Below are 71,136 nucleotides of genomic sequence, written 5' to 3'. Positions count from 1 at the left end.
TATAACATAAAATGAAATAATGCACAAGAAACATAAACGTTTTGAATCAAAGGAGATCCATTAACAATAAATTTTATGTGTTAGCAAGCACAATCATGAACTCAAATACATAGAATAATAATGTTGTTGATGCACAAAACTGGAGGGGTCTTGGAACAACGTAAATACGACCGTGAATCTACAAGAAAGTAAATAACAAAAGATGTATCGTGGTTCAACCCAATGTTTGGGCTACGTCCACACTGATATTGTATTTATCTGTTTGTGAGAGGATTGTGAGGGAGAGAGAGCCTCTGAATAGGAGAGTGAGGCTTTGGGGATCTCAAGCCTAAGAATTGGCCTCCTTTAATGAGGAAAGTGAAGAGTCCTTTTATAGAATAAGAGCTCCTCACTTATTACATATTTGCTCCTTCATCTATTACATAATTACATTTGAGTCCCTCGAGTATTTATACGAGATCTAAATACGGAGACTTTAAGTATGGTACAAACAGTAGTCCCCCAAGTCTTCAGTCAAGAGAGTCTTTTGGCTGGAGACTTGAAATTCAGTCCATGTGTGGGCTGAAGTAACTAGATGTCGTCTAGTTTGATACTCGATATAAGGCGGTGCCTAATCTGAAATGATGCTAAACTAGAAGTAGCACATGTTGCGAGGCTGCTCTACTTGTGGCCTATGTTGCCTTGGTTGGCTCGGCTTGTGGCGTTGAAAGTGAGGAAGTCCCTTTTATAGAATAAGGGCTCGCTCCTCAATACATAAATGATGGGCTAGAGTCGATGCTCGTGGCTAGGCGGTTGCTCAGCAGGCGGCGATGCTTTCTAATAAAGGTGAAGGAGTCCATTTTATAAAATAAGGGTTCGCTCCTCAGTACATGAATAATGGGTGCTCTCTAATGAAAGTGAGGGAGTCACTTTTATAGAATAAGGGCCCGCTCCTCAGTACATAAATAATGGGCTAAGTCCCCCAAGTATTTTTCATGAGGCCCAGTTGGCGCCCAATATATGGTACATAATGTAGTCCCCCAAGTCTTCAGTCAATAGGGTCTGTTGGCTGGAGACTTCAAATTGAATCCATGTATGGGCCGAAGTGGCGGTTGTTCGGAGGCGGTATTTGTATACCCTACACTGAAGCTTTGTAGGTGAAGCTTTGAAGCTAGAGCTCTGTAAGTGAAGCTTTTGAAGTTGGAGCTTTTGTAAATGAAGCTTTTGAAGTTAGAGCTCTGTAAATGAAGCTTTCGAAGCTGGAACTCTATAAATGAAGCTTTCGAAGCTAGAGCTCTGTAAATGAAGCTTTTGAAGTTAGAGCTTTTGTAAATGAAGCTTTTGAAGCTAGAGCTCTCTAAATGAAGCTTTTGAAGCTAGATTGACATGAGTGATGCTTATGAATGTTTATGTTGATTGACATGAGTGATGCTCATGGATGTTGACATGAGTGATGCTCATGAATGTTAACATGACTGATGCTCATGAATGTTAACATGACTGATGCTCATGAATGTTTATGTATGATTAACATGAGTGATGCTCATGAATGTTTATGTATGATTGACATGAGTGATGCTCATGTATAATTTTAGAGTACTTGACGTATTTTTGATTACTTGGTTGGTAATAATAGCGGCAGGCTGCCGAATAATTTTGGGAGTACTGGGCGTACTTTTGATCACTTAGTTGATGAAAATAACAGCAGGGTGCCGAATAATTTTAGAAGTACTGGGCGTACTTTTGATCATCTGGTTGGTGAAAATAGCGGCAGGGTGTCGAATAAATTTGAAGCCATAGGGCTTGGCTCTTTTGGGCATATGGGCCTTCGCCCTACACATAACATTCCAGCCCATTATTTTGATTATTATTTTGATTTTGATTATTATTATTACGATTATTATTATTATTATGATTATTATTTTGATTATTATTTTGATTTTGATTATTATTATTATTTTGATTTTGATTATTATTATTATTATTATTATTATTATACACATAACATTCCAGCCCATTATTTTGATTATTATTTTGATTATTTTGATTATTATTATTATTATTATTATTATTATTATGATTATTATTTTTATTATTATTTTGATTATTATTTTGATTATTATTTTGATTATTATTATTATTATTATTATTATTTTGATTATTATTATTATTATTATTATTATTATTATTATTTATTTTTTTTTTCATTTCTTGCATGTTCTCCTGTAAAACGTAACAGCTGCCTAAACAGCCTTGATACCACCCACTTGCTTTTTTCTAAAGATTGGGAATATGCATGATGAAAGTGTGGGCATCTTCTTTGGTGGTCGACAAAAGCCATCCATGTGGGTGGTCGATTAAATCCTTCAAACTCATCATTGTTCTAGTCCACTCATCTTTGACCACCATCTCTGAAAGTACGAACCCAGAGTCCTGAGGTGTAGATCGGATCTGTGATTGCAAGCGGGTCAACCCGGGCGAATCAGGAGGCGTCGCTGCCTCTCTCTTCAGACCCTCATCGCTGTTTTGGAGAGAACGTCGTCGAGGAGAAGGTAAGCGGAATCGGAGGTGCGGCCGAAGCGGAGGACGAGAACTTTGTCTATGGTGGATCGGATGATGGAGTCTTCCACCTGCTTCTTCGTCAATGTCAGCAATCCGTAACTCATGACTCTCTGTTATTCTTCCTCACCTGAATTCTGAATTCCTCTACAAGGATGTTGTGAGTGGCAGATCAAACCCAGTGAAGAAATTCCATAACAGAAAATTGAAAGTTGAGGAGGATCTAGAAGTAGCACATGTTTCAAGTGCTTACTCTTGCGAGAGAGAGAGAGTAAATGGTGGTCTCTGATAGGGGAAGGCCAGGACCTGCCCTCGACGCGCTTGATGCCATAAACCAGCAAAGAAGCCCATGGTTGGTGCATAGTCAAACGTGGGTTTCTGTAATTCCTAGAAGAAGCATGTCCTCATCCTCCTCCTCCTCCTCATCCTCCTCTTCTCATCTCTAAGATTCTGCAAGATGGGATTTCGACCGTTTGATCTGATTCTCGGGCCGCTTTTTCAGTTAACTAGAAAAAGGTTCTGTATTGATGAGTTTCAGGCGACAGTGGTAAATAAGGAGGCAAATTGTCTGCCCTGTTTTCCCACTCCAATTTGTCGAACCAGCTTTCCTTTCCCGCGCCGAGCTCGCTGAGCTCCTCGCAGGCGATGCTGCCCAGCTCCGTCGTATGAGTTCGCTTCGCCATGGTTGATTGGTCGGAGTTGGAAAATGAGGAGGAGAATGAGTGTTGTGAGCGGCTTGATTTAGAGGACAGGGTTGCTGGGTTTGTGAGAGCCATTGTTGTTGTCTCTCTCTCTCCTCCTCTTCTTTTTTCTCCCTTACTGTCTAAAGAGAAAACTGAAATTTCTAGAGAGAGAAAGAGAGAAGTAGGAAAGAGAAAAAATGTGTTTGGTAAGGAGGCTGTTTGCAGAGAGAGAGAGAATGAACCGTTAGGTTTTTTGGGAAAGCTTTGGGTTCTTGGGTTTCTGCAGATTTTGCAGATTTACGGTGGAGGTGAAAAAAATGAAAGAGAATTGACATAGTTTTTCGTGTCAATTCCCACAGAAGGCGCCAAATGTTGATCCACAAAACCGAATAGGTCTTGGAACAACGTAAATCCGACCGTGAATCTGCAAGAAAGTAAATAACACAAGATGTATTGTGGTTCACCCCAATGTTTAGGCTACGTCCACACTGATATTGCATTTCTCTGTTTGTGAGAGGATTGTGAGAGAGAGAGAGAGCCTCTGAATAAGAGAGTGAGGCTTTGGGGATCTTAGGCCTAAGAATTGGCCTCCCTTAATGAGGAGAGTGAGGAGTCCTTTTATATAATAAGGGCTCCTCACTTATTACATATTTGCCCCTTCAACTATTACATAATTACATTTGAGTCCCCCGAGTATTTATACGAGATCTAAATATGGAGGCCCTAAGTATGATACAAACAAATGTAATCGTAGTAGCTAAGCAATTAGATGATATTCCAAATTCCAAGTTTCAAACACAACCACAAAACCTTATATTAATCATAAATTCATCATTACAAGTAATATTTTCTTCTTTCTTTTTTGCTTTCTCGAACGCAACCACAAAACCTGACATTACAAGAACATCATCAGAAATTCATCACTACCACACTAGAATTATTTGTGACTCATCATCCTCTATTCACATTGTTATCATTATGAGCATCTCTCCACATGTCCAAAGCTATATTATAACTCCATTCATTAGCAATATTTCGTTGTTGTTCTTGTGTTTGAAAATCTTGGTCAAGATCCCCTTCAGAAACTGACAATGGTGGAGACGAAGAAGATTCATCATCTTGTTCAACAGGAAACTCATCCAATCTACACTCTTTGCGAAGAAAATTGTGCATTGTTGCACAAGCTAATACTACCTCCACTTGTGTTGCATATGGAAATGGAGGTGCAATCCTTAAAATCGAGAATCGTGATTTTAAAATACCAAATATCCTCTCAACGACATTTCTTAGAGTAGCATGACAAAGATTGAACAACTCTGTTTCATTTCTAGGCTCACGACCTGAACCACTATACTCTGGAAGATGATATCGAATTCCTCGATAAGGAGCTAAGAACTAACGTCTATTTGGAAATCCACAATCTACTATAAAAAATTTACCTGATAATATATATTTTAGTATGCAACTCAATGGATTAATGAGAAATTAAATAATAATAAAAATGATAAATAATAATTTGATACCTTGTGGCACTTTAAGTCCATTCTTTCTTGTCAAAGCATCATTTAGTACTCTTGAATCATGAGCCGATCCTTCCCACCCACTTAGGACGTACATGAATTCCAAATCAAAGTTAAAAGCGGCTAATACATTTTGTGTCATGACACCCTTACGATTACGATAACTGCTTACATCGCATTCGGACACTGATGTTGGGATATGTGTGCCATTAATAGCTCCAATACAATCCTAAAATAGTGTTAAGTTTATCATTTGGAATAAATTAGAATGATACAAAATAAAAAATAAAAAAATGACACACTATACGTACCTTCAAGTCAGGGTAAAATCTCGTACTTTCCCTTATTTTAGATGGCATTGTTAATCCATGTTTGGCCATCATCTCCGGTGTTATTGTGTTCAAGGGCTTCAAAACTTTGTTAAAGTTTCTATTGACAGTCTAATGTGATCGCCCAAACGTATCACGTAGTAGACAATATATACATTGTGTCCAACAATAAGCAAAAATGTTGCAAGCATTTCTTCTATGCAAATTAATTGTATCTTGTAAGAGTGTTTTTTTCTCTAATAATATTGCATAACTTCACAAACACATTAGGATACATTCTATACCTTTGCTGGAAATCCTCTGGGCGGTCCTCTTTGAATACTTTCTATATATAATTGTATCCTTCCATAGTAATTGATCGTCAATTTAAAGGACGTTCAATAGGTTGTCCAAATGTAATTATAAACTCTTTTAGCACGTGGACTACAGCTTGAATTGCCATCAATAAATACTTAATGGTTTCATAAAGTTCTTCTTCTCAATTTCTTCTTCTTCAATTTGTTCTTCCACCATTTGCTCCACTTCCATTTCTTCTCCACCTTCCACTTCCATGCTTGATTGATACATTATATAAACTACCCAATGCGTATGGGATGATCTTATCACATAACATTATGAGATTATAATTTGCTCACTACCAGCATATAATGTACAAATATAACAAACTAAACAAACTAAATGACAAATATATGGGATAAACTCTTAAAAATCATCCCAACCACTCGCATCTTCATTTTTGTGGCTTCAGTACCTGTTCAGGAAACCCAATAAACGCATGACATTAAGCATAAACTCAACCCAATGCAAACAACTTAAGAAGAATAGTAGAGCAAGACAACTAAATCAAAAGAACCCAATTAAAAGCTCCTCAGAAACCACTCAAATCTGCAAGGGCACAAGGCACATATACCTCATCCTTCCAATACTATTCGATCAGCTTGTCCTCACAATACCAGTTGTCCATTTTCGAAGATCATGTAAATCTTCTTATGAACTATCTAACAGAACCCAAGATATTCCTAACCTGTATATCTTAAATCGGCAATTCAAAAGACATTTAAGGATGCCAACACTGGTTGCAAATAAAAACTCCAAGTCTCATGACTCAGTTGCACAATGTTTCCTAAGGTCTGTTTTCTCTATGTTCCATGCATAAAGAGAACGCAGATTCATAGATACATTTTCAGTCAACTTTTCCCAAAAGATGTTGAATTATTCATTTCTGTAAGTTCTTTTAAATCCATGAAAATTACTTTGCTACATATAATTACAAAGAAACAAGTGGAAGGAAAAAAAATGTAAAAGACAGAGTAACACAATCCCATAAAGCATGGCAAAACAAATGTATAAGGCATTCCGTGGAGTACAGAAGGATATGTATAATACCTGCAACTTTCTCAGGCCTTTAATTTTCCTGAATCTTTAAAAAAAAAAGTTTTGTAAGTTTCATAAAGATACAAAAGAAGAATAACAGATCATGAATTTCCTGAACTTTCTCAGACCTTGTGGGTTTAGAGGAAGATGAGAGACAAAACTGTTCCACTTCTGTGATGAATGTGAAAAGAAATCGCATGGGGTAGGGTTGGATTCTTGATGGCAATTTGTATTTATACCACCCACCTTCAAATCCCTCAAAATCCTTTGACCATTAAAATCCTAATAAAATTTTGACATTCTCATTATACCTAGATTTGAATGTATTTTTAAACTCTTAAATCGACTATCCCTAGATTTGAGTGTATTTTTAAAAATTCTCTTAACTCTTAATTTGACTACACAATGATTTCAAAATCTTTTAAAATCCTCTTTTAAAACTTTAATTGACTACACTCAAATTTTAAAGTCTATTAAAATCCTACTAAATCCTAATTTGACTACACCCTCGTAAGTTTCGATACATCCGTATAAAGCTTGATTGTGAAAGACCCGTACTAAGTTTTGTTGCACTAGCATTAAATCGCATAAGAAGTTCCAAGAAGCAATTCACGATCCAAGTTGACGATGAGGACATTTTTTTTTTCCGATGAGTTACTTTGCATAACGTAATATTTACTTATCATATTATTTCTTGTTTCAATTCGTTTGAATTCAAGAATTATGGTTTGGATTAATGTCGTTGGTATAAGCACGTCGAAAATTTTATTATCACAAATTCAACTTCCTTCCTTCTTGAAAGTGTATCTGAAAAAGCTTTTGTGCTTATGTGGCACAATCTGAATTGTTGGATTAGAAAATAAATTTAACGGTCTATATTAATTCATTGAGAAAACAATGTTGGAAAATTATAAAAAAAATACATAAAAATTGAAAATGTATACATATATATCCGCGATTTGCCCAATTGCTAAGACATATTTCATCCTAATGGGTGACGTTGCCTTCATATTTGGTTGAAGTATAACATGCGAGAGATTTTTCAGTGTACCCGGAACACGGAATGATACATCACATATCAATATACAAGTGGTGAGATATTTGTTTTTAAATATTAACAACTCGAAAAATAAAATTTCACTTTATTTGTATAATGACACATGTTATATTACCTGTATTCCGAACACCACAAAAATTCTCCAAAAATACCAAAAAAAAAAACAGAGGAAAAATAGAAATAAAGATTTAGGGTAATTATCAAAGGGCAGCTATATACGGCTCGGCTTTTAGAAGCTCAATTTACAAGTTGAAGTAACATTTGATCGTCCCCCTTAATAATATACTCTAATGGCACGTTTACGTAAAATTGTAGACTAGCTTAGCTACTTAGATTTTCAATGTGTGAATTGGAGTGGGAATGGCGTATTTAGGATCGGACAACAAGTGTGAACATAGATGTGCAAATGGATGACTTGGGAATTTTAATAAATTAATCAATTTCTAAATTTGGAACAACAACTTCACCAATTCTAGCTATTTAGTTGGTCGAATTCGACAATAACATAAATTGTTTGTATATTAATGTTGGGCATTTTTAGGCCTGAATAGTGGTGCGGCTTCAGAAGAGAGTCCCAAAAAGCTCAAGGGAGATTGAGAAGCCTAAGGCGCATAGAGTTTAGAGAAGGATATATCCAAGCGCATTAGCTGGCCACTCATGAGCCTAGCTCGACCAGGGAATGCAAGAAGACTCACGATTGCCAAGAGTACGTTGGCAGACTGACAACTTTATATCACGAGTTCCCAAAGAAAGGTCTACCTAAATGCCAATCATGTCATGCAACAACCACCATTTAGTGACAGAGAGACCTAGGATAAGATGTAAAGGTAGTCGGAATGGTGCTGGGTTAGGTAGGGTTGGATAACTAAGGCAGAGTAGGGCGCTCAGCTTGTACCGTTCTGATGTGACACACCATGCAAGCTGAGCACCAACCTACAGTCCTCGATGTAAATTTCAACAAAATAAAATCTTCTAAATTAAAATTACGGCAAAAAACAAAATATCCATGGATGATTGTTGAACAAACTAAACTTCTGATTTGGAAACGCACTTAGAAACTAAATACTGAATATATGATGGTGGTATGAATTGTAGGAGAACAATTAAAAAATAAACAGAAATAACAGAAATTCTAATATTTTATTAACCAAAATATACTTGCTATACAAAACGAAAATTACACAATAAATACAGAAATTAATGTTACTAACTTGATTACAGAAGGTAGAGGTTAGCGTAAAAGCTATGTTCTTCCAATAGTATTTTCGTCCCACTCCAACTCTTGATTAATTAATATTAATTGTATTTAGGCTATATTATACAAGCCTAATCCACACAACCATAAGGCCCAAGCCTTCAATCCATTTCCAAATGGCTCATGTTGTAATTACTAGACTAAAACATTAAATCTATATAAAGGCCATTGGGAATCTTGTTTTCCCTAATGTGGGACAAGAGTCTCAAAACTTCCAACATGTGTAGTCCTAAAAAAGGAAGAAGACGAAACGGAAGAAGCTAAATTAAGTTGAACGATCTTATGTAGAAAGGCACTTAGAAACCAAATGTTGAGGCTATTAATTTCGTCAGTTTACAGGAATATCACGGGAGATACAAAATTTGCATAAGAAGGAATATTAGGATTAGGATTTTAAAATCCTAAAATTGATTTTACATAATTTTTTTAAGCATGTTCTTCATTGGTGAAGGAAGCTTTCCAGTTTCTAGTTCAAATTTTTATAATTTAAAACAAATAGTTAATGACAATCTTCACGTCTCTTTCTGTTTATTTTGAACTCATTAACAATGCTGATTTTTTTCTATTTGATGGACAATAGCGTATAGGAAGATAGAGGCACTATTTGCAATGAGAATTTTTTTTTTAATCTTTTAATTAATTGAGATTAATTTATTTAGACATCATTGCCACATCACCTATTAATTCAGTGACAATCATTTTAACTTCTAATTTCGATCATTAGATGCAAAATATTTGTCCATTGAACCTAACCCTAAAAAGAGTAGAATTGTAGGTAATATTGGTTATATTTTTGTCTAGGGGTGTGCTATCTACACACCCCAAATTACTTCTCACACACATTTTGTTAATTTCTATCCGTTGATCTTTTTCAATTCATCCGATCTGACGGTCGAAAATTAAAAAGGTGTGTGAGAAGTAAAATAGGATGTGTGGATATCACACCCCTTTTGTCTATTGCTCCATAAGACACGCCGATCACACTTTTACTCCTATTTCCCTTCCTCCTCCCTCTTCGACTACCAACAGATACACGACTGTACATCTGTTCAAGACCACCAACGAGTAGTCACCACTTTCCACCTTCTGTCGCGTCCCCCTTCTCTCCAGCACCGCAGTAAATTTTTTTATAAATTTTGATATTCTATGCTTTGGTGGTTTAGGGTTTGGGATTGATACTTTGTTTCTGGTTATTGGACTAGACGGGAATTGAGGTTGTTTTTGGTTTGCTTAAATTATCAAGTTGTCTTATTCTTGCGCTTTGATTTTTGAATGAACTGGAGATCTTGAGTTCTTGTAGAGATGCACTTGAGTTGTTCTCAAGGAAATCTTGACAAAATTTTCAAATTATGTATTCTAGCTGTATTCTTCTGGACGTACATAAAATTTGTTATTAACATCATTCGTTGGTTATATGAAAGTTGTTTATTACTGATTATTTTTGTTGTATTTTTTCAGAAAATGACTAGGTTTGGTGCTGTATTGAATTTCAATGGTAGATGGAGATATGCGACAAGGACAATGTGACTACTTGGGTTTGTGAAAGGCTCTCTGTACGACCCAAAAAAAATTCCACTGTACATAAATGTCGAAAGAAAGTTATCAAGATGTGAAATTGCAAGTAACCATGGCACTGCAATTAGACTATTTGGGTTTATTATCGAAAGAAAGTCTTCAAGATGTGAAAGTCCAAGTAATCTTGCCACTACAATTAGACCTGCACCACTATCTCAGTTTGAAAAATATGATGGTAACTTTGATAAGTTCAACGGTCATGGAGCGAGTTACGACGTCTGACTGCCATGCAAAAGTGAGGAAGAGGAATGATGATATAATCGTTAGAGCAAATTCAACAGTGATAAGATCATGGAATGAGATGCCACATGATACTTTGGTGAGTATCCTGGAGAGGGTTCCATGGTTTCACTATGGTTTCAGTGTCTGCTATTTGTGCCAATCATGGCTGATGGCATTCCTTGATGTTGTTACTCCTAATAATGCGATGGATCTACGTTTCATGGATTTAGTTGTGGAATTCGATTCTCCGAGACGTTTGTTCGATTTTCTTAGGATTGTGTTTAAATGGCGATCGCACTGGTATTGGAAAAAACTTTATCTGCCCAAGGCAATTCTTAGTCAGCAACTCCTCACTTGGATTGCTGAAAGGTACGACCAATTACTGTTTCCTTTCTTCTTTTATAATTATGAAAATCCTTTTCAATTTTCGAACAGGTGTTGTGTTTGGGTTAATATTTAAATTTGGACTTAAAAGGAAGGAAGTCCAAAAGAGCTCAATAGAGGAGATTTTTCCCAAGGCCCAGAGTCAAGCTCAGATACTTATCTCGAGACAATATGACGACTCCCCATTAAATGCAAAGGTTAGGTGCTTACAAGGGAAGTGACAACCGATGTAAATCAACCAACTCTCGGCCCAAAAGCACTTTTTCGAGTGTTAGAACTGTAAAAATGCTAATGACTCACTACTCTCCAGTTGCTTTCGGGCAAGAGCAGAAGTAGCACAGTCAGGCTAATTCACCTATAAATAGGGGAAGAGGGCCCAGAGACAAGGACACTCAACCAATCAAACAAACAAACATACAGCTTGCCTCTCAGTCAAGCAAATATCCATAAAGTTGTGCTTTATTCAGATTCTGCATCCTTTTAGCTTTAGACTTCCTTTAGAAAGACATCTTTTGTTTATGTAAAAGCTCTACTACCTTCTTCAAATGTTGTAGTATCGATTCTCTCGTGTAAACTCATTTACCTTTCATCCATTTTTCAATACCTAACCCCTTAAAACTAAAACAAAGAGATTGCAAGACGTTCAACCTTGCCCGACAAGGGGAAATCTTGCCCACCTTTCATTGTTTTGTCTTTCAATTAATAGATATATTGTTATAATGTATTCCCAGTATATATTCAACTCATTTCTAGTCTTTTGATGATCCAAAATTTCATCAGTTCTTAGATCTGGTTCACTTAGTGGTTCTATGGTCATAAGAAGATTAAAAGTGATGACTTGATCAGATCTTGATCTCCACCTTTTAAGCATACAAGATAAAGAACTAAAAGTCCTTGATCTGAAGGCACAGAAAAGAACTTAATGTAGAGTCACCCATCTATGACAATCCTTTGATAACAAGAAGTCAGAATAACTTCGGCCCAAGTAATTGGCTTAAATACACTTGTTCTACATCTGCCATACAGAGATGGCAGTGGCACGCCTTAGCACTTAGTTAGTTTTGATTGTGAGTCTTAAGGCCTACACCTAAGGCCCCACAAAGACACTTTTCAGAACTAACTTTATCCTCATCTTGCAGCATCTCAACAAGCCGGAGCCCGATAATCAACCAAAGTGCCAACTCCTCAAGGAGCTGTGTGCTCAAGCCAGGGACCCCTCCCCGCGAGATTTCCTGCCTTAATAGGTTATGTTATTGTTTGCAGAAAAAACATGCTGTGTTCTAATTTGATGAAGTTGCAGAGCACCGTTACTGGAATACTTGAATGTACTCAAAGAGTTCAGGTATAGCACTGAGGGTCCTCCTGATCTTTGTATTATATGGGTGATACCTTATTGTAAGAATTTAAAAGCAGTACATCTCGGTCGTATCTGTCTAGAAACAATCTCTCAATGCATTGCTAATTCATAAATGAACTCCGCCTATATCAAATGATAGACAACGTAGCAACGTCATATAATGCTAGAAGCTTTCCGCATCTAAAGTGTCTACTGATTTCGTCAATCTTCGTGTCATACGATGCTTTGTAAACTATACTGAATAGCCACAAGAATCTTGAGCTACTTGATACACGACACAGTTGCTGTATTCCCCAGGGTGGTATAATGACGAAGAAATTTTATCTGAAGAATGTTGCGTGGGACGAACAACTGATCAATGTAAAGGCTGCTGGTGTGGAGCTGCATCTCCAGTGTGCAAGGAAACAATTTGAGCAATGTTCTCCCCTATACAACAATTGATTTTCTTTTTCTTTGGTTGGGTGCACCATGGGGTAATTTGGACAACTAGTTCTTTTGTGGTTTACAACTACATGGCATTTGAAAAGTGGATCGTTTTGCTTTCATCATAAAGAAATCATTTTATTTTTGAAACAAATGAAAGTGAATAATTCATTCATGCTCTTCTATCGTTTATGTTGCATAAGCGATTCAAATTTTCTTTCCAGTAGTTTAGACGAATGTTTGTAGCTAGAATATTGTAACAACTTCCTTTTTTCTCAAATATTCATAGCCTAACCCAAAAAACAACCCTCAAGGCCACTTGAGATTTTGGATCAATGTAAGCCTTTTTTAAGAAGATCAATTGAAACATAGAAATTTTGTAATCTCTAATTTAGAATCTGTTAACCCTAAAAACTACCAAGCTTACGTGGCGTGCAGGCCGAGTAACTAATGAGCTAACTACGTCATTCGGTTGTGTGCGGGGCGTGCCAACTCTACGGCCGAGCTCGACCGGGGAGTAAAATTTGTTGATATTGTGTTGAGTGTGCTGCTGACTTCTTTATCTTGCGACTACGGTCGAGGAAGGAACATGTCTCGGCCTTCGGGTTCTAGAGCCTGAAGACAAGGCTAGTAATCTTATGAAGTTCAAGGATCGTTAGTGCCGGGTTCGGTCATGGTGATTATATTCGTAAGAGTATAAGCACGCCGAACTGACTCTAAACTATACGGACACAAGTACTCAAAAGAGATGTATGTCTTGATGGTGAATGTGGTTCGGCCGTCAGAATGCCGAACTGTAAAACTTGTGAATATCCAATCATAAAACAACTCGGCGTTCAATGCGTCGAGCCCAGTAATCTTTAACACCTCACTTCGTCGAGAAGGCTAATGAGATGACATCTACCAATAAGGATTTGAAAATCCTTCTCGACCGAGACTTGGATAGATAATCATTCGGCCTCGATGCAGTGCTGTTTATCCAAACTGAAGGTGCTCCGCGGTCGGCTGATTCTACGACAATAGTGATGTTTATCCAAACTGAAGGTGTTCGCTAGTTGCTTTCACAGTGTTATTTATCCAACTGAAGATGTGTCGGCGAAAAAGAAAATAAAAATCTCAAGGTTGTTGAGAGGTTTCGTGTAGAGCAAGAGTTTGCGCAAGGCAGTTTATGTGTTATGTTGGATGGGTTGAATGGTGCGCTCCCTCCTTTATTAATAGGAACATATTTTCTATTTGGCACGGCCTGGATAATAAGCCAGGCAATTTTGATTATACCTGAAGAATCTGTAATGGAATATTCTGAGAAAAATCATGACCACATACATATCTGGTCGACAAATGGGGACTCTGAACGCTAATCCTACTCCAACCAAGAGACTCCTTCTCCGCATTATTCGTCTAAATGCACTCAGCGACTTAATTGCAAATGGAAAATTAATTAAATTACCATCTCTGACAACCAATTGCAAAGCGTAATCATTATCCCACCATCACTTCATTATCCTTACAGCCCATGCATGCATAAAAAACAAAACATCATGGTTGGTAGTTTTGCATTATCTGCAAAACCATCTTGATCCCATCACATCACCTTATTTTTATTACTCCAAATGGATACGAATGGCATATCCACATGCTGATCATCCAATATTAATTGCATCCTTGTGGTATTTTTCCACGTGGTTCTGCATGCCAGCTAAATATGCAACTCTTGCAACTGATTAAATAACATTTGGATATACCTCTAATGTTGCACGACATTTCACATAACCTCCTATACATGGAGTTTTACACGTATCACAACTCTGTATGCTTTAAGGATATTTTAAAGATAATTACTGTTTGTACCATACTTGACCAATCCCGAAACTACTGAGCACCGGTCAACGTTATACCGTCAAGGACCCAGAAGAGTTTCCCTCCAACCAGGAGGCCAATCACAGCGCGACACGTGTCGACATCAGAAGCTAATCACAACACGACATGTGTCAATGTCAGAATGAAACTAGAAATTCTCTTATATAAATAGAGATCATTCTCTCACAATATTTCCTAATGTCATTTGTACTAAATCATGCACTAGTACTCACTAAAGGAGAGCTTGAACCTATGTACTTGTGTAAACCCTTCACAATTAATGAGAACTTCTCTACTCCGTGGACATAGCCAATCTGGGTGAACCACGTACATCTTGTGTTTGCTTCCCTGTCCCTATCCATTTGCATACTTATCCACACTAGTGACCGGAGCAATCTAGCGAAGGTCACAAACTTAACACTTTCTGTTGTACCAAAGTCCTCGCTGATTTTGTGCATCAACAAATACTATGATAAAAGGAACAATAGCAATGTCAAGAAAAATCTCTAATCATCCAACGGTTAGGAGCTATGCCCATTTAAAGGCCTTAATTGCACGAACCGATGGTGTAATTTTGGGTCCAAACATTGCCCCCCAGTTTCCTTAAGCTTCGACTCGTAAGACAAATGGTTAAGGAAATTAGCGCAGTCAAAGAACCCCCCGTATCGCCGAAAATAAAGTGATTCGGTAAAGCAGAGAACTCTCATGTGCACTTAGAGACCGTTAGTTCAAAAAATCAAGAACCAGTAATCATACGTTCCTTGACCGCTGAGTACTTATGAGTGACACCGAGAAATATATGGTCGAGGAAAAATGAGCATCCACCTCTGAATAAAGTTTCACTCGGAAGCACGTTGTTCTAAATTTGGGCCCAATTTCCTGGCCCTCAAAAGTTGGTTACATAACTTGGAAAGTATACCTCGACGAGTTGGCCGAACTCTGCCCTAAAAAAAAACTTGTCTTTCCAATGGTATTCTGACAACTTGAAAGCAATCATGATTCCTTATTAACCTGGTACCTTCAACCTTATTGTGGGGTCCTAACCTAGTTCTCATCAATAACCTGCCATTAATAACGTAGTTTCTTGCTCCTTTTGTCTCAATGAGGTGACTAAATGCCCCCAAAATGTATGTCCTGGCCGAATGGAAAAACTGAACTCCCATGGTTAAGAGATGGGAAGGAAGAATGACCGAAGATGGGTAGGTGTAGAGCGTGCTGCAAATATTCTTTTTAACTGCTGAGGATATCTAATATTATCAATTGTTCGTGTTGTGGGTTTCGACCGAAGGTAGTCTACCAAAGACCACCAATAATCAATAATTAAATAAACACATGATTAAGAAGATGTGAGAATTGGCCGAGCCATGTGGTCGAGGACTATTGAGAAACCATCGCCGAATAAAAATGTATTCGGCATTAAAATTTCATTCATTCGACCAAAATTGTCTCAGCGAGGAACAACTTTTGGTTGTCGCATCATCTTGTTGCCCCCCTTATTTTCTTATGCATTAGCCTAAAAGATCGAATGGTGAAGAAAATAATTTATTCAATTTTTTTAGCAAAAGAAAATGAAAACGGCTGAATCATAATCAAGAGGAGGCCAATGATGCTTTATTCCAAGCCAAGATCTTTTTACATCAAAATTTTCACTTTGAGTTTTTCCAAAGCCGAATAAAAGATCATCTCCAAATATGTTTGGCTTGATGAAAGATTTTTTGCCCTTGACCACCGAATGTGTTGAATAATTATTAAGCCCCCATGCATAATAATTTCGTCAATTTCGGCTTTAACTCGAACAACTTAGCCGAATGGGATTTCTCCATAACGGCTTTATCGCCAATAACCATATCGACAATCATGGTTTTGGCGTCCAAACCCATATCTTGGCCCTGTTCATCATTGGAGTACTCCTTTGACGAATTTCTAAGTCGATTTTTGGCTCAGAAACCTTAACTTTTTCTTCTAGGCCTACCACACTTTCAGTTTCAACCGAAAAAACAGGTGGCCCAAGTTTTTCTTCGGCCGTCTTGACAATTTCCTTAGGTCATATTTTGATGGTAACCGGAGCGAAAAATTGCCCCTCGGTCTTTTGATCCAACCATTCTTCAAATGGAATTAATCTGAACCTAGGACAGAAAGGCATCTTCTTATCGAACCACTCATAAAATCGAGCTCTATCTTCGTTTAACCATTGATCTTGCAAGATGTGATGAACCTTCACCTTTATCATTCGAGAGAAAGATTTGTGCCTTTCTTCATGTGCGTCAATGATCCGGTCAATGAGTCTGTTATGCCTCTCAGCATTTTCCTTTAATAGGCGCCAAATCTCACACTCACTGAGATCTTGATATATCATGTGAATTTCGTAGTTTTAGCACTGGTCCCATCGGGCGTGCCAAAATGTTGACCCTAAAAACTACCAAGCCTACGTGGCGCGCAGGCCGAGTAATTAATAAGTTAACTACGTTCTTCGGTTATGTGCAGGAAGGCTAATGAGATGACCTCTGTAACACCTCTGTAACATCTTTCTGTAACACCTCACTTCGCCGAGAAGGCTAATAAGATGACCTCTGCCAATAAGGATTCGAAAATCCTTCTCAACCGAGACTTGGATAGATAATCAGTCGGTCTCGACGCAGTGTTATTTATCCAAACTGAAGGTACTTGCGGTCGCCTGATTCTATGACAACAGTGATGTTTATCCAAACTGAAGATGTGTCGGCGAAAAAGCAAATAAAAATCTCAAGGTTGTTGAGAGGTTTCATGTAGAGTGAGAGTTTGCGCATGACAGTTTGTATATTGTGTTGGAGGGGTTGAATGGTGCACTCCCTCCTCTATTTATAGGAACATATTTTCTGTTTGGCACAGCCTGGATAATAAGCCAGGCAATTTTGATTGCACCTGAAGATTCTGTAATGGAATATTCTGAGAAAAATCATGACCACACACATACCTGGTCGACAAATGGGGACTCTAAACGCTAATCCTACTCCAACCAAGAGACTCATTCTCCGCGTTATTTGTCTAAATGCACTCAGCGACTTAATTGCAAATGGAAAATTAATTGAATTACCATCTCTGACAACCAATTGCAAAGCGTAATCATTATCCCACTATCACTTCATTATCCTTACATCCCATGCATGCATAAAAAAACAAAACATCATGGTTGGTAGTTTTGCATTATCTGCAAAACCATCCTGATCCCATCACATCACCTTATTTTTATTACTCCAAATGGATACGAATGGCATATCCACATGCTGATCATCCAATATTAATTGCATCCTTGTGGTATTTTTCCACGTGGTTCTGCATGCCAGCTAAATATGCAACTCTTGCAACTGATTAAATAGCATTTGGATAGACCTCTAATGTTGCACGTCATTTCACATAACCTCCTCTGCATGGAGCTTTACACATATCACAACTCTGTACGCTTTAAAGATATTTTCAAGACAATTACTATGATAAAAAGAACAATAGCAAAGTCAAGAAAAATCTCTAATCATCCGACGGTTATGAGCTATGCCCATTCAACAGCCTTAATTACATGAATCGATGGTTTAATTTAGGGTCCAAACAGAATCTCAACGAAAGAACCACTTTGTTAGGTGCCAGTTCTCATGGAGTATCACTAAATCCATAACCGAATAAATCAACAAAGAGGCATATATAGATAAAAAAAAAAAAAAAAGCCAAAGTCAAAATAGGCTGAAAATGAGCCCCGTTTGAAGTTCTTATCTAAAATAAGCACATGCATTAAAAGTGTTTCTAATTGAATTCGTTTGTACAAGCACAAGAAGCACCTTGAAGTTAATAAGGAAAATAACAAGTGCTTACTGAAATAGTTTCTATTTAAAACCACTTCGGGACAGCCCAAAAAACACATTGGTGCATTTGCTAACCTAACCTCAGGCTAGTGTTGACATGATTCAGTGCACCAACAAAATGAAGATTATTATGTTGAAATTAAATTAGCATGCATCCTATAATTTAAAAATCCCAACAAAAACAAAAACTAAACCAAGAAATCAGAGGTGAAAAGACGAAGTTAAGCATGAAAAGCATATATAGCATAACAAGATGTGCTTGTAAAATTGTAATTATTGAATAGTAATTATAGCTGCCTTTTGCTCATGAAAAAAAATATAGAAAATCCCGAACCGAACCGAAAACATCCCGAACCAAAACTCCTAAACCGTTCGATATCCAGTATAGGATTCGGGATCCTATATACATTCATTCGGCAATCCCAAACTGAACCGAAACATATATTTAATTTTAAATTAGGTTTAAGAATTATGTGGACCATTAAATTTGGTTGAGATTTAATCTCAACCGTTCATTCATTACCCATACTCTCTCGATCTCACCTGAGTCACCTCACTCTCACAGTCTCACTTTGCCTCGTTCTCTCTTTCTTGTCTCGACTCGTTCTCTCCTTCAGGTTTAATTAGTTCCCAATACCCTTTACTTTTTTAAGCTTTGTTTGTATAAATTTAATTGCTTTTTGTGTTTCATGCTTTAATTTTAGTATTTTTCTCAAATAGGTATTGTCCGTATACGTTGTATATCTTCATTTTTTAAGCTTCTTTAATTTTCCCGAACCGTACCTAAAAATTTTCAAGAATACCAAAATTTTGGTTCGGTTTCGGTTTTTGAAATTCCGTCCCGAAAGGAATTGGTTCGGGATCCCGACCTGAATCACCCCTAATGGTCTTGTGTGTCACTTTTCCATGTGCGGGTTGTTTTATATTGAGTTTTTGGTTGAAATAATCAACTTGTGACATTTGGTTGCTAAAATGATTTACTTTGAGTATTTTGTCGTTATATCATGGTTGTGTCTTTTGATGTTATGGATATGTCATAGATATATATATATATATATATATATATATATATATATATAAAGTAACCAAATATTAAAAGTGAATCATTTTAAGTAATTGACCTTTATATTATCCAAGTGTTTTTTGGGTTCCGAAATAGTGTTTTAATGTTTTATAAAGAAATACATTAAGGGAGTGGAAGTTTTTTTTTTCATAAAATACTTCCAAGATTTTTCAAGAAGGAAAGAATTTGAATTTTTGTTAAAATTATGGAAGTGCTTATACCAACGCCATTAATCCAAACCATAATTCTTCACATTCTCAAACGAATTGCAAAGCAAGTTGAAAGCTAACCAAGAAAAGAAACTTGCCCTTTTATTTTGTTGTAGGGAAAATAAGATGTATTCCACAACAAAAAAAACAATAAAAAAGAAAAAGAGAAATTATAGATAGGATAACTCGGGTAGATAAATTCATAATTGAAACGCACGTGACAATAAAAAAACAAGACTGCAATTTGAGCTAGAAGCATATTTGTTCCAAGTTTCCCCTCTTAATCAAGTTTCCTGCTTCTCTTAATTAAGTTTTAGACTCGCTTACTTTTGCGTAGACGAGAAGATTTTTTCATGTAACGAAAACACAACCCAATACACCATCACATGTCATGATACAAGTTGAGGGACATTAAAAAATGTATCTTTTCTACTATTAATATAATGATACAAGATATAATAGCTTGTGTTTTTGGTACACTGAAAAATTTCTACCATTTACATCAAGTTACAATTCGAAATATTAGAGCAAGTCCACCCCTAACAAATGAGCTGGGCTATAGCCTAATTTTCCCCTAGCTGCCCCCCGCCCCCCCCCCCCCCCCACCAACCACCAAAATCCACTCCATCCCATCCAATTAGTTGGCCCAAAGCGGAGGCCAACTTTGAGCCCAACACAAAATGAATTAAGCAAGAAACCGGCCTACATGACGTCAGCATAATGTCAACCATGTGAATAAAATTTTTATTTATTTTTACTGCAGCATGTTCGTGATAGTAGGCGCACTAATTGGGATGCGGGACTTGGGCCACATGGCGCGACGATGGTCGTTGGATTTTCAACAATAAAAAAATTGAATTTGAAATCTAATGGCTAGTCACGTGGCAAAATTTGGACCATTCAATTTCTAGATCAACGGTCCATGTTTTTCGGCCAAAATAATTTTAAAAAAATAGGAAAATGTCAGAAATCTTACCGTTGGTCACGTGTCCAATTTTGGGCTGTTGGATTTCAATCTTTTTGAAATTCAACGGTCCAAATTATTTAACTTAATAAAAATTGTTAAAAAATACAGAAAAAATAAACGAAAATTTATTATTATTTTCTATAAATACCTAACCATCATCTTTCACCCTACACTACATTTCAATATTTTCAACACTTTCAACCAAAGTTTCCATATACTTGTGTGCAAAAAAAATGGCTAATTGGACGCTCATCGAAGATGTTACGGTGTGTATGAATTAGGATGGATGTAAGGTTTATATGGATTAGGATGGATGTATTAGGATTCTGAGCTAGTTTGAGTTTGGTGTAAGAATTAGGATGGATGTAGGGTTTATATGGACAAAAAATAAAGGATGAGGTTGTGGATAATGTCACGTGGCACTATGTGATTGGTTCAGAATCTTATTGGAAATCTATCCATAAAAATAGTACTTTCGAATAATGACATATAACATAACAAGATTGGTTAAAAAATTCTATTCAAAATTAAAAATAAAATTATTTTACATTATTTAAAGAATAATAATATTTTAATACGAATTGACTAGGCAATTCAATTTAGGAGTGGAGATGACTTGGGCAGTTACTATTCATTGCAGTCAATTACTACTTATTTGGGTGGATTAAATTGACCCTTGACTATGGAAGTTTTTAGGGATGGAGTTGCTCTTACATTGCTATAAAGGTAATGAGGACTTACAGGACTTGGGCATCACGTAGCCCCTGCCTTTAATTATAGACAAAACCCATGTAGGTTCCAGCAACTGTACTGCACTATAGTTTTCTCTTATTTTATCTTATTTTCTCCATGCCTCCATCTTTACTTTTCTGATTGCAAAGAAACGTGACGGTGCATTCTGGGTTTTAGGTTTGTGGTTCACCCCTCTTTCTGTCCAGATAAGAAAGTCGAGGCATTTTGGGTTTAGGTTTGTTGGTTTCTTTCTCTCCACCTTCACCTCTCTCCCCCTGTTTATCATATTGCAAACAAAGTCTTGCCATTTACATGCATAGTTAGTTATGATGCTAGAGAATAAGAGGCGTAATTAATTTTGCTTAGCTCTAACTGAATCTAAAAATTGTTTTGTATACAGAGTGCAGTGCTTGGTTTCATTAAAACATTTATGCATCAAAGATAATAGAAAAATGCCCTTTCATTTGAACTGCGTTTTCGTCCATCTTTTCTTGTGTTCCTTTTATGTCTCAGTTCTTAACACTGTTTATAAGAAAGAAAGGGTTTGTTGATTAGTTATGTATGTCAAAATACACATTTTTTGACATTCTCTAGCAACTCTTTGTATTACTTTCTTTTTAGCCAATTTTTCATATGTGAATTTTTAATTTTTAATCAACTATACTAATATGTCTACCAAGCATAAGTTCTATTACAAGTCACCGTTTTTTAAGAAAGTAAGGGTTTGTTGATTAGTTATATATGCCAGAACATAGGCTTGGTAAAAATATTAGTATAGGTGATTAAAAAATTAAAAATTCATAGATGAAAAAATGAAAAAAAAGAAAGTAATGCAAAGAGTTGCTAGAGAATAAGAAAAATGTGTATTCTGACATAAATAACTAATCAACAAACCCTTTTTTTCTTATAAACACTGTCAAGAACTGAGACATAAAAGGAACATAAGAAAAGATGGAAGAAAATGCAGTTCAAATGAAAGGGCCTTTTTCTATTATCTTTTATGCATAAATGTTTTAATGAAACCAAGCACCGCACTCTCTGTATACAAAACAATTTTTAGATTCAGTTAGAGCTAACAAAATTAATTATACCTCTTATTCTCTAGCAGCATAACTAACTATGCATATAAATGGCAAGACTTTGTTTACAATCTGATAAACAGAGAGAGATAGAGAGAGGTGAAGGTGGGGGGAAAGAAACCAACAAACCTAAACCTAGAATGTCTCGACTTTCTTTGCAATCTGGACATAGAGGGGTGAACCACAAACATAAAACCCAAAATGCACCGCCGCGTTTCTTTGCAATCAGAAAAGTGTAGGCGGAGATATGGAGAAAATAAGAGAAAACTGTAGGATAGTGTTGTTGCTGGGACCCATATGGGTTTGGTCTGTAATGGAGGGCAGGGGTTACGTGATGCCCAAGTCCTGTAAGTCCTCATTACCATTTTAGCAATGTATATTTCGAAATGTAACTTGATGTAAATGGGCATTAACAGTAGAAATTTTTCAGTGTACTGGAAATGCAAGCTATTATATTACGTGTCATTATTTTAGTCGTAAAAAATACACATTTTTTAACTTGTATCATGGCATGTGATGGCGTACTAAATTGTGTTTTCGTCTACGCAAAAGTAACCGAGTCTAAAACTTAATTAAGGGGAGTGGTAAACTTGATTAAGAGGGGAAACTTGGAACAAATCTGCTTCTAGCTCAAATTGCGGTCTTGTTTTTATTATTGTCACGTGCGTTTCATTTATGAATTTATCTACCCGACTTATCTATCTATAATTTCTCTTTTTCTTTTTATTGTGTTTTTCATCGTGGAATACATCTTATTTTCCCAACAACAAAATAAAAGTCCAAGTTTCTTTTCTTGGTTAGCTTACAACTTGCTTTTCAATTCGTTTGAGAATGTGAAGAATTATGGTTTGGAATAATGGCGTTGGTATTAAGGGGGGCAAATGGGTCCTGGACCTGCGGGTCGGGACAAATCCTTGCAATTCGGGGTGGGTACGGGGTGGGTCCAAAAATTACAAAAACAAAACGGGGCGGGGCAGGCCAGTTATTGGTAAATAATGGGGTGAGCCGGTTCTAAAAAGTGGAGAAAAAGGGCCCCGGCCTAGACCGTTCATTGCCTACTAATTAAATCTCTACCCTCTAATGACTAATCTTCTATCACCCTCTCTCTATTATTCTCAAACCCACCCAATTCACTCAACTCTCCCCTCACCCTCTCTCTCTATCCCTACTCCGAGTCTCCTCCCTTGATCTCTCCTCCTTGAATCTCCTTTCATCTCTCGTCTCAGACCTTAATCTCAAGCACAGGCTCCCAAATCATGGCCTGCGCGGAAACCGTCTAGTAGAACAACTTTAACCTCACCAAAGCTCTGGTGACCCATATTGGCTACCTAGCAGGTTCAACTCGGTCTTCGAGTTGTACAAGCTACTTGCCTAACTCGACCCCGTTTGACTCGTTGGAGGGGTCGGCGAACAGCCATGATAAGGTGATGTCGGAGGTTTATTTGGGAAAGCAAATCTGCAACGTGGTGGCGTGCAAAGGGTTGGACCGGGTGGAGAGGCACGATCACCATCATGACATCCTCTCCTAACTCTCCACCGTGGCATCCCTAGGTAATTTATGAATTAGGGTTTCTGATTTAGGAATTTAGGGTTTTTGCATAAGCTTTGCGATTGATTTAGGAATTATGGTGGTTTTTTATTTAGGAATTTTGTGGGTTTCTAATTTTGTTTTGATTCATCAACTGATGTAATTTGTAATGGCGAGGGTGAATGTCTTGGATCCGTGGGGAAGATGACGTCTCTGGTTCGATTTGTGCGTCAAGGTCAATGAGAAATGCTTGAAGACGATGTCTCTGGTTCGATCTGTGAGGAATACGACATCTATGGTTCTCATAGGGATTCAATTTTATTTTATTTTTTTATGAATTCGAAATTGAATTTGAAGATTTTGTATAGGAGGTGCTTGATGGAACTGGCAGGGATCTCCGAGGTTGTGAATTTTAGGGTTAAAGTTTTGCCCTCCAAAAGGGTCACGAATAGGTTGTAGGTGTTGGATTTGGCAATGGTGGATACTAGGAATCTGGAATTCTGGATACTGAAAATTAGAAAAGAAAAAAAAATGTACTCGTAAAAACCGGGTTAGGTCCGGTTCTATGTTTTAAAATAGTAAAATCGCCCAGCCTGGCCTATTGTACTTTCAAGCGGGTCTGGTCCGGTCCGGTCCTTCCAATTTTGGGCTCGGCCCGGCCCATGCCCACCTCTAGTTGGTATAAGCACTTCTAGAATTTTATCAAAAATTCAAATTCTTTCCTTCTTGAAAAATCTTGAAAGTATTTTATGAAAAAGAACGTACGATTAATTTATTTCTCTATAAAACATCAAAACACTATTTCAGAACCAAAAAAACACTTTGATAATATAAAGGTCAACAACAACAACAACAACAACAACAAAGCCTTTTCCCACTAAGTGGGGTCGGCTATATGAATCTTAGAACGCCATTGCGCTCGGTTTTGTGTCATGTCCTCCGTTAGATCCAAGTACTCTAAGTCTTTTCTTAGAGTCTCTTCCAAAGTTTTCCTAGGTCTTCCTCTACCCCTTCGGCCATGAACCTCTGTCCCTTAGTCACATCTTCGAACCGGAGCGTCAGTCGGCCTTCTTTACACATGTCCAAATCACCGGAGCCGATTTTCTCTCATCTTTCCTACAATTTCGGCTACTCCTACTTTACCTCGGATATCCTCATTCCCAATCTTATCCTTTCTCGTGTGCCCACACATCCCACGAAGCATCCTCATCTCCGCTACACCCATTTTGTGTACGTGTTGATGCTTCACCGCCCAACATTTTGTGCCATACAACATCGCTGGCCTTATTGCCGTCCTATAAAATTTTCCCTTGAGCTTCAGTGGCCTACGACGGTCACACAACACGCCAGATGCATTCTTACACTTCATCCATCCAGCTCGTATTCTATGGTTGAGATCTCCATCTAATTCTCCGTTCTCTTGCAAGATAGATCCTAGGTAGCGAAAACAGTCGCTTTTTTGTGATCTTCGCTAGATTGCTCCGGTCATTAGTGTGGATAAGTATATAAATGGATAGAGATAGGAAAGCAAACACAAGATGTACGTGGTTCACCCAGATTGGCTACGTCCACGGAATAGAAGAGTTCTCATTAATTGTGAAGGGTTTACACAAGTACATAGGTTCAAGCTCTCCTTTAGTGAGTACAAGTGAATGATTTAGTACAAATGACATTAGGAAATATTGTGGGAGAATGATCTCGTAATCACGAAACTTCTAAGTATCGGAGTGTGGTGTCGTCTTGACTTGCCTTATCTGTCTCATAGGTAGATGTGGCATCTTCTCTGGAAGTACTCTTCCTCCATCCAGGGGTGGTATCTTTAACTGGTGGAGATGCACAAGGTAATGTATCAATTTCACTTGAAGCTTACTTGTAGTTTCAGGCTTGGTCAAGCGCGATACAAACCATGTAGTAGGAGTCCCCCAAGTCGCCGAGCTAGGGGGTCTGCTGAAAGAGGTGACAGACAAGGTAAGCAATCAGAGCTCCGACTGATTGTTCACCTTCTCCCCATCTTGCAGCAGCATGAAGGATAAAGAGAAGAAAAATGAGAAGAGATGATATGAGATACTTTTGCTTTTGAAGAAGTAACTTTCCACAGGCTTATTCTTGAACTGAGCTGGAGGGTTTTCTGGTTTCCTCCAGAGTATAAGGCCGACTGAAGAATTTGAGGGTCAAAACAAGTCCATCAAATCTAGAGTACGTTCCGCCCTGCTGATATGGGATACTTTTGCTTTTGACAGAGTAATGGATGTATCGGCACGTGTGCTGTTACACTTGTCTCCACATGCTTCCTTGTATCCTTCGCACTTGCCCTATCTGTTCCTCAAGCAGATGCGGAATCTTCCCTGGAAACATAAGATGTTGAACATGAGTACTCGAGAGCAATGCCAGGTAAGTAATCAGGTAAGGGGTTCCAGGCAGTCAGTTCTTGGCTGGAAGCTTGATTCCAAGTGCTGACTGATTGCTCTCTTTCTCCTTGTCTTGCAGGTAAAAACAAGGCCAAAGGAAAAGACAGGGAAAAAGCATGATATGGGATACTCTTGCTTTTAACCCTGATGATATGAGATATTCTTGCTCTAGTATAGCTTGTTTGCAGAGGTATTATCGGGGGGAAAGAAAGCTGAATATTTCGAAAGGCTTCGTTGGGAGTGCCCTCTCAGATATGATGAAGGGTTGAGCATTTTTGCAGGTCTGCCTGTCCGTTGGGGATGGAGGTCGACATATATAGGAGTCTCCCTAACAACAAGTAGTAATGCTATTCCTTTACCCTGTTTGGTCATAGCACGGTAGTGGGAGCTGCCAGTTTCACATGTTTTAAATCTGTCAGAGCACTTTGAAAAAGTGGTCTGTGGTATCTGGCTCTCGAGATTCGGAGAACGATGCCTCATCGATTTTTGAGAAAGCAATCATGTTGGGGGTCTGACTCTCGAGATTCGGAGAGCAGTGTCTCTTCGATTTTGAGGAAGTAATCATGTTGGGAGTCTGGCTCTCGAGATTCGAAGGGCGGTGCCTCTTCGATTTTGGAGCAAGCAATCTTGTTGGGAGTGTTGTCTCGAATGTGAGTAAAGGTTGGGCATGTTTGCTAGTCTACCTTGCCACGAAGCACAAAGGTTGACACACAGGGACTTTCCAATTATCCAGCAATGGTACTGTTCCTTTACCCTCTCTTCGACTTTGAGAAAGTAGTCATGTTGGGAGTCTGGCTCTCGAGATTCGGAGGACGGTGCCTCTTCGATTTTGGAGCAAGCAATCTTGTTGGGAGTGTTTTCTCGAATGTGAGTAAAGGTTGGGCATGTTTGCTAGTCTACCTTGCCACGAAGCACAGAGGTTGACACACAGGGACTTTCCAATTATCCAGCAGTGGTACTGTTCCTTTACCCTTGTGGGTAATAATATGGTAGCTAGACCTTCAAAATTTATGTGTCTAAACTTTGTTAGTGCTGTTTCTTTGCTATTCTTTTACCTTTCCTGGTCAGAGCGATGTAGTGGGAGCTGCAAGCTTCACGTGCTCAACTTTGGCAGAGAACTTTGGCAAAGTTATATGTGGTACCCATGAGCTATTGTTGCGTGTGGGAAGTGGGTGATTGAACAGTAAGATTCATGTGCTTTCTACTTCACCAGAAGTCTTCGACAGAATGCCCATAATTTCTGCAAAGCTGAGTGTGCGTGTGACAGGTGCTGACAAGGCTAGAAAAGTAGGTGCCTCTTCGATTTCTGAGATTGGCCCTCGTGGTCTCTGAGCAGCCCAGCTTTTGAGAAAGCGAGCGCCTCTTCGATTGATTCGGAGAACGATGCGTCATCGATTTTTGAGAAAGCAATCATGCTGGGGGTCTGGCTCTCGAAGATTCGGGGAGCAGTGTCTCTTCGATTTTTGAGAAAGTAATCATGTTGGGAGTCTGGCTCTCGAGATTCGGAGGGCGGTGCCTCTTCGATTTTGGAGCAAGCAATCTTGTTGGGAGTGTTTTCTCGAATGTGAGTAAAGGTTGGGCATGTTTGCTAGTCTACCTTGCCACGAAGCTTCTCTTCGATTTTTAAGAAAGTAGTCATGTTGGGAGTCTGGCTCTCGAGATTCGGAGGACGGTGCCTCTTCGATTTTGGAGCAAGCAATCTTATTGGGAGTGTTTTCTCGAATGTGAGTAAAGGTTGGGCATGTTTGCTAGTCTACCTTGCCACGAAGCACAGAGGTTGACACACAGGGACTTTCCAATTATCCAGCAGTGGTACTGTTCCTTTACCCTTGTGGGTAATAATATGGTAGCTAGACCTTCAAAATTTATGGGTTTAAACTTTGTTAGTGCTGTTTATTTGCTATTCTTTTACCCTTCTTGGTCAGAGCGATGTAGTGGGAGCTGCAAGCTTCACGTGCTCAACTTTGGCAGAGAACTTTGGCAAAGTTTTCTGTGGTACCCATGAGCTATTGTTGCGTGTGGCAAGTGGGTGATTGAACAGTAAGATTCATGTGTTTTCTACTTCCCCAGAAGTCTTCGATAGAATGCCCATAATTTCCGCAAAGCTGAGTGTGCGTGTGACAGGTGCTGACAAGGCTGGAAAAGTAGGTGCCTCTTCGATTTCTGAGATCGGCCCTCGTGGTCTCTGGGGAGCCCAGCTTTTGAGAAAGCGAGCGCCTCTTCGATTTCTGAGATCGGCCTTTGTGGTCTTTGAGCAGCCCAACTTTTGAGAAAGCAAACGCCTCTTCGATTTCTGAGATCAACCCTCGTGATCTCTAAGCAGCCCAGCTTTTGAGAAAGCAAACGCCTCTTCGATTTCTGAGCAGGCGCTTCTTCGATTTCTGAAGCTCCGTCGAGTGCAGATTTTTATAGGGGCTGGCATTAAGTTCCAAAGCACACTTGAATCTCCACCAGTAGAAGCTTCATTCTTGCACTTCTAAGATCTTGATTTGTCCGACCTCTTCTCTCTTCAACACCTTTGAAAATGTCTGGCCCCTCCGACCGTCGTTTTGACTTGAACCTTGTTGAAGAGGCAGCCCCGCCTTCTCCAGACAACATATGGCGCCCATCCTTCGTCTCCCCTACTGGTCCTCTTACCGTTGGGGATTCCGTGATGAAGAATGATATGACCGCTGCGGTGGTGGCCAGGAACCTTCTCACTCCCAAAGATAACAGACTACTTTCCAAACGGTCTGATGAGTTAGCTGTTAAGGATTCGCTGGCTCTCAGTGTTCAGTGTGCAGGTTCTGTGTCTAATATGGCCCAACGCCTATTTGCTCGAACCCGCCAAGTTGAATCATTGGCGGCTGAAGTGATGAGTCTCAAACAGGAGATTAGAGGGCTCAAGCATGAGAATAAACAGTTGCACCGGCTCGCACATGACTATGCTACAAACATGAAGAGGAAGCTTGACCAGATGAAGGAAACTGATGGTCAGGTTTTACTTGATCATCAGAGATTTGTGGGTTTGTTCCAAAGGCATTTATTGCCTTCGTCTTCTGGGGCTGTACCGCGTAATGAAGCTCCAAATGATCAACCTCTGATGCCTCCTCCTTCTAGGGTTCTGTCCAGTACTGAGGCTCCAAATGATCCCCCTCCGGTGCCTTCTCTTTCTGGGGCTCTACCGACTGCTGAGACTTCTCCTAAGCAACCTTTGTGAAGGCTCCCTCTTGTGTGTTTATTTTGACTCATGTATATGTACATATTTGTAGCTTATCGGGAATATCAATAAATAAGCTTTCCTTCATTTCAACGTATTGTGTTAAATACACCAAAGCCTTATTCGCTAAGTTCTTTGAATTTTCTTTTGTTGAAGCTTGTATGTTGAAGCTTTCTGAGTGGAGCATGTAGGTTGGGGTAGTGTTCCCTTAATTTTCCGAGTGAGGAAAACTTCTCGGTTGGAGACTTGGAAAATCCAAGTCACTGGGTGGGATCGGCTATATGAATCTTAGAACGCCATTGTGCTCGATCCTGTGTCATGTCCTTCGTTAGATCCAAGTACTCTAAGTCTTTTCTTAGAGTCTCTTCCAAAGTTTTCCTAGGTCTTCCTCTACCCCTTCGGCCCTGAACCTCTGTCCCATAGTCGCATCTTCTAATCGGAGCGTCAGTAGGCCTTCTTTGTACATGTCCAAACCACCGTAACCGATTTTCTCTCATCTTTCCTTCAATTTCGGCTACTCCTACTTTACCCCGGATATCCTCATTCCTAATCTTATCCTTTCTCGTGTGCCCACACATCCAACGAAGCATCCTCATCTCCGCTACACCCATTTTGTGTACGTGCTGATGTTTCACCGCCCAACATTCTGTGCCATACAGCATCGCCGGCCTTATTGTCGTCCTATAAAATTTTCCCTTGAGCTTCAGTGGCATACGACGGTCACATAACACGCCGGATGCACTCTTCCACTTCATCCATCCAGCTTGTATTCTATGGTTGAGATCTCCATCTAATTCTCCGTTCTTTTGCAAGATAGATCCTAGGTAACGAAAACGGTCGCTCTTTGGTATTTCTTGATCTCCGATCCTCACCCCTAACTCGTTTTGGCCTCCATTTGCACTGAACTTGCACTCCATATATTCTGTCTTTGATCGGCTTAGGCGAAGACCTTTAGATTCCAACACTTCTCTCCAAAGGTTAAGCTTTGCATTTACCCCTTCCTGAGTTTCATCTATCAACACTATATCGTCTGCGAAAAGCATACACCAAGGAATATCATCTTGAATATGTCCTGTTAACTCATCCATTACCAACGCAAAAAGGTAAGGACTTAAGGATGAGCCTTGATGTAATCCTACAGTTATGGGAAAGCTTTCGGTTTGTCCTTCATGAGTTCTTACGGCAGTCTTTGCTCCTTCATACATATCCTTTATAGCTTGGATATATGCTACTCGTACTCCTTTCTTCTCTAAAATCCTCCAAAGAATGTCTCTTGGGACCCTATCATACGCTTTTTCCAAATCTATAAAGACCATGTGTAAATCCTTCTTCCCATCTCTATATCTTTCCATCAATCTTCGTAAGAGATAGATTGCCTCCATGGTTGAGCGCCCTGGCATGAACCCGAATTGGTTGTCCGAAACCCGTGTCTCTTGCCTCAATCTATGCTCAATGACTCTCTCCCAGAGCTTCATTGTATGACTCATTAGCTTAATACCCCTATAGTTCATGCAATTTTGTACGTCGCCCTTATTCTTGTAGATAGGCACCAAAGTGCTCGTTCGCCACTCATTTGGCATCTTCTTCGTTTTCAAAATCCTATTGAAAAGGTCAGTGAGCCATGTTATACCTGTCTCTCCCAAAAGTTTCCACACTTCGATTGGTATATCGTCTGGGCCTATTGCTTTTTTATGCTTCATCTTCTTCAACGCTACAACCACTTCTTCCTTCCGGATTCGACGATAAAAAGAGTAGTTTCTACACTCTTCTGAGTTACTCAACTCCCCTAAAGAAGCACTCATTTCATGTCCTTCATTGAAAAGATTATGAAAATAACCTCTCCATCTGTCTTTAACCGCGTTCTCTGTAGCAAGAACCTTTCCATCCTCATCCTTGATGCACCTCACTTGGTTTAGGTCCCTTGTCTTCTTTTCCCTTGCTCTAGATAGTTTATAGATATCCAACTCTCCTTCTTTGGTATCTAGTCGTTTATACATATCGTCGTAAGCCGCTAACTTAGCTTCTCTGACAGTTTTCTTCGCCTCTTGCTTCGCTTTTCTATACCTTTCACCATTTTCATCGGTCCTCTCCTTGTATAAGGCTTTACAACATTCCTTCTTAGCCTTCACCTTTGTTTGTACCTCCTCATTCCACCACCAAGATTCCTTTTGGTGTGGGGCAAAGCCCTTGGACTCTCCTAATACCTCTTTTGCTACTTTTTGATAATATAAAGGTCAATCAGTTAAAATGATTCACTTTTAATATGTGGTCACTTTTTTATATATATTTACGACATATCGATAATATCAAAAGACACAACCATGATATAACGACGAAATACTCAAAGTACATTATTTTAGCAACCAAATGTCAGAAGTTGATTATTTCAACCAAAAACTCAATATAAAACAACCCACACATGGAAAAGTGACACACAAGACCATTAGAGGGTGGTTCGGGTCAGGATCCAAAGCCAATTCCTTTAGGGACGGAATTTCAAAAACCGAAACTGAACCAAAATTTCGGTATTCCCGAAAATTTTAGGTACGGTTCGGGAAAATTAAAAAAGATTAAAAAATTAAGATATACAACCTATACAAACAATACCCATTTGAGCAAAATACAAAATTAAAGCATGAAACACAAAAATCAATTAAATTTATACAAACAAAGCTTAAAAAAGTAAAGGGTATGCATAACTAATTAAACATGAAGGAGAGAACGAGTAGAGACAAGAGAGAGAGAGAGGCAAAGTGAGACTGTGAGAGTGAGGTGACTCAAGTGAGATCGAGATAGTAAGGGTAATGAATGAACGGTTGAGATTAAATCTCAACCAAATTCAACGGTCCACATAATTCTTAAACCTAATTTAAAATTAAATATATGTTTCGGTTCGATTTGGGATTGCCAAACCAATGCAAATGAGATCCCGAATCCTGTACCAAACTATTCAAGTACCGAACGGTTCAGGACTTTTGGTTCAGGAAGTTTTCAATTTGGTTTGGGATTTTCGATTTTTTTTTCCACGAGCGAAAGGCAGCTCTAATTACTACTCAATAATTACAATTTTTCAAGCACATCTTGTTATGCTGTATATGCTGCTCATGCTTAACTTCGTCTTTTCACCTCTAATTTATTGGTTTGGTTTTTGTTTTTGTTGGGATTTTTACATTATAGGACACATGCTAATTTAAATTCAGCATAATAATCTTCATTTTGTTGGTGAACTGAATCATTTCAACACTAGCCTAAGGTTAGGTTAGTAAATGCACCAATGTGTTTTTGGGGCTGTCTGGAATAAGGATGGGCAAACGGGTCCTGCACCCGCGGGTCGGGGCGGGTAATTGCAATTCGGGGCGGGTACATATATTGTAAATTCAAAACGGGGCGGGGCGGGGTGGGTACAAATTTCAGATAAAACGGGGCCCCGGCCCGAACCGTTTCCACTGGGAGATTAAATCTCCACCGTTCATTTGTTTAGGTTATGTAGAATTCTCTAGATACTCTAAGAACTCTCGACTTCTCCCTCACGATCCTTCTCCTGAACTTAACATTTCGTCCTGTCTCCGTCGATCGAGGTCCATCCTACCCACCACTTAACCACCATCTCCGTCGTCGATCGAGGTCCCTCCCACCCGCCATCAGGACAAGTTCGTTGACGTTAAGCATTTGAAGTACAGTAATTGGGTATTGCTTGTTTCTCTCTCTCCTCTCTCTGGAATGGAAGAGAATATAATAGAATATAATACAAAATAAGGTTGTAATGATTGATAGGATTCCTCTTACTTTTTTTCTCTTGTCCTGTGTTGGGTGGGTCAAAGAGGAAGAAGAGGGACTATAGGTGTTATTGGTCTGAAGGCATTTACAAAGGAAAACGATGAGGCACAGGAGATGAGAAACCCTTTAGGGTTGTTTGGTTTTTTGGGGGAATTTTTTTATATGGGTTTTGGTTTTCTTTTTTTTTTTTTTTTTTTTTTTTGAGATCAATCAGTAAGATATGGGTTTTGGTTTGGGGGTATTTGTGATATGGGATTTGTTTGTTTTTGACTTAATGTGGGATTTGCTTGATTTTCTGATAGGATTTATGTGATTGTACAAATCCCCCACTTTCTTTCTCTGTTCTCATTCTGGTCTTCCTCCCACCTTCTACTGCGTCGAAATCACAGCAGCGACCAGGCTCACCAAATGAGTCACGACTCACGAAATCAGCTCACCATCGGAGAAGACGAAGATTACGAAGCTCCAGATCAGAGAAGACGATAGGCTCAACTCGACTGCTGCAAATCGGAGAAGACGAAGACTGCGAGGCTACAGATCGGAGAAGAAGATTGGACCCGTGAACCCGGCTCGAATCGGCCCGTTTGAAATGGGTCGGGTTAGGTCCGGTTCCAAAATTTGAAATTCCATTACTTGCCCCGACCCGGCCCGTTGCATTTTCATGCGGGTCCGGTCCGGTCCCTCCAAATTTGGGCCTAGCCCGGCCCTTGCCCAGCCCTAGTCTGGAAGTGGTTTTAAATAGAAACGATTTCAGTAAGCACTCGTTATTTTCGTTATTAACTTCAAGATGCTTCTTGTACAAACGAATTCAATTAGAAATACTTTTGATGTATGTGCTTATTTTAGATAAGAACTTCAGACGGGCCCATTTTCGGCCAATTTTGACTTTAGGCTTTTTTTTATCTATATATGCCTCTTTGTTGATTTATTCGGTTAAGGATTCAGTGATACTTCATGGGAACTGGCACCCAACAATATGGTTCTTTCGTTGAGATTCTAAATTAGAGATTACAAAACTGTCTATGTTTCAATTGATCTTCTTCAAACAGGTTTATATTGGTCCAAAATCTCAAGTGGCCTTGAGGGTTGTTTTTTGGGTTAGGCTATGAATGTTTGAAAAAAAGGAAGTTGTTACATTATTCTAGCTACAAACATTCGTCTAAACTATTGGAAAGAAAATTTGAACCGCTTACGCAACATAAACGATAGGATAGCATGAATGAATTCTTTACTTTCATTTGTTTCAAAAAATAAAATGATTTCTTTATGATGAAAGCAAAACGATCCACTTTTCAAATGCCATATAATTGTAAACCACAAAAGAACTAGCTGTCCAAATTACTCCATGGCGCACCCAACAAAAGAAAAAGAAAATCAGTTGTTGTATAAGGGAGAACTTTGCTCGCAATGTTTCCTTACACGCTGGAGATGCAACTCCACACTATTAGATGTAAATGGACATGTGTAATGATCTTGATGGTACATGTGTCAAAATCGTATAGCTTCTATTAGTTAGAAGCTTGCTTAGCTGTTAAGATAACTCAGCTCTTATAAATAGTAGGAAGGCCAATAGTTGTAACTAACAATTACTGAAATGAAATCAGTTTTTATACTTTCTCTCTCTAAACTTTTCGCTCCTCAATTCCTTAGTTCTTAAGCTTTTGCTGCATGGTTAATATGGTATCAAGAGCATCAGGTTACTGTGAATCCTGAGCTTGAAGGAGAAGATTGACAAAGAGTTGGAGGTCGAAGTATATCTTTTCTGCAACGACGGCGATCGTCGACGATTACATCCGATGCCCAATCTCATCGCTGAATGCAACTCTCCATAGAATCAACAGCAGAAAAGGTGAGACCACAGTCCATATTATCTTGTAAATAATGCAAAATCCTTTTCACTAAGGAAAAATGCATATATGTTGGAGTAGACATAAACTGACAAGCATAGTTGACTACAAAAGCTATATCTGGACGTGTAAATGTAAGGTACTGTAAAGCACCTACAAGACTTCGAAATAAAGTAGGATTAGACAAAAGTGGGCCTTCTTCTTTCAGTAGCTGAGTATGGGGCTTGCAGGGAGTGGAACATGATTTGCAGGAATCCATGGATGCTTTATGAAGTAAGTCTTTTACATACTTGGACTGGGATATGAATAAATCCCCATTATCTTTGTAGGTAATCTAAAGACCTAACAAGAATGTTAATAATCCCATATCTTTCATATCAAACGCTTCTCCCAACTGATCAATAACTTCTTGAACTAAACCAGGCTGAGAACCAGTGATGATGATGCCGTCCACATATAAAAGAAGAATTACAACTTCATTGTCAAGAGCTTTAACAAACAAATTGGGATTGGATTCAGAGACAACAAACCCCAAATTAGGTAGATAGGTAGTAAATTTTAATCAGGTTTTTTCCTTGTGTTCCAATCTTGAGATTTGAGTAAATTTTTGAGGCAATTACTTGAAGAATTTTGAGGCACGAAGCCCTTTCCTCAGTGAATTGGTGATGAATGTTGAAGAATCTTGAAAATTACTGCAATTGATTTGTGATTTGTGATAAATCTTGAAGAATTGTGAAGTCTTAGTACTGGAATTGTGAATTGCTCAATTTTGTTGATTGTGCAAGGAAATTTTGAGCACTAAGCTTGTATCTATTATCGAATTCGTGAAAAATTACTGAAATTAGGGCACAAAGATTGCTTGTTTGGTGAATTGTTTGAGCATGAAGCTTGTGGATTGTGAATTGTTTTTGTGACACGAAGTCTCTTTCTGTTGAAGTGGTCATCCTTGTTTGGTCAGTGAAATTCGTAGCTATGGCTTCTCCAAGTTCTACACCTTTAAAGATTGATGGATTGCTTGGGATGTTGACTATTTGATTGCATGATGATAACTTTGCAAAGTGGTCCTTTCAATTTCGTTCTGTCCTAGAGGTTATGATATGTTTGAATACTTTGATGGAACAAATGTTTGTCCACCTAAGTATGTTATCTCACTTGATACTGGTGTTACCAAAGAGATCACCGAGGCGTATAAATAGTGGATCAAAATAGATAAGGCTTTACTCAGTCTCTTAATTGCAACTTTAGGCGATGAGGCCATTGAATATGTTGTGGGGAGTAAAACTACCTACGAAGCTTGGACATATCTTAATGATCGATATGCTATTATGTCTCGTGCTCGGATCAATCATTTGAAGACAGAGCTTCACACTATTAAAAAGGGTACCGATACGATTGAGAAGTATCTTTTGAGACTTAAACATCTCAATGATCAGTTGCTAGCTGCAGGGGAGATAATTTCTGAAAATGATCTAATTGTGGCTGCTTTAGCAGGATTACCATCTGAGAACAATATGATCAGGACTGTGGTCGTGGCATGGGAAACTCTGATGACTCTTAAGGAGTTTCGTGCACAACTGTTGAGTGCTGAGAGAACCGCTGAAGATTCACCAAGTTCTGTTTCATTCCCTATGTTTGGCATGTATTGTGAAGGGGAGTCATCCATGACAGGAGTTACAAGGCAAATATTTCTAGGAGGATCCTCAAATTCTGGTGCAAATGGACAGGTTTATCAAGGAGAATCATCAACTCATAATGATACTCATTACAATGGCAATGTGGGTTTTGTGGGACAATATCAAAGGCAATTTGGGAATCACAATGGCAATGCTGGTTTTGTAGGACAATATCAAAGGCCATCTGGGAATAATGGAGGTTACAATGGTGGTCAACAATTCAACTTCAACAGAAATAGAAACAATTTTAGGCCACGATTTAATGGAGGTTTTAATGTTGGGAATAGAAACAATGGTGGTTCTTCTGGATCTTCAGGAGATTATCAGTCTAAGAATGGATCTTCGGGTGGAAGTGTTTCTGGTTCATGGACTAATTGGAATGGAAATTCTGGACAGAAGCCAAATGTCATCCCAGAATGTCAAATTTGTGGCAAGCGTGGGCATACTACACCAAATTGTTTTTACAGGAATGAGTAGTAACATTCTTTTGGTAAATCTATTCCAGAATGCCAGATTTATGGGAAACGAGGCCATACTACACTAAATTGCTATCACATAAGCAATTATGCATGTTAGGTGTATGTCCACCTCCGTCACTTATTGCTATGAATGCCAGTGCACCATCTGAATTTAATGCAAATCAAGCATGGATTATGGATACCGATGCAACACACCACATAACAGGGGACATGGCTGATCTAAACATGATCACACCTTTTGAAGGAGATCAAAAAATCACTATGGGAAATGAAGAGTGTCTTCCAATGAAAAATACTTGTTCAAACTCTATCACCACTACCTCTAAACCTTTAAATCTGTTAACTATCCTACATGTTCCTCATTTCGCTGCAAGTTTATTATCTATTTATACTCTGTGCAGAGACAATAACTGTTATATATTTTTTGATGAATTTGGATTTTGGGTGCAGGACAAGGCAACAAAGACAATCCTACTGAGAGGAAGGAGTAATAAGGGTTTGTACTACATTCCAAAGCAGTTATTCTTCAACTACAATAAATTGCTGCAACCTTCACCAACTGCCTTTCTTGGACAAGCAATCAAGGCTTCTATGTGGCATCATAGACTAGGGCATCCTAGCAATAAGATTTTACATAGTATGCTCTCTCAATCTCAGATACCATATAAAACTGATGTGAATAAGAATGTGTGTAGTTTTTGTTTGCAAAGAAAAATGTCAAGACAAATGTTTTTTTCCTAGTTCACATGTTTCTGTAAAACCCTTTGAAAGAGTAAGTAGTGATGTTTGGGGGCCATCACCAGTTGTATCAATGGAATGATAAATACTATGTTAGCTTCATTGATGACTTTACAAAATTTACATGGATTTGCCAACTGTGTTACAAGTCTCAGGTTCAGTTAGTGTTTGAGCAGTTCTATGCATTTATCAAGAATCATTTTAAGGCTAATGTCAAGTACTTTCAATTTGATGGTGGGGGTGAGTATGTGAGCTTAAAGTTTAAGAAATTTTTGGCCACTAATGGGATTATACATTTGGTATCTTGTCCATACATTCTACAACAAATGGAGTAACTAAACGCAAACATAGACATATTATAGAAACTGCAGTCACTTTGCTATCCATTACTCATTTGCCTCACAATTTTTGGTTTCATGCTTGTTCCCATGCCATTTTTCTGATTAATAGGATGCCATGCCAAAATTTACAAATGCAATCTCCATTCTTTAAGTTGTTTGGAGTAAATCCAATATTGAATGGTCTCAAAGTCTTTGGCACAGCAGTTTATCCTTTTCTTAGACCCTATACCTCTAGTAAATTGGATGTCAAAACTGATCAATGCACATTTTTGGGTTATGCTTTGGGATACAAAGGTTGTGTGAGTTATCATAGAGTGAAATAGAAGTTGTTCATTTCTAGACATGTGGTGCATGATGAAACTGTGTTTCCATTTATGACAAATCATGTACAATCCTCTTCACAACAGGTGACCACTCACCTAGAACAGTATCTTGTACTTATGCCAATTATAATACCCACTTTCAATGGCTCTGATCAGTCTAGTAGGGTATGTATTAGTACTAATTCCATTGAATCTAGTGGCAACAATGTGAATTCTTTAGCTAATTGGAATCATCCACATTCTGGGAGTATTAATCAAGACACAAGAAACAGTGTGAATTCTGTAAGTGTGGAGCAGCATTTTAGTTCTTAAGGTAACTCAATATATATGACTGATATTCAACAGGTTTCAAATCATGGTTCTTCTGTACAAGCTTCCCCCCAACATACTTCACCTTCCTCTAACACATCAAATGCTTTGTTGTTTGTCCCTAGTTTTGCACACTTCGAGGTAACTCACTCACTTGATCCAAATAATGATTCAAAAGTTGTTGTACACTCTAATTTACTAATTGTATCCTTTAGTCATCCTATGACAACTAGACTCAAATCAGGTGTCATCTCAAGAAAAGATTATAGTTCTTATATTGCAACTACTCTTGATGTTTCCGAGGAACATACCAGTGATTCTATTGATGTTGTATTCAAGGGCTATACTGTTGTTTTGTCTATACATGATTCGGTTGAGCCTACTACTTTTAGAATAGCAGTTAGTCATGAACATTGGAGAAATGCTCTGGTAAAAGAGTTTACAGCTTTGCAAAAACAAGGAACGTGGGAGTTGGTGCCACCACCGATTGATAGGAATGTGATAAGTAGTAAATGGGTGTATAAGATAAAGAAGGATCAATTTGGCAAGATTTCCAGGTATAAAGCTCGATTAGTGGCACAAGGCTACAGTCAAGAACATGGACTCGATTATGCTGATACATTTAGTCCTGTAGTGAAACACACTATTGTCCGACTTGTCCTTGCTCTAGCTGCATCACAGAGGTGGAAGTTACACCAATTAGACGTCAAAAATTCATTTTTGCATGGTGATCTTCAAGAAGAAGTGTTCATGAAGCAACCACAAGGATTTCAGGATCCTACTCATCCTCAATAAGTTTGTAAGCTTGTTAAGTCTCTCTATGGACTTAACAAGCTCCTAGAGTTTGTTGTCTCTGAATCCGATCCCAGTTTGTTTGTTAAAGCTCTTGACAATGAAGTTGTAATTCTTCTTTTATATGTGGACGACATCATCATCACTGGTTCTCAGCCTAGTTTAGTTCAAGAAGTTATTGATCAGTTGGGAAAGGTGTTTGATTTGAAAGATATGGGATTATTAACATTCTTCTTAGGTCTTCAGATTACCTACAAAGATAATGGGGATTTATTCATATCCCAGTCCAAGTAATGTAAAAGACTTACTTCATAAAGCATTCATGGATTCCTGTAATCATGTTGCACTCCCTGCAAGCCCCATACTCAGCTACTGAAAGAAGAATGCACACTTTTGTCTAATCCTACTTTATTTCGAAGTCTTGTAGGTGCTTTTCAGTTCCTTACATTTACACGTCCGAACATAGCTTTTGCAATCAACTATGCTTGTCAGTTTATGTCTACTCCAACAAATATGCATTTTTCCTTGGTGAAAAGGATTTTGCGTTATTTACAAGGTACTATGGACTGTGGTCTCACTTTTTCTGATGCTGATTCTATGGAGTTAACTGCATTCAGCGATGCAGATTGGGCATCAGATGTAAACACTAGAATATCTAAAACTGGCTTTATGGTATTATTAGGCCCAAATCTGATTTCTTGGCAGTCAAAGAAGCAAGGGAGTGTTTCCAGAAGTTCAACTAAAGCAGAATATAAAGCTTTGGCAAATGCAGCTGCTGATGTTGCGTGGATCCGTTTACTTCTTAAAGATTTGCATGTTTACTTACCTACACCTCCACTTCTCCACTATGATAATGTTTCAACCCTTGCCTTGTGTTCTAATCCGGTGTTCCACACTCGGATAAAACATCTTGATACAGATTTCCACTTCGTTCGTGAACGAGTTCAGAAGGGGGATTTATTGGTGGAGTATATTTCTACAAATGATCAAGTGGCTGATGTATTAACCAAAGGTCTTCATGGTCCTTTACTTCTAAAACATTGCTCCAATCTCAAACTGGGGTTCCCCAGTTCAGATTAAAGGGGGGGTAATGATCTTGCTGATACAGGTGTCAAGATCCCATAGCTTCTGTTAGTTAGAAGCTTGCTTAGCTGTTAAGACAACTCAGCTCTTACAAATAGTAGGAAGGCCAACAGTTGTAACTAACAATTACTGAAATGAAATCAGTTTCTATACTTTCTCTCTCTAGACTTTTCGCTCCTCAATTCCATAGTTCTTAAGCTTTTGCTACATAGTTAATGCACACCAGCAGCCTTTTCATCGATCACTTGTTTGTCCCCACGCAGCATTCTTCAGATAAAATTTCTTCGTCTACAGACTACAGCAGCTGTGTCGTGTATCAAGTAGCTCAAGATTCTTGTGGCTATTCAGTATAGTTTCCAAAGCACCGTACGACAGGAAGATTGACGGAATCAGAAGACGCTTTAGATGCGGAAAGCCTACAGCAATATATGACACTGCTACGTCATCTATCATTTGATATAGGCCGAGTTCATTTATGAATTAGCAATGCATTGAATTAGCAATATATTGCTTAATAAAAAGAAGGTTTTCTAGTCAAAATGGTCTTTAAAATTTACATAGCTCCTTACTTTGGTTCCTAAGATTTGAAATCAATAGAATTTTATAAAAAATAACAAAAATACCCTCAATTATTGTCAAATAATCAAGGTTGTATAATGTTGAATCTCCTTAGCTAACGTCGCTTTTAAAAATGGAGAACAATTATTTAGAGTCGGATCTATCATTTTCAGTCATATAAAAAGGGTAGCATTATAAGTCCGACACATTACTTTAGTCTAAAGTAGGAGGGAAATTGGCACTATTCATATGAACAGTGTTTTGGATCACATTTCAGTTTATTTACAAGATAGCCACTCGGATGCTTTTAACCCACTTTCACTTAATTTACAAAATTGCCACTCAGGCTTAAAAACCTTTTTTCAGCCGTTGGCTGCATTTCATGTTTGACTTGGCGAGAGAGAGGGGAAGGGAACATCACGCCTGACAAATTGGAGAGAGACAATTGCTCTCATTTTTTACTCGAAGACAGCTAGGTGTGCCGCTGGCGAGCGGAGAGGGGGGGACAGAGCGACCACAGAGGAAGGAGACACAGGGCCTGACAGATTGGAGAGAGATGGGAGCTACGGGTTTGGATTGAGTGAGAGAGATTTAGGTAGGTGCTCTGCCAAGATCTATAGGATTTTCTCCCGTTTTAGAGAGAGAGATACAGAGCGGAAAGCATGGGTGTGTGTATTCTTTAGGGTTAACGGGTTACGCATAGAGGCGGTGAGGAGGGGATGGGTGAGGGACGAATGGCAGGGTCTGGGTTTTCAATTTTCTCCCTTGATTCTAAAGGTAATGCACTGCTTTTTTTTCATTGTTTAGTGTCTAATTGCCATTTGCTTTGTTAAAATTTTCATTTATATTTTGTTCTTTCATTCAAATTGTAATGGATGTTTATAAATTGTTGAGTTGGGTGCTAGGATTATGTCTCTGTTTTTGTGAATTAGGGTCTTCCACTGCTTTAATTTGTTTGTTTCTTGATTAACTTTTGTCTGATTGATCCTTTTTCTGTTTTAGAATTGTTACAAATTTTTTGTTACTTAATTGAAATTGTAATAGATCTTTGTAGATTGTTTAGCTCACCTTAGGGTTATCTCTTTTTCAGTTTATTGTTTTTAATTGTTGTTTAATGTTTGATTAGCCATTCCATTTATTAAAATTGTCACAGATATTTTTTCTATCATTAATGCTATCATAGATATTTTATATTGTTTACTTAACTATTAGGGTTTGCTCTTAGTCTTTTCTAGGTTGTTTAGATCACCTTTAGGGTTAGCTGTATGTCCACATTTTTTCCTACAACCTAATCCGTTCTCCTAACAACCATAATGTAGATAAATTTGTGGTGCTCCATTTCACATAGCCAGTAAGCTTCATTAAAGGTGTCATAGATATTTTTAAATTGTTTAGTTAACTATTTGAGTTTGCTCTTAGTCTTTGTGAATTAAGGGACTACACTGTCTTGATATTTGTGTTTTTCAGATGTTTTTGTTCCCTTTGCTTATAGGTAAACAAAATTCAAACTCCTTTTTAAGTTTATTGTTTTTAAATTTGGGAATTTAGGTTGTTTAGTTAACTGTTCAGTTCAATGTTAAGGTCAGATTTCTGTCTTTATAAATAAAGGGGTTGCACTGTGCTCATTGTGTGTTTCTTCATACTTTCCCACTAATTGCTTCTCACCAAATCACCTTCTGGGTCTTTTTCCATTTCACATCATTCGAATATCTCTATGTTGCTAGGTTGTTTTTCCATTTCTTGGTTGCTTCTGTATTTGTGTGATGCAATTTTTAATTTTATTTTTCATATGCATGCAGATCCAACACAAGCATACAGATCAAACCTTTCATTCACACAGCGGCCACCAAATCAACCATTACTGAGGTATTTGTCTATCTATTTTAAAATTTTGTTAAGTTTTGTTAAGTTTTATACAAACGAAATTATAATACAAATCTCTATACTGTGTTTGAAACTTTCTAACAACCAGTATAGACAGCAGGTTTAGATGTCTATTTGTTGTTTTTAGAAATGGTATTTTTTCATTTAACTCGACTTACTATGCATCACAGACTATTACATCACCACAATGGATCTCTTTGTTCCATCCTTTCTCCATGTTCTGCTACAAAGTTTTTTGACTTGGTCAATTTTGAAAGTTGGAGGGTTGTACATCTCATTTGCTTTGTGCTAATTTTAGTTCTCATCCGTTTTTCTCATTCTGACAATCTTATTTTGAATGTATACTTATTTGATTTGTGGCCTTTGTGTGGTATGTTGTGTATTCTTAGTGTTTACAATGATGTAATGTGGCCATTGAAATGATCTCAGAATGAGAAAGTGATCAATTGTGTTTCCGAAGTTCTGTGTCATGAAAGATAATCCTAAGATTCAACAATTTTTAAACATTTTTACATTTATTTGGTAAAGGATGAATCCAACTTCAATCTTAGCTTTTTCATTATTTATTAAGGAAAACTAATGAAAAGGGCTTGAAAACTTTGAATTTTAATGATAAGGACAAAATAAAGGGTAAAGTGAATAGTACCAGGATTGACTTTTTAATGTAAAAATGTGGTTTTTCGTTAAAGTGAACAGTACCGGGTGTTTTTCGTTAAAGTTCCCTATTTATTATGCTGCTTTTCTATTTCCAAGTTCTTATTTGTTTTACTTAGCTTTAATTTCATTTTATTAGCTTTAATTAGATTAGATTTAGAGTATGTCTATGCTTTGAAGCTCTGACATTTCCAGGCTGTGATTTGGTTTAAGGTTTTGTGCTTGCCTTTGCTTATGTGCATAAAGAAATTTAAGTGTTTTTCTCAATTTGTTTTGTTCTGTGCATTCAATTTAATTATTTTTCTCAATTTCTTTTCGTAATTTGTTTTTCTCAGTTTGGGTGATTTGAACACCTAAATTATGTTCTGTTTTATATCATGTTGATTCAAAGATTGGCCCTTTCTTCTGCCAATGATTTGAACCTGAATGATTAAAAACAGTTCACATTTGCTTCCATTTCCGGGCTGTCATTTGGTTTAAGGCTTTTTAACCTCTGTGCATTTCAATTTCAATGTTTTTGTCAATTTACAATGCTTGCTAAATCTATTTCAAGGGTGGAAGTACAGCTAAAAGCCTCAGAGTTTTAGTTACTTATACTATTTCCCCATACTTTCCGGATTTCGTTTTGGATCTTAATAATAGCTGTTATATTGCTTGAAATTGTCAATGATTTCAGTTCTTCGTTTTATTTTCTTTTTGGAACTCATGAGTGTGCAGTTTGATCACTGAGTTTGACAAACAAATATATAGAACTTTTCAAATAGACTTTAAATTTATCCCATAGAGTTTCTCCTTTTCTTTTTCTGATTGTTGTTGCCATGCTGAGAAAAAAATTATATTAATGGCTGTTCATTTGCCTCTATAGTATTTCTTAGTTATTCTGATCTCCACTGGTTCTCTAAATGGTGTGGTTTTTCAATCAGTTAACAGTTTTTAAAAATTGAAACAACATTATAGTTGTAAGCGTAATCATTTGATTAGTCTGCCTTATAACATAATTCCTGGACACCAAGTATCTAACCATGTACAAGGCCCAACTATATAGTTTGTTTCTATTTGCGCCTGGTAGGCTTTCATTTCGGTATAGCCTTTCATTTTGTTTCATATCGGTTAGGCTTCTTTTTCACCATTAGCTATCTTCTGATCATTGATAGTTTAATAGCACTTGGGAATTCAGCACAAATAAATTATCTACTCTATTTATTTCTACCGAGCAATATATCTTTGCCGAGTAATATAGTTGTCCGTTTCTCTGTTTCAATTATTTTATCTGATAAGAACTCATAAGTTGCCTATGTTTAAAGCTACTTCATTTGATTGGTGTTTTGGTTTGTGTGGTTTACCCAGAAGGAATCTAACACTGTAAGAAGCTGGATTCTGGTGGAAATTGGACAACTTTGTGGGGATTTCAAGGTCTTTCTAAGAGGTGAATGTTTTGGAAGGTAATATATTGTGTGTGTTTATATATTCTCATTGCCATGTAATATTTTGTGTTTAATACTTTTGATTCTCCTTTATTTTTTAGTTGATTCTTACCCACTATCACTCTACCCCAGACTTAAAATGCCTAAAATCAGGTCAAAACTTACGAAAACTCACATATATCACTATCTTTTTTGCTATGTTAATACCAATGAGCATTTAACAAATACCTTCCTCGCTGCCAGTTTTGATTGCTGTTCACTTTTTGCACCAGTGCATACCAAAAGTACCATAAAGATTAAAATTTAAATATCTTAACCAAAGGCATCCAAGGTATGATGGGTGCATAACTCAAGATTTAAAATCATAAATGTGAGCTTTTTCAGTAGGTGTGTTTTGTAATTCATCGTATTTGTAAATTTCCTTTGTTTTTTGGTCTCGTCTTTTGGTCATTTAGCTAAAATTTCTATAGTTTTGCTCTTTAAATTTGAAAGTCTCTAAGTTGCTAACGGATCTACATTGTTTGCAGATTTTATAAATTTGGATCATTCAAGGAAGAAGTTGGTTCCATCCTGTTTTGAGGTATATAATTATACGCCATCATTTTTGTTCAAAGCCTATTTAGCTATCAACCTTTTTTCATTTATATTTGTGAAGCTTTGATGTTTAGATTTGAAATATATAATTCAATTTTTGTCGTTTGAGCTTACATTGGAACTGAGTTTCTTTCTATTTAGTGTGCGTATCTGTATCTGTTCATTAATGTCAAGACTGAGATAACTAAGCATCCACTGAAGTTTAACGAATGCTTATATATACATTTAAGATCTGAAATGAATGAAATTGTTTTCTTATTTAGTAATCGCTGTATATATATATACACTTTTGGTAGTGTGTCATTACCATATGCTTTTGGTCCAACGATTCTAACCTATATTATATCATTTATATACTTTTGGTAGTCTGTCATTGCCATTTACTTTTGCTGGAAATGATGTATTACTAAAATCATCTGCTACCCCATAATTTTCACCAACAGTACTCCACAGTGAACCATTATTTGCTCTATTTAACCTATTTCTTCTGAAACCAACGTTCTCACACTCTTAACCCCTGTACTAATTCAAAACCAACTTTGATACCTCATGCTTGCTTTGGGCCTTTAAATTAATATGGTGACAGATGATGCATTCCCATTGTTAGCAGCTTTTCTTTCGTGAAATGTAAATTTGTTGTACATTAAGTCCGTTGAACTGTCAAAGGTAGAGTCCATTGCACTATCGCAGATTGAGTTACTTTTCCTGTGTCCATTTGGTTGCGCTTCAAATTCTGATCTCAATCTCACTGATTTGTTGTAGTTTAGATCAAAGTCTCATTACAACGTCGTGATCTGCTCTTCTTGGTGCCTTTGATCTAGGGGTTCGGACCTATTGCATTTGAATCAAGGCTTTGGTATGTCACCTAAACTAAGATGCATTGTTTCCCCATGCTTTCCGTTTGAGTTACTGCATATTTATAATTTTTCAATTGATTGTTTCGTTTTATCAGCTTATGTCATTCGTTTGCTCTTTGCTTTGTTTCTCATTCTTGGTTATCTCTGTGATCCTTTGATACTTCTCGAGTTCATTGGTTTCTTTGTTTTTGTTGGTTTTAATTTAGTCTCAACCATTCTATTATTGTTCAAAGGTGCATTGGTGTCATTTGTGATTTTGCTTTAACCAGGTGTTCCTAATTCTTAGTCGAATGTTGTTAGCCATTTAATATGTTTTTTTGTCAATTGCTTTCTTGGTTGGTGTGGTTGGTGTTTTCGTTAGGTTTTCCTAAGAGTCAACCCTCTCATCCCTCTCAAAGTACTTTAATGAGTGCTGTTAATAGCTACTCTCTCCGAACAAACCTAACTTATATCCAAAAAACTCATAGCTTCTATATTTGAGTTTTAAAAATCTTTTACAATGTTATTTTAAGACCTACAAGCTAACTAGATTTTTCTTTCTAAAATACATAAATATTAACATTCTATTTAATTTGACATTCAGGGTTAATAAAATGGTGAAAGAGATTGATCGAAGCGAACAACAAATTCTAGGAGGCTTTTTGGTAAAAAATTTAAGGGAACTGATTAATGCTCGACACGATGAAAAGAATAAAGGAACGATAAAGAAATATTCTGATACTGCCCCAGGATCCAATTTGCTTCAACACCTGCATGTTCTTTGCTTTGCACGTTTGTGCTTGGAAACTTAGATGCTAGAATGAGAACAAAACAGTCTTTATCTTTTTTGTCAACTACTTAAAAACATGTACCTAACCTAGAAGATATATATTTTGTCACCTTGGCTACAAGGGCAACATGGCTGTGAACTATATGTTACTTCTGTTTCTTCTATATATTAGGGAACTAAAATGTTTCGTTTCGTCTTGTTAATTGTACAATGCAGTTCAAGGTGATGCATTCAAGCCCCACAGCATCGCACGGGCGTTTTTTCTAGTTTGTTCTATTCTATCTATCTATATACCAAACTTCAATTAATTCAACGAAGGACAACTTTTTTTTTCAGTTACCATGTCGGCTCGTGCTGATGATATAATCATATGTGAAAATAACACGGTGCACCCGAGTTTTCTGTTTAAAAGAGATCAAATTGCACAGAAGGATAATACAGGTTGTATTTTGCTCATGTAACCCTGTCCGTTTTAATTATTATATTTGACATTGAGGAAGATGTCGAACTTTGGAACCTCTCCAAACAAAGAATAACTTACATCGCGCTGTTACACTATTACATGACATCCCGTGTCAATCAATCAAAGACCTTAATAAAAATTTACATCCTCTATGTCTTGGGCACGAGACACCATCATGGAGGTCATGCCATGTAAATCCTCCTTCAAATAACTTCAGTTTCTTGTGGGCAAATTACTTTGAAGGATTGAGGTATAGGGCTGCAGACGGGCAAATTGAAATGCAATGTGGAAATGAGAAAACTTTAAAGAACAATGCGACAGAAACAAATGGTGAACTCCAGTCGATTTCTCTTGATCAAAATGGTGATTGATATGCAACCCGAGAAGTTTTACTTGAACCGCAACCAAAATAGAAGAAACCACGACCTATAAATTTCTTCGTTTCTGCTATCATGATAACATTCGACAGTCGCTTGCGAAACCACAAATGCAATCCAAGCATACAAGATGGACAGTAACTAGTTGCTCATGATAAACTTGACTTGAGACCATAAGCCTAAAAGTTGAGAAATTTACGAGAGTAATACTTTGATCATTGATACTGGAATCCTTCTTATCATTATGTCTCCATTGGTTCCTCATTTTCAGGTTCCTCTTCATTGTTATCGTTCTCATGTTCAATTTTTTCTGCATCCGCGGTGTTTGCCCCACTTTCATCAGTTGCTGCTGGAACAGGTAGAGATGGTAACACTTCTACCACCATATCTACTAGATCTTGAATTTTCTCTCCTAAACGGCTATCGATATCCTCTATCATCTGTAAAACATCAGAAAAGTAATTAACAAACCAAATTTGCAAGTTGACATATTCCATAAATTACAATAAAGCAGGAACGCTACACTATTTTCTCTTAGTTTACAATAAAGCAGGAACGCTACACTATTTTCTCTTAGTTTACAATAAAGCAGGAACGCTACACTATTTTCTCTATATAGCAGAGGCGATGGTGACCTTAGGTCATTACACAAATAAAGATCAAGACAAAATGCCTTCCGTACAGACTCATGCTTAAATGCAATAATATTTACTATGTTTTCATGGGTGACTGGTGTCTTTAGTAATTTGGTGGATTTATTGAGAGAAAAGGGCAGTGGTGTACGACTTTGTAGTTGTTCTGCTCAGCCTTGCTGTCATGGTGTGGGTTTGATATTCAAAATTTTCACGTGGCATTGTTAAGCCGGAAAAGGCTTTGTTATTCGAAAACGGTGGCTCTCTTTTGAGGTCATTGCACAAAGGAACATCAAGACAAAATGCATTCATGCGGACTCATGCTTAAATGCAATAATATTTACTACGTTTCATGAACCAAAATGATATATGAGAAAACAAAAGATAACGTGTATGCACCAAGCACATGTTAATCCAACAAGGTGTTCATAGATTCTCTAAGCACAGACGACAAGAAGGGAAAACACACTAGTCCATTCCACAATTTGGGAAGACACCAATTCATAATAAACAGTAGACACTGAAAAGTTCAACCTTAATGACAACATCATGGTAACATTGTTAACTCAGAATTGCACAGAGTTGATAATTTTCTGATATCAATGGTCACAAATAATTATTTCAGGTTGACAGACTACAGAATATAGAAACAAAATACATGGTACTCAGCCAATGATTTACCGTACTTGAATAATGTGAATCAGCAAATTCATTCATGTCAAGCAATAGAAAGCATAGCATTCCGCTCATAATTTTTCTCTGCGCAAGATATATAGTGTTCCTAATTTTTTTCCCTAGCCCACTTAAATGTGGTTCCTATTCCACCCACAATGCAGGGTACAAAGACAAATGCAATTAGCTGCAGATACGGTGTGATCACATAAACCCAATACACGAAACGACAGGCCACATGATAATATACACAATCAGAATCCAAATACATAAACCATAAAGAAAGAAGCATCACAATCATTACTAGAATCAATGAGATACGCAACAGAAACAGATTATCAATCAAAGTAGTATAACACACCGGGAAGATTCCAACGACGTTATATGGCCTAGTGTTGATAATATTGAGCACCTCAGCTTCTGCAAGGTCATATTCCCTACACTTCTCCTTGAACTCATCGATACTCTCTCTTGTCTGAGTACAAGCAGGAGTTGCAACCAAGTAATCGAAAATCTAAACAAGGGAAATAAACAACACATCAATTCTCACAACAATACTGATAAAAAAGGGAATGGGTGGTGGAAATATAAATATCATTACTACCTTATACTCGGATGGCGCTACATTAGCAAGAACCCGTGCTAGATCTTTTGAAGCCCCTTTGGTCTTTAGAAAGTTGAGCACATCAAAATTGGTAAGCACACCGGAATTGGCCTGTAAACTGCAAGAATTTGTTTAAATGTGGAATTTATAACACCACCAGCATTAAGAAAAAATAATATGAAACTTCTGCAAAAGCCTTAAAATGGAAATTCATATAAACTAACCTAATTAGAAATAAGTAAAAAGTTAAAGACATACATCTTCATCCCCCTAAAATCAGAGCTTAAGGCTGACAAAAAAACTGTAATAACAGAGCGCTCCGATACCCACAACAAGCCAGCCGGTGTTAATCTATTTCAGCGAAAGACCTATAACATGAAGTAAATAAATACATAAATAAGTACTCAATGATGAATATTAAAGGAAAAAAGACAAACTAAAGGCTAAAAATGCCTAGATCATCAGCCTTAGCTATATATAAAACACCAAAGTTTTCTTGGCATGTCGTAGTGGATTGGATTGTACAAAATTGTCCTTAGTATTATCGTACATTTGGTATCGTCAATGCGGTTTTTGAATATAAATGAAGCGAAGAGGGATTGAGCAACCAGCAGCTCTATAACTAACAAAAAGAAAAAGTTTCATATCGAGAAGTTGGATTAAGCACATATGTTAGCTATCATAGAGATACGACTCATAAATTGTACTCCATCGACTAAGGAAAACAAGAATGTCTATTTGATATCTTGGCTATAGTGTTGTAACCCACTATCAACTTTTGCAATACATATGAAAGTAACATGTGGTCCTACAGGTGTAGACTATTGAATGCTTCCGAATGTAGATACAAGTATCAAGTCTGAAGGTTTTAATATACCGTATGAATTCCTAATATTCCGTAGTGCAAAGTTCGATCCTTAGATACTTTTTCAGGTTTTCAATGTTCCTAAAAGCAAACAATGCACGTCAGATTTGATGTTGTACTGGGGTAAAGGGAACTTGCAATCAAGTAAACACATACATACTGATAAAATATATATACGCATGTATATATGTGTGTGTGTGTGTGAAGATCTTTAATTAAGCATAAAGAAACGAAGTGTAAAAACCCTTAAAAAAAATTGACCAAGAGAAGTTCAACAGCTCCACAGTGAACACAACATAACAAGTTGAAACAGAAATTAATAAACCAATTGAAGCATAAATTGCAATGCTCAAACAAAAACTAGAGAAATTCAAAAGGAAAAAAGAAGTTACTAATATATGAATTTATTCAACCAACGAAAAAAGAATCAGAACTTACCAAGAACGGGACCAACTAAACGATTAGAGTCCGAGAGAGACCAGAAATTGAGAGAAGTGGCTGCCACTCCCACGTGGTTTCCCGCAACCATTTATGTTCCCTCCACGACTGCTCCTACTACAAAATCCAGAAACATTGTAATTGTAATCACGGCTTCAAACGGTACAGCTATTACTTAAATCCAACAGAAGCGTATATACAACAAAGTTGCAAATGCCAACAACTGAAGACTGAGAAATGTCACGATACATTCATGGACTATATCACAAACATTATCAACTTGTAGCATGATTTCCCATTTTATTCGTTTTGGGAACGTGTACGACTCTTGATACCAACAAACAACAAATTTCTTTCAACGTAACTGGGAAGATACGTATTAGATGTTCTCAACTGCTGGATAGCTCTAAGTCAAACACGATGATGATGCAGAGATTTCATGATTGCACCTAGTAAGCATGGAAAGCAGCTTGTATTACCTTAATTTGGGAGGACATGAGATGATGGTGGTCGATTTCGATTCGCAGGATGATGGTGGTGGTGCTCTCGATGGCGGTGATGGGGAGGTTGCGGTTGGAATGTTTGCGAGGAGACGGTGGTGTGTTGGTTTGGTGATGGTGGTCGCAACTAGCAAGTTGCCAGAGAGAGGGAGACGAAGACGGAGCCGAGGGCTGTCGAGTCAGAGGAGAATTGGTGATGACTGCTGTCAGACGTTGTGAAGAATAAATGCTGACAAGCTATATCGGTTTCAAGATGCAACCCATTTTTGGGCCTTATACAATAATGGGTCAGGCCTTAAAAAATATAAATTCATTAATTTATTGTTAGAAATCCATCTAACAAATTTTAACCAGGGCTGGTTCGATATGAGATACCGAACCGAAACTAGTATCCCGAATCTCAAATAGAAATTTTTCAGGATGGAAATTTGAAGACCAATCCCAAACCATATTTTCGGGATTTCGGGACAAATCGAGAATCCCAAATTGAAATATGAAATTATGAATTGTTCTTGTATTCTACTATCAAACTAACGCCATCATATTTTTCTGATTGCAAATAATTGGATCAGTTGAAATTTCTCCATTTCTAGGTTTAATTGGATCAAAATTCTAGCATTCCAAAAACACGTAATTGCTTCGAAGCCATTAGATGGCAACCCTAATTCTCTGCTTGGTTGCCGAGACAAACAACTTCTCTGGAAGATTTCTCAAAATTCAGAGAAAAATACAAGTAGGTGAAATAATCGATTCCCTAATTCGCCCTAAAACCCCAACAATGAAATTAAACAAAACTAACATTTCAACAAATGAAAAAAAGGCTCAAATTTCAAAACCCAGGATAATAAAGAAACAAAATTGACATTGCAATTGACAGTAAGTATCACAAAGATGTTCGTCAAACTCGACAAGTAAAATATAGGATAACAGAAACTAAATTTTCCTAGCATTTTCTCGGCAACCAAAGTAAAAACAAAATTGAAATCAAATGAAAGCTTCACATACCTTGGAGAAAGCCAAGTGAAGGATGTCGGCGAGAAAACAGAGAGAGAGGGGTAACAGAAATGGCGGTAGGGCAAAAAACTGGGACTAGGTAAGGGGTTCTGAGCTTTACTCTACCAGTTTGGGACCTTTGTGCTTAACTACAAACGACCTATATAAAGGAGAAGAGGAAATAAGACCATTCGAACTTCGAACCCTAAATTAAACTTCAAACCCTAAATTAATTCCAAATTTTACCTGATTTGGGGGAGAATCGGTGCACACTGCATAGTGAGGGATGAGAAGTCGACAGAGAGAATCGCGAGAGAGAGCGGTGGTAGTGGCTCTGTGTGGTGAATGAAGGCTCCAGCCGCTCCACAGTGAGGGATGAGGAGTCGAGAGAGAGATATCAGATCAGAGAGAAATCGGCGAGGATGACTGAATGAAAGTGCAGGGTGAGCGGTGAGGTGAGGTCGGGAGAGAGAGGAGAGAGTGATGTGGGTTTTATTTATATATTTTATTTTTATTTTATTTTTTATTTCGGTTCTGTGATTACCGAACGAATGAAAATGTGAGACTGATTCCCGTACCGAAATTTCGGGGTCGGTTGTAACAACCCGTCTAGATGATTTAAGAGCAACTCCACCCATGGAGCTCTCCCCTCTGGCAATCCACTATTCAATCCACCCTATTGAACAGTAATTGCATTAAATGAATAGTAACTACCATTAATGAACAGTAATTGTCATTTACATCTCCACCCTTGGAACCCTCCCCCTGGCAATAAGCAATTAAAATAATAGTTTTTTTTTGTTTAAATAATAAAAAATTACAAAAGCTCCGGTCCCCTCTCTCTCTCTCTCTCTCTCTCTCTCTCTGACACAAAAAAAATAAAAAATTGCAAAGCCCTCGGGCCACAGGCCCGTCGACTCCCCACCCCCCCTTCGCTTGGGCTCCCACCGTCGCTCGGCCTCCACACGGCTGGACCTCTCTCCACCGGGCCTCCGGCCCCTTCTTCTCCACTGTCCCCCGAGCAACCCACATGGGTGGAGTTGCTCTAAACGGATTTTGAATCCGAAGGGTATTGTAAAAATTTTATTTGTGTTTTTTAGTCTTAATATGTGTGCCAAAGGGGCCCATTGCTGTTGGGTTTGTCCCCCGGCCCTAATCCCTTTTTTATCTCCTCTCCCTCTCACTTCATCTCTCTTCGAAATTGGATCCTCTCTTTAGCAAATGGTGGGGATCTTCATGACCACACAATACGAATCATTGGATTTTAATCCAACTATAAACAGAAGGGTCCCTTTAAAAGTTATAATAATTGTAACCGTTGGATCAAAATCCAACGGCTCGTATTGTGTGGTCATGAGGATCCCCACCATTTGCTCAGGTGGGGATCCAATTCCGCTCCTCTCTACACTCTCCTTATCCTTCCCTTTCTTCAAACACACACAAACAACCTTCACACCACTGGCATTTCCCTCCTTCGGCGACCACCACACCGTCATCTTTACTAACCTTTCTTACTGATCAATGTCGGATCCATGAACTTGAAGCTTAGGATGATTTCTCCCTGCTGCACAGTGACACCACCACTGTTCAAGGTTATCTCCGGCGACTTCTTTCCGTTCTCGGCGAAGGTGAGTCTAGGGAAATCCCCTATTCTTTCGATTTATGTTGCTGGTATTAAAATAGATGTGATAAGTGGCATTTATATGCAGAAATCACTTTGGGAAATATTTCCCAGTTTCTCGGCTCGAAAACTGGCAGCTTTCGAGCCTTTCTCCAACGATGTCCGGTCACGACCGAGGAAACTAATGGTAAGGTGTGAATCCTTGTTCCCTTAGCTTTAATTTGAGTGGTTTTACGATAGAAATGGTTGAGTGTGGACCCCAAACGGAGTCGGGAAATTCCGACCAAAATCCTCTACTTTCTTCTTTGTTGGGTCCGATGACCCGCGAGTTTAAATGGGTCAAACCCAACCCGCCATCAAGAACCGGCCCAAAACTTGGGCCTATGTAATCCGGCCAAAGCCCAAGCCCAAGCCCAATCCTTGAACCCAGCCTAATATTCGGCCAAATCCACTACCCACTAACCTAGACCTAACCCTAAACCCAATTGGGCAAACCTGGGCCCAGGCCTTTTTATCTAACCCAACCCAGAACCCTTTGGGCCAGGTTGCCAAGCCCAGAAACAAACCCACCCAATCTGGAATATTCTAGTGTTGACTTTTTTTTGCGAAATTTACCCTAACCCTTCTTAGGGTAATTCGACATCTTGAATCCGTTTTTTACGTCCGTTTTCCCAAATTCAATTATTTGAATAGAGATTTGTTAATTGGACCATTTATGTGCTTAGGGGTAATAATTTGTGGCGTTTCCGTCTTCGCTAGTTTGCGTGGCTCTTCGACGACAGAGTATCGTGAGTGGACCCCTTCTAAAATGCATGTTTTAACAGTAGAAATGCATACATGAAAAGCATAATGTAATAGTTACGTTTTATGAGTAAATTAGATTTACATTATATGATTAGCATGCTTTACTGAGAATATTTTGGAATACCATACTTTATCGAAACTTATGTTCTTTATAGTATATATGATTGGATAACTATATACTATTTATGAATATGTTTTTACACTTCTTTGTAGTATATATGTTGGATGACTATATGCTATGAAGATGATTTTGAGACATATGTACCTAGATTTGGAAAGAATATATTCAATGTTTTGTGCTCATCTAGTGGTCTATGTTCTTCCTACGGGCGAGAGATATATAGTTGTTGGCTTCTGGCCAGGAGAAATAATCTCTGGCTTTGGGTCGAGAGACATAGTAGTTGGTTACAGGCCGGGAGATATAATTATTGAACACCACGGGTGACTAGGATACCACTAGTTAGCACACCATATACGAGATATGTTTTATGAAGGTTTTATGGCATGCTAGGGTTTTCGGAAACCTATTACATATTATGCTATGAGATTTCTTTAAACTTTGGGGGTTATTATGTTGATAACTGTTTCAGTATTATATATATATATATATATATATATATATCAACTTGGTCCACTCATGTTTGTTTTGCGCCCTCTCAGACTTAGAATCGAGGCATACAATCCAGGTGTCAAGGCACTTCTGCATCGGCATCTTCGAGTCCTCTCGGTGTAGGACCCATTCTTTTATTCATCCAATTTTATATTCCTCCCTTTAGTGTTCTAGTTAAATTGTATGCTCTGAACACGTTCCTCATTTGCATAATCATTGTATTTTAATTCATAACTTTTTTTTATATTTCTTATTCTCATGCATTCTAGTATGGCTTCGTCACCTTCGAGTGTCAGCCAGAATGTGCCTACCCTGGTGTTCGAGGAATGTCCGGTCAGGCGTGTCAGGTCGATTCGGGGTTGGGTATTGAAATTTTCAGGAATTTCGGTTTGGGATTTTTTGGGTTCGGTTTCAAGATTTTTTTGGTTCGGTTTGGAATTTTCGATATTTTTTTCCACCCCTAATTTTAACTCACACACACTCATTTTGCAGCACCTAGTCTTCGTCAAGTCTCGATTTTACTGAATGAGGTTTTGAGTTCGAATTTCATATAGGAGCTTATAAATTTGTTGGTTATGTGGGCATTTAATTTTGCATTTCAGGTTTTCGAGTTCAATTTTTCATCTCCCACAATATCGCTTTATATAAATAAAAAGTTTGAATCTCATGGACTACAATTATTTAACAAAAAATAACCATAATAATTTGGTGTATCAATATGCATTTTTACTTTTATTTAATAAAAGTAATATCTTACTTTAAACTAATCTATATTGCAGGAAGGAAATTTCAAACTTGAGTGCATATAAGAGAGTACGTCTACTCCAACTAACATGATTGTCTGCTCGAGTCTCTGCATCAATTTGAAACTCAAAAAGCTAAATGCAATTAATTGAAGCATCCTTATCACATTTGTAATGAAGCAAGTAACATATCTACAATGCATCTAAAATTCACAAAGGAAATTTAACACTTTGAAGCTCTATTGGCAAAGTCTCAACCCCTTCTCTTATAGCCAATAAGTGGCTACTATCACCTTCTAAATAAGCTTTTATGAAAGCAACCACAACCCCTCCAACAAACCTCCTCATGGGCTCCCTAGACTGCCCATTTTTGCACAAACAATACGTAGCTTTCCCTCTAATCCCTTTGGTCTCATCGTCTAGCATGTCAAGATGGCCATAATCCTTCGCCACAAAATAACAAGCCGGTTTCCGGCATTCGTTGAAGAAGTCCTCATGGTTAACACCCTTTGGAGCACAAGCAGGGAATAGAGGGTTCTTTTTCACTTCACCCAAACCCGAACCGATCACCATCACCGCCATGTCAAGATCAAATGAATGAGGAGCATAGGTTAGCACTGGCGGAGGAGTTTGTTTCCCTTTGTCCATTCCGTCAACCGGGTCAATGCCGATTAGGGCTGAAAACTTTAAGCTGGTGCCAATTTCTTCTTTCCCTAAAGCTAGTGCAAATGAAACCTTGCCTCCGCGGCTATGGCCGGCGAGTCCTAGCTTGCTTAGATTTGCCTGAACATTGGGTGGAAGCAAGGGTTGAAGTCCATTAGATAACCAGTTTGTTATTGCAGCTGTGGACTTGATCTCATCAGTTGTGTCTGGTCCAGCTATGGTATATAACTGTCAAACACAGAAACGATTATTTGTCAATAAAATTTAATTAAATGCATACTAAAAAATTATAACATCTTAATAGCGTGACGATCACGTTCAAAAGTTTATCGTGAAAAAGTTATTTCTAATTCATCTTTATGTGAACAAAAATGTGAATGAGAAAAAGATGGCATTTGAGATCCTAGCATGTCTGACAAAGGATCGAGCCACTTGGGTGTATTTAGTTCATACAAATGTGCCAATCAAAACATGCCACATGAAAGACTCCAAACCCCTTTAATTCCATAACTTGTCTAGTACTGAAAATAAAAGCTCAGATATTTTTTTTCCTTGGTTCCTTGAAATCTTGGTCCAAACAATAAGAATAATTTACATAAAACGAATTTACTGTCAAGTGGTATTCCAATCCAATAATATATTGCTTTGTGAAAAAAACCTGCAAAACTATTAGATAAGAAATGCCAATTAACGATAACTCGTTGCATATAAATCATTCTCTTCTAACAAGACAGCCTAAGCCGCAAGTGTGTGTGACATCCATCATTTGTCATGCAGACTAAGGCAACTATTGACAGTGAGTGGCACAAGTGGCTAACAAGATTGACAGTGACATACACCATTTATCTTGCAGACTAAGGCAACTACTGACAGTGAATAGCACCTAGTAGCTAACAATTGGAAGTGTGCAAAAGGTCCGGGAGCATAAGGCTCCGGACTTTTGTATCTTCCTATATACATAATAAATTTGCTAATAAAAAAATTTTAACTGAAAGGAAAAATCTTCATTATATGATTTTATCTATAATAATTGATTAAATGAAACTTATACTTAACATACTTTTCTCATGTAATTAAAAAACTTGTGCATTACTGTCTTCTACTTTTCTTTAACAATAAAAAACTAATTTGTGTTTTATTTTCTTCCACAGACACAGCTGTATTTTCATAACTCTCTCACTCATGCTCCATTTTTTCATGGATGTATGCTAAATCATGATTTCATGGCAATTAAAGATTATTCAATTCGTAAGAGTGAGATATTGATTTCAATTACGTTTGAATTAACTGTCAAACTCTAATGAATATATAGTCCAAAAATTGTAATTTTTTAAATAAAAAATACCTTTTTATTAAATTTGCATAAAACCCTCAAAATATAGAGACAGCTGTCAAGATCATGTATATTTTATATTGCACTTCAATAATAATAAAGTAATTTTGACACATCTTTTGTTCCTTGCACTTTTTAAATCGTGTCTATTATTCGTATGCGATTATAAATTATTTTAAATATTTTTATTTAAAATTAAATATAAATAATACTTAACAAAAATTAACTGCACGATATACAATAAACGAACACGATTTAAAGATTCGGAGGGGATCCTCCTGGAAAGAGAGATCCAAAAGCGATAGAAATAAAGAGAGGAGTGCAGCAAAAGAAAAAGAAACTTTAACGAAAAGCACTCGGTACTGTTCACTTTAACGAAAAATCACATTTTTACACTAAAAAATCAATCTTGGTACTATTTACTTTACCCTTTATTTTGTCTTTATCATTAAAACTTAGTTTTCAAGCTCTTTTCATTAGTTTTCTTAAAGAAAAAAGGTGTAAAAATTATGGGGTATGATATCCATACATCTCATTTTATTTCTAACATTTTTTTAATTTTCGATCGTCGGATCAGATGAATTGAAAAAGATCATCGGACAGAAATTATTGTGAAAATAGGATCCAATCCCGACTGTATCACTAAAACAAGTCTATCAACCAGTAGCTAGTAAAATGCAAATCCCAAAAAGATAATCGGAAATAATGGGAATTAATTAGTATGCTAATAAAACTTATCCTACAAGACTAAAATTGAGTAGCATTGAATTGACCATAAAAAAAACTATGATTTGTGTAATTTTACTGTTTGATGAGAGAGAGAGAGAGAGAGAGAAACCTGAGGGGCAATGACAATGAAGCCATGAGAAGCGATGTGGCTGATAAGCTGGGAGTAGAAGGAGTTGGAGAGAAGGTAACCATGGAGGAGCAGCAACACTGGGAACTCTCCAGCAGCTTCACAAGGCATGCCAATCAATAGTGGTTTTGGAGGCGGTGGATTAGTAGGAGGAGAAGTTGACGACGACGACGACGACTTGGTTTTGCTGCTGCATGCACTCCTCTCTGCTGCTTCAATTCTCTGGAGGACAACTTTGTAAGTTCCAATCTCAAAAACATTTGTACCAGAGATGGCAATCGAAGAAGAAGAAGCGGAGGAGGACATGGCTGTCATTGGGGGGAGCATCTAACTTTTTGTGTGCAGAAGCTGTAGGATAATGGCATCAATTTATAACCTCACATGTGACAAACTGAAGGGCAAATGCGAATGGGAAAAGGGGTTCAGTTTTGTGACCCAGATATATTGACACTGAAGTTGGACTCTTGTACATTTCATATTTGGTTGCACTCTAAAGGACTAGGCTCTTAAGGAATTTTTTGTATTGGGCTCAAATTTATGATGGGTAATGTTGGGCTTTTATTTTCAATTCAACGTCCTAATAAACTTATTTTAATTAGAAAAACGATACACATATATCATTTTTAGCTTCTTGCACAATTTGCTTAAGAATGTATGTTATTTCTGTTTGATTTATTCAATCTATTGACGAAAATAAAAAGAATGTGATCCAAATGATAATTAAACCTTAATGACATCAAAAGAATTCATAAAGAAAAGTCTTATTCAAACTTATATCTCTCTATACACATTTTAGTCTTTGTGCCTATGGGATCAAATAAAGTCCTTTTAAGCCTCTTTAAATACTCTTGCATACTTATTTCTTTAATTTTTCCTTCATCTTACATTCGTACTAAGCGATAACATCTAATTCGTAGAAGTATGAAATAAGCGATAGCATCTAATTCGTAGAAGAATGAATGCAAACCTACAAAGTGAAACAATGACCACTACAAAATCTCTCACAAAATTCAGTAAGATTGACCAAGCTCTTATCCACATTTGTAAAAATAAAAAAAAAATAAAAAATAAGTGTATAATTTTATTAGAAAATCAAGAGGGCATACAATGTCTAAAAGAGCGTCTTAAATAATATTATAAGGTTCATCGAACGAACAAGAACCAAAATATGAAAATAAGGCCAACATGACCAATTTATGTGCCACTATATTGGCATTTCGGCGCACATGACAAACACGAGAAGCAACTAAATTGGGTAAGCAAGTCCTTATGTCTTCAACCATTAAATTGGATAAGCAACTAAATTTTCGTATGGACTTGGACAATAATAATATTGCACAATTCCCATTTGTGGTCTTCAATAGCCAATAACAGTAATTACTTTTACGTGTGAAATTGCAATAAAATATAAAACAATGCGCGTGTTTAATAACACCACGCGGAACCTTCATTTATTAATTTCACATTCCATAACTACCATTAGTCCAACTATGCAAAGCCTAAAAAGCAATTCACTTTTACCTTGTATGGTAAAAACGTGTAACGCTTCCACCTTATCCTGTGTTCATACAACACTCGTAATGAACACGTATTCTTCTCACCCCACATTCTTTTTACCACTAATAACAATTGACCGCCCCTAATTTCACCCATATATATACCTCCAAAATCTCGCCTATTTTCCCTCACGTTCCCACGCTTTCTCTCCCTTCAAACAACACACAAAAAATACCTTCGTCTTCCTCTCTCTCTCTCTCTTCGCCTTCGACGAAACCCTTGCGATTCCATTCCACCATCGTCTGTGAACTCGTGACATCGTCAATGGCTCTACCGTTCGGGAAGGGTGGTGACGTGGAGTCGGGGCAGAATGGGCAACTTTACCCGAATCAGATGGAGACCCCTCAGCTCCGATGGGCCTTCATTCGGAAGGTTTACATGATCGTCGCTTTTCAGCTGCTTCTCACCGTCGGTGTCGCCTCTGCCGTTGTCTCCATCCCCTCCATTCCCGGCTTCGTCAGATCCGTGGCCGGCACCGTCACGTTCGTTTTCATTATGGTGTCCACGGTTGGAGGTAATTAATTAAATTAATGAACTCCCATGATCGTGAAAGTAGATGATAATTTGTGCATTTTTAATTTCTTTAGTTTTGTGGATGTTGCTAATTGTGTTTTAATTGGTGCAGTTGCGATTGGGTTGTACTTTTACCACAAGAAGCATCCGTGGAATTATGTGCTTCTTACTCTCTTTACGATTTTACTTGCGGTTACGGTGGGATTCGCTTGTTCCTTCCGAGCAGGTATTAAACTATTTATCTGCGTTTCTGTTAATTGTATTCGTAACATATTATGCTCTTGGAATATCAATGAATTTGGCACTTGATAGATTAAATTTAGATTGATCGTCCGAATGATTCATTTCAACCATTCGTCTTTGGAATTTTGTTTGAATGGGTAGTCCAAATTAACGAATTTTTAATAACATACCGTGCCAAATGTTACGATAGGGATCGTCCCTAACATTTATATTTTGATGCATTTCGTTTTCAATCTATGGTTTTCTTTGTGACCACCTTTTTAAATCATTTACGCAACTATATTTCTTCACTTTTGGGTGATATGTTACGTTGTTAGACTGTCAATTGACATATTGAACAATTTACTTGACAGGTTAAATTGATTGATTCCAACATAACATGCGAAAACGAAGCTGTTTGATAAGAAAATTTTGCCATAACAATCCTCTTGCCAAACGGTTAATCTAGGATTATCACATAACAATCCTCTTGCCAAACGGTTAATCTAGGATTATCACATAACAATCCTCTTGCCAAATGATTAATCTAGGATTATCAATCACATGAAATTTGTTTGAATTGATAACACATCAAACAATTAAATATCCCACTTAAACAATCTCTGTTCATTACTAATTTATTTTGTGTCGCCGGTTTGGGTTGTGTATTCGACTGAGAATCTTTAATTGTATTTAACTGCACATTGCTGTCAAGTTGCATCTCTTTGAGTTTTGATTCGTCATATGGTAATCTGAAGTACGTGTAACTTTGGTGCCAACAGGGAAGAGCGTTCTTCTAGCTGTGATTCTGACTGCTACGGTTGTGGTCGCCTTAACTCTATACACATTCTGGGCAGTGAAGAGAGGCGCGGACTTCAGCTTCCTCGGGCCATTTTTGTTCGCTGCAACCCTCATGCTTTTGATGTTTGGTCTCATCCAGGTAGTTACCAAAGCCTTCTTAAACCTTACTGTATGCATGCATGTCTTTCCTGCTGAATTTCACCTTCTTTAATTGGATTGCTTTGCTTTGCTTCTCATATTTCATTCGATAAATACTCTTGCTTACAACTGTTGTATACAATCACTCTCTCGCAAAAAAACATGTCGCATGTCAATATGTGACAAATTTGGTCAGGAAAAGATAACAGAACTTTTATGTCTCAACTTATTTGTCACTTGATCTGTACACTACATTTTTGCATTGAAAAACCGACAATGCTATCTGCAATTGTTCAGGACGGTTGTAATTAACAACTTCCTCTTAGCCAAATCATGATCTTAACTTTGTCTTCCGGAATGTACATACAGAAATAGATTGGAGAAATTGCTTAATAGTTCAACTTTTGTTTCCCAAACCCATGTACCACCTGAACTACGGTATAGCGTTGGAAAACCGACACGATGCTGATCAGCAATCATATATGACGTTTGATATTAAGATCTCTTGTTATCCAAACCCTTAGTTATGATCCTATCTTTTTGGTCTGTTTTGGAATGAACATACAGATATTGTTGCCTCTGGGGCCGTTTTCAAGGATGGTGTATTCTGCAATCGGAGCTCTCCTATGCTGTGCTTACATTGTGTACGACACTGACAATCTGATAAAGAGGCTCAGCTACGATGAATACATATTCGGTGCACTCTCCATATATATTGATATCGTCCAACTCTTCTTGTTTCTGCTCTCTTTGATCAGCGGTGGTAAGTAAATATTGACGACCAGCAACTAGAGCGTAATCAGTGCAGAGAGGCCTCATTTACTCATCTCATGGTACGAAGATGAAGTGTTGCTATGATGGTTTCGTGTATAACAACTGTATTCATCCATTTTTGCTACTATAGCTTGATCTACAACAGGATTAACTTCGTTAAATGTATATGTTTCGAACTATCCACAGAAGGATATTTACACATTTATTTTTGAACTCGGATCTCTTCCGCCATTGAGAACAATGGCGGAACAAGGATGGCAAAGTAGGATGGGGTGGGCTATTGCCTTAAGAGTCTTGGACAATAAAAACAGTTTGGGGTAAGGGCTAAAGACAAATTGGGCTGGGTTTGGAGTGCATCCATCCCTCCAAGTTGTTCCGTCCCGAATTGTTGTGAGAAGCAAGGCGTTGTTTGGTGACATGTAATTCAATATGATAAGTGTATCAAGAATTGAATATGACCATTCTCGATAAATATTAATATCCAGAGAGGAACACGTTTGAGCTTGGAAATTGACGTCAGAGATATCCGAATCACAAATGCATAATTTCTATTTGCATGATCCTTTCACATCTCTTTCCCTATAACAATCAACAGAGTCCATTCACTTTCAAATTGTCAATGGATAAAAATAAATATAATGAAAGCTCTCTCTCATTCATTACTCCCATACTATATATATATATATATATATATATATATATATATATATATACACATCTCTTTCTTTGTAGGCCGCCATTTGCCTTGTTCATAACGTTTGTTTTCTCTTGTCACATTCAATGCAGTTCAGTTTAGGCATAATCCATTAAATTAAAATAAATAATCAGAAATGGTTTTGTTGTTGAGACTAATTTGTTGGTATCATAGAAAATCACATGCTTTTGCTTGCTTATTAAATTTATTGTCTGAATTCCATCATAGGAACTCTCTCAAATGATTTTGACATTTATACCTCTTCACCAAGTGCTTTGCTTTTATAAAATTTGTTTCTTTTATAAGACGCAACTCTAAACTATTAAAGAGGAATTCAAACTTGAATATAAAGGACCATCATTTTATCCACGCCGATTGACGCAGTCTATATATGCAATCATCTTAAATTGTTTACTTCTACTCAAATTTGTGGAGTGCATTTTTTTACGATAATTGAATGGTACTGAGCATCATCGTCAAAATAATTACCGTTTAATGATTATAATATAATAATATTAAATATAAAAATTTCCAAAATTTAAACTCGTTTGAAATTACTTAAAATGGTGCTGATGCTCGCAATGACTTAAACTTGCGAGTAAGCAGTCATCTTCATTGTTCAACACTAATTTATTTGGAACATTCTCTGATAACAAAGCCTCTTATTCTCCTTCTAGCTAATTAAATGTTTCTTAATCCCTCCCACCGTTCGCTTAATCCAAACACCACGTCTTTATCAAGTGGAAGATTACAACACCAAAGACAATCATGGATTGCACAAGCTACAAGAATTAAAACCTTAATCTAAATCCCAAAAACCCCCAACAAGGGTCAACAAAGCACAAAACCCACAATAATAAACAAATAAACAAATCAGGACAATGTTTCTGTCTTGTATGTATCTTGTTGTTTACTCAAACTGAGATTCCTTCCCTTCTTTTTTGACTGCCCCAGTCCAAGATCCTTCTTTTCTTTCCTTATTAACATGGCACTAGAAAATCACATGCTCCTGTGCCAGTCTCTTTCTTTTCCATGAAAAATTCAAGAAAAAGATCCAAAATACACAATTTTATATATATAAACATTCCAGAATACTAAAAGACCAATTGGGATTAACTTTTACCTTTAATTAACCTTTTTACAATAGACCAAACTCACAGTAAATACCACAGCCAGAAGTTTACCAAAATATCCTACTCCCAAGTTCCCAATCTCCCAAATTTTACCCTCACAACATGTAGGTGAAAACCCCATCTAGATCCTATGTCTATTGTGCCTCTCTGCAACAATGCTGAGGAGCCTCGACACGCCCAGAGTCCAAATGTCGTACTCCCTCTGGTTCCGGCACTCAAACTCCACAACTCCGCGCATAACAGTCTTGAGCCCAAAGTAACGCCGGTGCTCGCCCCCCTCGAGCAAGTGGCGGCCGGGCCAAGCCGGCATGTCCTTGATCACTTCCAGCACCACATCTGTAAAATTCAAAAGCAGAAAAGAGGAAAAAAAATAAAAAATTAAAGACAGGCTCTTTTGATCCTTTGCCACTTAAGTGTTTATAGCTTTTGCGAATCCCCAGATGGAACGAACAAAGGCGGCCCCCCCCTCCTCCTCCGCCATTCTGCTCAAATAATTAGCCAAAGACAAAAGCAGTCACTCACTCTTTTTCTTTTTTGTGATGGTCCCAGCAACATGCCTGCTCTTCATCTTCAGCATAACCTGCACAAAAAGAAGCTCCTGAAAATTAAAGAGAGACAAAAAGGGAAAAGAGGAAAGGGTTGGATCCACTTCTTTCGTCATTCTTCTCTACTTTGCTGTTTAAACTTTTATCCCATCGAGTTTACATTCATGACCAAAAGTTCCATTGATGCCCTAGTTATTGGCCCTACCCTATAAAAAATAAGAAACTAATCGATAGACGTTGTGCACGAAATTTTACCTGACCCGTTCGATGGATATAAACAGAGACGATTTTCCAATGAAGATCACCTGGCATTCAGCACAGAAAAAGATAAGAAACTCAGAATTAGATTCGACCTCAAGAAATCATGAGACAGATGTACCAAGTAAATTCAAATTTTCGCTCGGAAGGGAAAAGTACTGTCGAAATAGATATTTCCTGCTAAGACATAATTATTCTAGAGTCCATCCATTCACTCGAGGTCAAAGAAAGTTTACCATCTTCCAAGTTCCTCCCATGTAAACATTCTTACAAGTTATAACTCAATTTTGGTCATGGGCACTACTACTATATGATTGCAAACATTTTAAAAACAATAAATAGTAACGACTGAAACAAACTGAAATTCACCTCCGCGGGTGCGCTTGAGGAGCTCACAACCCTTTGCAAGCAATTCTCTACTGCAGATGCCGAGAAAATTCTCTTCAGGGACAAGTTCACCACTGAAACTACTGTTGGAATTACCGTTACTTCCGTTACCAACTACTCCTGAGCCTTTCTCAACAGGGATAACTGCAGCTATATTCCACACTTCCTTCAACGCCCTCGCCTTCAATGTCGCTGCACCGCGTAAGGCTGCAATCCCACACCACAAACCGCAAGGGCATTAGTGTCCATAGGATATAAAAGAAAACACTTTAATTGCAATCATACCGCTAGCAGGACCAAATTAAGGTTCTGTACCTGTTGCTGCTGCAGCAGTTAAGGTCATGATATCGCCAGCAGACCGGACGTTCACGGCAGAGCTGACAACCGTAGCAAGGTGTTCCCGCTCAGCTCCCATGGCCTCAGCCGCCTCCACACACTGGGCAGCAACCAAAGTGGCAGCAGAGGCCACAGCCATGTCAGTCTTCGCCATATGCTCATCTTTCCCCGACCCAGATGAGGCGGCAGTGGCGGCAGCAATGGCGGCGATGGCAGAAGCCACCCCAGCAACAGAAACAGCAGCATGAAGCTGAGCATTCAGGGCTCTAGCCTCCTCTTTCTTCTTCTCCCTCCTATCCTTAAGCCACCTGCCCACCGTCTTACCACCACCAGACACGGGGGCGCCACTAGGAGTGGCGGCTCTGAATTGGGTGTTGTGGTGGTTGTTAGAGCGTCCATACTGCATCATATCAAAATCCAATGTCTATTGTGATTTGGGTTTTTTTATAGAAAAAGCCTTATTTATGTATAAATTCACTGAAATGTGAAACCACCCAAGAACAGATGGGTGCGGTGAGTAAATAGTAAAAACTAATCGCACACCCACTTCCTCTGCAAGTAGTACCACTGTCGGTTCATTACTTTTTACAGAAACAGATTTTTGGGTACACCCACCGTGTGTGTTTAGCAACCAATCGCTCTGGGGGAACCAGAACTCAATAATCATCATAACCGTGGTTAGTTCTGCACATAGAAAGAAATCCGGGACTCTGCGAATATCGAAATTACAACCAATCTAATTAATTTTAGTGAAGAACATCGAAAATATGCAGATTTACGAGATGGGTTTTCTGGATTAGACGAAACCGAGCACCAAGTCATTAACTTTTTGCATTGGAAAGAGCGAGAGAACAAGGATTTGGTAATCTACTGGGTCGGATAATTAAAGGGCCCTTGGATGGCGGGAAAGCTGGGGACTTTGTTCGACCGGGTCAGAGTGAGTCAGACTCGGTAATACTCGTGCTCTGTATCCCAGACAGACTTAGTACACTACCCATGTGGTTGGTATATATTCCGGCAACCGCGAACGGTGGTCGCCGGCAAACATTACAAAATTCAAATAAATACAAAACAAAGTTTACAGACCTTAACATCGTCGATTTCGGAGGGGGAGACAGGTGGGCTGTCGGTTAAGGAACCGTTGAGAGGACCACTGCTGTGCGACAGCCTGCCGGATGTTCGTGGAGATACCTCTTGCTGCAAAAATTAAAATTAAAAAAATGACTTGGAGCAGTTTCCATTTACATGATGAAGAACCAAGTAGAAGCCAAGAAATGGAAACTTGAAACTTCAAAGAAAATGGTCAAATTCTGAGACCAAAACAAGAACGTGGCAATAAACCGTCCTAACCCAAATACAAACACAAAAACAAAGGAAAGAACCAAACAAAAACTGAGACATGAGAGAGCTAAAAACCAAGACTAAAACAAAAAATAAAACGAGAAACTATGACTAAAACTTCTCCAAACAAATTTCTAGAGAATCAAACACGGTCAACGCAAATTTTTTAAAAATCCCACAATTTGTCTACACATTGCAAAGCTAAAATCTTTGCTAAGCTTACCGACTGTGACATGATACGCTCCATGACGAGCTGAGAGGTCTCGGAAGAAGCAAAAGAAAATGGGTTGCCAGAAAAAGTGGCGCTCTCGTCTATCTCCCCGGCAAGGTCCTCTAGTATGGGACCACCGCCACCGCCATTGACGGCAGAGCTGAGGTTGAGGTTTGTGAGTTGGGTCTGGCCAGGGGGTGGGGCCAAGGCTTTGGAGACTTCGAGAGCTGAGACGCTCCAAGAGCGGGAGAGGAACTCCATGGGCTCGCGGGGAGTCTCCGGTGGCAGAAACACGGCGGCCTGTACCGGGTCCATTTAGCGTGATGTGGGTGGTAGTAAATGAAACCGGCTTGGAGGAAAGGAAGTGGAATGCTAAAGAGTGAGAGGTTCTTGAGTAAATGTTAATGTCGCCAGCTTTATAGACAGAGAAACGCACAAAGCAAGCGGCCGTATAGAGGATTGTATTCTAGTAAAATAAAATTAAAATAATGGACAAGAGAAGTTTTGTTGGCAAAAAATTAAAAAAAAACCAATTGATTATTTGATGTGAAAATATAGATTTGGAAGAATAACGAGTGAGGATCCAAATAATATTCTAACAAGAAATATGTTGTGACTTGTATGCAACTTGTACATTTGTGACAAATTTATTTATAACTTCTGTGGTAAGAGTACTAGTAACACGCGTTACTAACAATGTCACAATCTTTGACTAAAATGGAATTTAGTAGATGAGGTGTCGATTCTTTTTTGTTAAAATTAGTTTTTTCAAATATGTTTAACATCGTAAATACATAATAGGGCTAGTAAAGTATATCAATGCACAATACCTTAGGGATAAGTAAGTGTTGGAACAAGTGTAAGATAATGAATTAGGATTAGAATGAGAACCGGTCGATTTATGTAGGGTAAATTACACAAAATTATCTCAAGTATGGGTCAAACCACAATCTCATACCTCATGTTTTAAAAATTACAATATCATACCTCATCCTACAAATTTGTTACAATGTCATACCTCCATCAAATTTTCTGTTAAATGCTGACGTGGCTTGACGCGGAGTCCACTTAAAAAATTAATTAAATATTAAAAAAAATATTTAGACATTTTTATATAAATAAAAAAAGTGGGACCCATCCTTACAAACCCGTCCCTCTCACCTTCTTCCCCAACTTACCCATCCCCCCACATCCCTCCTTCACCACCAAAACCAGAACCACCCCCCCACCGCCGTCCTCTCCTCATTCATCTTTGCCACCGAGTTATCATCAACCCACCCAAGGCCCAAGTTAAAATATTAAAAAGGGGCACCTACTTCTTCTCAAGCAAGCAGCCACACACGTTAATTCCGTCAAGGACCTTCGTGAGCACCACCCTAAAAACCCTCGCCTGCAATCTGAAACCGTTTGTAGGGTTTGGGTATTTCAAGGACCTTCTCGAGGCTTGTGGAAGGTGAGGACGGGCAAAGGAAGATTATAAAATCCGACGACGGCAAGAAGAGACAGAATTCGAGTCGGGATCTCAGACCGGAAAAATTGATTATGTTCAAGAAAATCCGGGTAAAAATCCATGTTTGAAATTTCCCAAATTGAAATGCATATTATTGCAATCAATGGTAAACCCCATTTAACCAAAAACCAAATTATTTTTTTCAAAATCAGAAACCAATTTCAAAGCTATCATTTTGAAAGCAGATAACTTTGGGAATTGAGATGCCTATAAAAAGGCCCATGTCGCAGTGGAGCAGCACCTGTTCTAAGGTTGCTAGAGAAGAGAAGGAGCATCATTGGGATGGAGGTGAGATGGATTCTGGTTTTGGAATGAATGGAGGCAAGGTGGGGAAAGACTGGTGGGATAGGTAGGTAGAAGGTAAAGGTTTGTAGGGGTGGGTCCCCCATTTTAAATAAAAATATTTAAATAATTGTATTTTTAAATTTTTTTAATCCAATTAGTGGGCTCCGCCTCAAGCCACGTCAGCATTTAACAGAGAAATTGACGGAGGTATGACATTGTAACAAATTCGTAAGATGAGGTATGATATTGTAATTTTTAAAACATGAGGTATGAGACTGTGATTCGACCTATAATTGAGGTAATTTTGTGTAATTTATCAATTTCTGTAATATAACATGAGCTAAAAATAAGACAATAAGGGGGTGTTTGTTTCACCTTCTTAAGTAGGATTGGACTGACTAGGATTATTATCCCATGTTTGATAAGCTTTGGGACTAACTTAAATGAGACTATCCCGAACTCGTGTGGACTATCTCCCTCGCTAAGTCATCTTAGTGAAGCTCCCCGAAAACCACGGGACTGCTAAGACTTGCTTCGTCTCCTTTACGCCACTTAGCGTCATC

The 71,136-nt window shown here is 38.0% G+C and overlaps 5 protein-coding genes and 2 long non-coding RNA genes across 26 annotated transcripts; 3 read left to right on the top strand and 4 right to left on the bottom strand.

Moving 5' to 3' along the window:
* Nucleotides 1–5,279: 5,279 nt before the first annotated feature.
* LOC139190615 (uncharacterized) lies at nt 5,280–6,662 on the bottom strand. Of its 2 annotated transcripts, XR_011574934.1 has the most exons (3): nt 6,573–6,662; nt 6,457–6,490; nt 5,280–5,821 (listed from the first exon to the last, which is right to left on the bottom strand). It is a non-coding gene; the product is annotated as an uncharacterized lncRNA (long non-coding RNA). The 2 variants fall into 2 exon arrangements; XR_011574933.1 differs by having other exon boundaries at nt 6,457–6,644.
* A 28,288-nt stretch (nt 6,663–34,950) lies between these two features.
* LOC139190519 (uncharacterized) lies at nt 34,951–38,225 on the top strand. Of its 2 annotated transcripts, XR_011574783.1 has the most exons (4): nt 34,951–35,218; nt 35,356–35,489; nt 35,640–37,666; nt 37,819–38,225. XR_011574783.1 is itself a non-coding variant. In XM_070810853.1 (3 exons), exon 3 carries the CDS (start codon nt 36,542–36,544, stop codon nt 37,364–37,366), a length of 825 nt encoding a protein of 274 aa, XP_070666954.1. In that variant the 5' UTR covers nt 34,951–35,489; nt 35,640–35,756; nt 35,829–36,541; the 3' UTR covers nt 37,367–38,225. The 2 variants fall into 2 exon arrangements, 1 of the variants encoding a protein (XP_070666954.1); XM_070810853.1 differs by having other exon boundaries at nt 34,951–35,489; nt 35,640–35,756; nt 35,829–38,225.
* Nucleotides 38,226–43,800: 5,575 nt separating this feature from the next.
* LOC103453166 (uncharacterized) lies at nt 43,801–47,887 on the top strand. Of its 2 annotated transcripts, none has more exons than XR_011574615.1 (5): nt 43,801–43,918; nt 45,398–45,492; nt 46,002–46,054; nt 46,836–46,924; nt 47,509–47,887. It is a non-coding gene; the product is annotated as an uncharacterized lncRNA (long non-coding RNA). The 2 variants fall into 2 exon arrangements; XR_011574614.1 differs by having other exon boundaries at nt 46,831–46,924.
* Nucleotides 47,888–48,114: 227 nt separating this feature from the next.
* LOC103453165 (uncharacterized) lies at nt 48,115–53,733 on the bottom strand. Of its 17 annotated transcripts, none has more exons than XM_070810621.1 (9): nt 53,485–53,728; nt 53,251–53,398; nt 52,225–52,539; nt 51,746–51,862; nt 51,320–51,388; nt 50,667–50,810; nt 50,443–50,560; nt 50,200–50,352; nt 48,115–48,974 (listed from the first exon to the last, which is right to left on the bottom strand). In XM_070810621.1, exons 6-9 carry the CDS (start codon nt 50,696–50,698, stop codon nt 48,777–48,779), a joined length of 501 nt encoding a protein of 166 aa, XP_070666722.1. In that variant the 5' UTR covers nt 50,699–50,810; nt 51,320–51,388; nt 51,746–51,862; nt 52,225–52,539; nt 53,251–53,398; nt 53,485–53,728; the 3' UTR covers nt 48,115–48,776. The 17 variants fall into 17 exon arrangements, with proteins under 17 accessions (XP_070666722.1, XP_070666721.1, XP_028947138.2 ...); XM_070810620.1 differs by having other exon boundaries at nt 52,225–52,448; XM_029091305.2 differs by having other exon boundaries at nt 52,225–52,445.
* A 3,402-nt stretch (nt 53,734–57,135) lies between these two features.
* LOC103453222 (chlorophyllase-2) lies at nt 57,136–60,334 on the bottom strand. The gene is made up of 2 exons (XM_029091818.2): nt 59,851–60,334; nt 57,136–57,907 (listed from the first exon to the last, which is right to left on the bottom strand). Exons 1-2 carry the CDS (start codon nt 60,193–60,195, stop codon nt 57,227–57,229), a joined length of 1,026 nt encoding a protein of 341 aa, XP_028947651.2. The 5' UTR covers nt 60,196–60,334; the 3' UTR covers nt 57,136–57,226.
* Nucleotides 60,335–61,548: 1,214 nt separating this feature from the next.
* On the top strand, nt 61,549–64,383 carry LOC103430823 (protein LIFEGUARD 4-like). The gene is made up of 4 exons (XM_008368964.4): nt 61,549–61,939; nt 62,051–62,164; nt 62,943–63,100; nt 63,667–64,383. The coding sequence occupies exons 1-4, from the start codon at nt 61,690–61,692 to the stop codon at nt 63,868–63,870; spliced, it is 726 nt and encodes a 241-aa protein (XP_008367186.1). The 5' UTR covers nt 61,549–61,689; the 3' UTR covers nt 63,871–64,383.
* Nucleotides 64,384–65,659: 1,276 nt separating this feature from the next.
* Nucleotides 65,660–70,604, bottom strand: LOC103453162 (VAN3-binding protein). Its single transcript, XM_008392720.4, has 7 exons — nt 68,791–70,604; nt 68,313–68,423; nt 67,206–67,626; nt 66,873–67,097; nt 66,501–66,550; nt 66,223–66,280; nt 65,660–66,036 (listed from the first exon to the last, which is right to left on the bottom strand). Exons 1-7 carry the CDS (start codon nt 69,091–69,093, stop codon nt 65,822–65,824), a joined length of 1,383 nt encoding a protein of 460 aa, XP_008390942.3. The 5' UTR covers nt 69,094–70,604; the 3' UTR covers nt 65,660–65,821.
* Nucleotides 70,605–71,136: the final 532 nt, after the last annotated feature.

The sequence above is a fragment of the Malus domestica genome, chromosome 13 (assembly GCF_042453785.1).
Source record: "Malus domestica chromosome 13, GDT2T_hap1".
Taxonomy (NCBI): domain Eukaryota; kingdom Viridiplantae; phylum Streptophyta; class Magnoliopsida; order Rosales; family Rosaceae; genus Malus; species Malus domestica.
The sequence above is the reverse complement of the archived record's forward strand: the minus strand, read 5'-3'. Positions and strand labels throughout refer to the sequence as shown.

Bases quoted from the DNA above. Each gene is read 5' to 3' on its own strand.
- LOC139190519 (XM_070810853.1), top strand. From the start codon at position 36,542: ATGTCTCGTGCTCGGATCAATCATTTGAAGACAGAGCTTCACACTATT.
- LOC103453165 (XM_070810621.1), bottom strand. From the start codon at position 50,698: ATGTCTTTAACTTTTTACTTATTTCTAATTAG. The intron at 50,561-50,666 runs GTTAGTTTATAT...AAATTCTTGCAG, and splicing joins TTTTACTTATTTCTAATTAG to TTTACAGGCCAATTCCGGTG. The intron at 48,975-50,199 runs GTGTGTTATACT...GATGTTTTACAG, and splicing joins ACGTCGTTGGAATCTTCCCG to ATGATAGAGGATATCGATAG.
- LOC103453222 (XM_029091818.2), bottom strand. From the start codon at position 60,195: ATGCTCCCCCCAATGACAGCCATGTCCTCCTCCGCTTCTTCTTCTTCG. The intron at 57,908-59,850 runs GTTTCTCTCTCT...TGTGTTTGACAG, and splicing joins TCATTGTCATTGCCCCTCAG to TTATATACCATAGCTGGACC.
- LOC103430823 (XM_008368964.4), top strand. From the start codon at position 61,690: ATGGCTCTACCGTTCGGGAAGGGTGGTGACGTGGAGTCGGGGCAGAAT. The intron at 61,940-62,050 runs GTAATTAATTAA...TAATTGGTGCAG, and splicing joins TATGGTGTCCACGGTTGGAG to TTGCGATTGGGTTGTACTTT. The intron at 63,101-63,666 runs GTAGTTACCAAA...ATGAACATACAG, and splicing joins TGATGTTTGGTCTCATCCAG to ATATTGTTGCCTCTGGGGCC.
- LOC103453162 (XM_008392720.4), bottom strand. From the start codon at position 69,093: ATGGACCCGGTACAGGCCGCCGTGTTTCTGCCACCGGAGACTCCCCGC. The intron at 68,424-68,790 runs GTAAGCTTAGCA...TAATTTTTGCAG, and splicing joins AGCGTATCATGTCACAGTCG to CAAGAGGTATCTCCACGAAC. The intron at 67,627-68,312 runs GTCTGTAAACTT...GATATGATGCAG, and splicing joins CCGAAATCGACGATGTTAAG to TATGGACGCTCTAACAACCA.